This window comes from Desmodus rotundus, chromosome 11 (assembly GCF_022682495.2).
Source record: "Desmodus rotundus isolate HL8 chromosome 11, HLdesRot8A.1, whole genome shotgun sequence".
Classification (NCBI taxonomy): Eukaryota; Metazoa; Chordata; class Mammalia; order Chiroptera; family Phyllostomidae; genus Desmodus; species Desmodus rotundus.
In genome coordinates, this window is record NC_071397.1 from 36725469 (window position 1) to 36797557 (window position 72089).

Below are 72089 nucleotides of genomic sequence, written 5' to 3' on the forward strand. Positions count from 1 at the left end.
AAGGTATAATATAGTACAGACATTTTAGGATTGTTAATTTGAAAGTTTAGGTTTTCTTTTTGCTTGTATGTTGTGCAAAGTTTAGTGTCAATGTATTATATACACATACGATCTATTTTATCTCTTTTAAATTACTTATTTTATTTTTATTTCTTTTTAAATTACAGTTGACATTCATTATTATATTAGTTTCATGTGTACAGCATAGTGGTTAGACATTTGTATAACTTACAAAGTACTTACCCCAGTAAGTCTAGTACCTATCTGAAATCATAGATAGTTATTATAGTATCATTGACTGTATTTCCTATGCTATGTTACACCCCCATGACTGTTTTTATAACTGGCAATTTGTATATCTTAATACCTTTACCTTTTTCACCCAGCCACCCAAACCCCTCCCATCAGGCAACCATTAGTTTTTTTCTCTGTATCTTTGAGTCTCTTTCTGTCTTTCATATGTCATTGGCCATCAGTATGTCCTCTTTGGAGAAATGTCTCCAGATCCTCTGTCCACTTTTTTAATCAAATTGTTTCTTTTTTGGTGTTAAGTTATATGAGTTCCTTATATATTTTGGATATTAATCCCTATTGGATGTGTCATTGGTGAATATCTTCTCCCATTCTGTAAGTTGTCTTTTCATCTTATTGATAGTTTCTTCATTAAGCAAAAACTTTTAAATTTAATATTGTCCCACTTGTTTATTTTTGTTTTTGTTTTCCTTTCCCGAGGAGACATAGCCAAAATTATTAAGAGCAATGTCACAGAATTTACTACCTATATTTTCTTTCAGGATTTTATGGTTTTGGGTATTCTGTTTAAGTCTTTAATCCTTAGTTTATTTTTGTATATAATGTAAGAAATTGGTCTAGTTTCATTGTTTTGCATGTATCTGTGCACTTTACCCAACACCATTTATTGAAGAGACTACATTTGCCCCATTGTATATTCTTGCCTTCTTTGTCATAGATTAATTGACCATATAGGTGTGGGTTTATTTCTGGGCTCTCTATTCTGTTCCATTGATCTATATGTATGTTTTAATGCCAGTACCATGCTGTTTTGATTACTATAGTTTTGTAGTATACTTTGATATCAGGTAAATGATAGTTCCAACTTTGTTCTTATTTTTCAGGATTCATTTGGCTATTCAAGGTCTTTTGTGTTCCATATAAAGTTTAGAACTGTTTGTTCTAGTTCTGTGAAAAAAGCCAGATATTGTGATACTGTGAAAAAAGCCAGATATTGTGATACAAATTGCTTGAATCTGTAGATTGCATTGGGCAATAAGGACATTTTAATGATGCCAATTCTTCCTATCCATGAGGCTTCCATTTATTTGTATGTTCTTTAGCTTCTTTCTTCAACATCATATACTGTTCCCAGTACAGGTAGTCTAACTCCACGTTTAAATTTATTCCTAGGTATTTTATTTTTCGATGCAACTGTAAATGGGATTATTTTAATTTCTCTTTCTGGTAGTTCTTTATTGGTATATAAAAATGCAACCAATTCCTGAACATTAAATTTGTATCCTGCTACTTTACTGAATTTATTTATTAGTTCTCATAGTTTTTTGGTGGATTCTTTTAAGTTCTCTATAATTGGCATCATGTCATCTGCAAATAATGACAGTTTTACTGCTTCCTGTCCAATTTGGATGACTTTTATTTCTTTTCCTGTTGGATTGCTGTGGTTAAGACTTCCAATCCTATGTTGAATAAGTACAAAAGTGGACATCTTTGTCTAATTCCTGATATTAAAGAAAAAGCTTTCAGCTTTTCATTGTTGAGTATGATGTTAGCTGTGGGGTATATCATACATGGTCTTAATTATTTTGAGGTATGTCCCCTCTATTACACATTGCTGAGAGTTTGTATCATAAAACTCTCTTTTGGCATTTTGTCAAATATTTTTTCTGCAACTATTGATATGATCATATGACTTTTATCCTTCATTTTCTTTATGTGGTGTATCATGTTAGTTGATTTGCAGATATTGAAGCAATTTGAAATCCTAGGAATAAATCCCACTTGACCAGGGTGTAAAATCGTTTAAATGTATTGCCGAATTTGGTTTGCTAATATTTTATTGAGAATATTTTCATCTATGTTCACCAGAAATACTGGCATATAATTTTCTTTTTTTCTAGTGTCTTTGTCTGGTTTGGTATCAGGGGAATGCTAGCCTTATAATATGCACTTAGGAGTCTTTTCTCCTCATCATATTTTTGAATAGTTTGAAAAGCATAAGTATTAATTCTTCTTTGAATGTTTGATAAAAATCACCTATGAAGGCAACTGTTCCAGGGCTTTTGTTTGGGGGGATATGTTGATTCCTGATTTGATTTTGCTAGAACTTACCAGTCTGTTCAGATGACCGGTCTCTTCCTGATTTAGCCTTGGAAGATTATGTGGGTTTTTTCTGGAAATTGAAGATATGTGTATTTTTTATTTAATAATTTTTATTATCATTTAATCCCATTATACCTCCTTCCCATCATCATCCCCACACCGTTGTCCATGTCCATGAGTCCTTTTTTGTTTTTGCTCATTCCCTCCATACCATCTTCTATCCTCCCCCACCTTTAGCTTCTGTCATCCTGCTCTCTATGAGTCTGTCTCTATTTTGCTTGTTAGTTCAGTTTGTTCATTAGATTCCACATATGAGTGAAATTATGTGGTATTTGTCTTTATCTCCCTGGCTTCTATCACTTAGCACAATTATCTCTGGGTCCATCCATGCTGTTGGAAAGAGTAAAATTTCTTCTTTGATACAACTGAGTAGTACTGAGTTGTGTAAATGTCCCATAGTCATTTTATCCAATTTATCAACTTAGCTACTGATAGATATCTGGACTGCTTCCATATCTTGTGCATTGTAAATAACGCTGCACTGAATATAGTGGTGCTTATGTTCTTTTGAATTAGTGTTTTGGATTCCATCGGATATATTCCCAGAAGTGGAATCTCTAGGTCAAAAGGCAGATCCATTTTTAATTTTTTGAGGTAACTCCATACTGCTTTCCACAGTGGCTGCACCAGTCTGCATGCCCACCAACACTGCAGAATGGTTCCCCTTTCTCTACATTCTCTTTAGCACTTGTTGTTTGTTGATTTGTTGATGATAGTCATTCTGACAAGTGTGAAATGGTATCTTTTTGTGGTTTTCATTTGCATTTCTCAGATGATTACTGACATTGAGCATCTTTTCATATGTCTATTGGCCATCTGTATGTCCTCTTTGGAGAAGTGTATATTCAGATCCTTTGCCCATTTGTTAATTGGGTTGTTTGGTTTTTTGGTGTTGAGTTTTATAAGTTCTTTATAAATTTTGGATATTAATGCCTTATCAGATGTATTGGTGAATATGTTCTCCCATTCTGTAGGTTATTGTCTTATTTTGTTGATGTTTTCCTTTGCTGTGCAAAAACTTTTAGTTTCATGTAGTCCCATTTGTTTACTTTTTCTTTTGTTTCCCTTGCCTGGGAAGATATATCTGATAAAATATTGCTATGAGCTATGTCCAAGATTTTGCTGCCTATGTTTTCTTCTAGGGTTTTTAAGGTTTCAGGTCTAACATTTAAGTATTTAGTCCATTTTGAATTTATTCTTCTGTGTGGTGCAAGAAGGTGGTCTATTTTAATTTTTCTACACATACCTGTCCAATTTTCCCAACACCATTTATTGAACAAACTATCTTTAGTCCATTGTATGTGTTTGGTTCCTCTGTCAAATATTAATTGACTATAAAGGTATGAGTTTATTTCTGGGCTCTCTATTCTGTTCCATTGATGTATGTGTTTGTTTTTATGCCAGTACCAGGCTGTTTTGATTACTAAGGTCTTGTAGTATAGTTTGATATTAGGTAGCATGATTCCTCCAACTTTATTCTTCTTTCTTAGGATTACTGTTCCTATGTGGGGCCTTTTGTGAATCAATATAAATATTTGAAATATTCTAGTTCTGTGAAATATGTCATGGGAATCTTGATAGGAATTGCATTGAATCTATAGATCGCTTTGGGTAATATGGACATTTTAATGGTGTTAATTCTTCCTATCCATAAACAACATGGTATGTGCCTCCACTTATTTCTATCTTCTTCAGTTTCTTTCTTCAGTGTCTTATAATTTTCCAAGTATAGTTCTTTTACATCCTTAGTTAGATTTATTCCTAGCTGTTGTATTCTTTTTGAAGCAAATGTGAATGGGGTTGTTTTCTTAAATTCCCTTCCTGTTAGTTCATTATTGACATAAAAATACCACTGACTTATGGATATTAATTTTGTATCCTGCTACTTTACTGAATTCATTTATCAGTTCTAGTAGTTTCTTGGTGGAATCTTTGGGGTTCTCTATGTACAGTATCATGTCATGTGCAAATAAAGATGGTTTTACTTCTTCTTTCCAATTTGGATGCCTTTTATTTCTTCTTCTGGGCTGATTGCCGTGGCTAGGATTTCCAGTACTATGTTGAATAAGACAGGTGAAAGAGGACATCCCTGTCTTGTTCCTGATTTAAGGGGAACACTTGTAGTTTTTGCCCATTGAGTATGATGCTGGCAGTGTGTTTGTCATATATGGCCTTTATTATCTTTAGGTGTGTTCCATCTATTCCCACTTTGCTAATAGTTTTTATCATAAATGGGTGCTGGATTTTATCAAAATCTTTTTCTGCATCTATTCATAAAATCATGTAGTTTTTATATTTCATTTTGTTTATGTGGTGAATCATATTTATTGATTTGTGAATGTTGTACCAACCTTGCATTCCCAGAATAAATCCCGCTTAATCATGATGTATGATGTTTTTGATGCATTGCTGTATTCAATTTGCTAATATTTTGTCAAGGATTTTAGCATCTGTGTTCGTCAGTGATATTGGTCTATAATTTTCTTTCCTTGTAGTGTCTTTATCTGGTTTTGGAATTAAGATAATGCTGACCATGCAAATGAGTTTGGGAGCCCTCCCTCCTCTTGAGTTTTATGTAATAGTTTGAGAAAGAGGGGTGTTAGTTCTTCATGAAATGTTTGATAAAATTTAACCGTGAAGCCATCTGGTTCAGGGCTTTTGTTTGTTGAGAGTTTTCTGAGAGTTTTCTGAAATTTCTAATTTCATTAGGTGTAATCTGTCTATTCAGAGTCTCTGATTCTTCCTGATTTATTTTTTGAAGATTGTATGTTTCTAGGAACTTATCCATTCCGTCCAGGTTGTCCAGTTTATTGGCATATAATTGTTCATAATATTTTCTTATAATCCTTTGTATTTCTTTGGTGCCAGTTGTTATTTCTCCTCTTTCATTTCTGATTTTATTTATTTGGGTCCTTTCTGTTTTTTTCTTGAAGAGTCTGGTTAAAGGTTTGTCAATATTATTAATCTTTTCAAAGAACAAGCTCTTGGATTAATTGATCTTTCGTATAATGTTGTAGGCACTATTTCATTTATTTCTACTCTGATCTTTATTATTTCCTTCCTTCTACTCACTTTGGGCTTTGTTTGTTGTTCCTTTTCAAGTTCCTTTAAGTGTGAGGTTAGATTGTTTATTTGAGCTTTTTCTTCTGTTCTTGAGATAGGCCTGTAATGCTATGAATTTCCCTCTTAGGATTGCTTTCCCAGTGTCCCACAGATTGTGGATTGTTATGTCCTCATTTTCATTTGTTTCAAGGTATCTTTTGATTTCTTCCTTGATCTCATTGTTGACCCATTCATTGTTTAATTACGTTAGTTAGCTTCCATGTCTTTGCATGTTTTTCATTGTTCTTCTTGTGCTTAATTTCTATTTTCATAGCCTTGTGGTGAGAAGAGGCTTGATACGATTTCAATCTTCTTAAATCTATTGAGACTTGTTTTGTGTCCTAGCATGTGGTTTATCCTAGAAAACATTCCATGTGCACTTGAAAAGTATGTATATTCTGCTGCTTCAAGGTGAAATGCTCTGAAGATATCAATTAAATCCATTTGATGTAGTGTGTCATTTAAGGCCATTGTATCCTTGTTGATTTTCTGTCTGCAAGATCTATCCATTGAAGTCAATGGCATGTTAAATTCCCCAATTAAAATTGTATTTCTGTTGATTTCTCCTTTTATGTCTATCAAGATTTGCTTTACATATTTAGGTTCTTCTATATTGAGTATATAAATGTTTAATAGGGTTATAGCCTCATGTTGGATTGTTCCCTTTGTCATTATGTAGTGTCCTTCTTTGTCTTTTACTATGTCTTGATTTTAAAGTCTATTTTGTCAGATACAATTATTGATACCCCAGCTTTTTTTTCTTTTCCATTTGCATGAAATATCTTTTTCCATCCCTTTACTTTTAGTCTGTGTGTATCTTTTGATCTGAGATGGGTCTCTTGGAGGCAGCATATATATGGGTCTTATTTTCTTATCCATTCAGCTACCCTATGTCTTTTGGTTGGAACATTTATGCCGTTTACTTTTAAGGTGATTATTGATATATATGTATGTAGTGTCATTTTATTATTGGACTGTTTTCCTCTGTATTTTTTCTTCCTTTCTCTTTTTCTTCTTCTTAAAGCAAGCCCTTTAACATTTGTTGCTGTACTGGTTTGGTGTTAACAAACTCCTTAAGCTTTTTCTTGTCTGGGAAGCTCCTTATTTCTCCTTCAATATTAAATGGTAGCCTTGCTGGGTAAAGTAGCATTGGTCATAGGCACTTGCTTTTCATACCTTGAATATTTCATGCCACTCCCCTCTGGCCTGACCTGTTTCTGATGAGTAATCAGATGATAATCTAATTGGTGCTCCCTTGTAGGTAACTACCAGCTTTTCTCTTTCGGCTGTTAGGGTTGCAGATGTTGTTACATTTCAGGTTGTCCAAGATATTTCTTAAGCTCTCATTTTTAAAAATTATTTATTCTTTTTGTTGTTCTGACTGATTGTTTCTTTCTACCTTGTCTTCCAAAATAGTGATTCAATCCTCTACTTCATCTAACCTAGTCTTTATTCCTTCCAGTTCTTTTTTTCAGATACTGCATTATTTCTGACTAATCTTTTTTTATGATTTCTATGTGTTTTTTCATGCTGTTGAGTATCCTTGTAATTATTACTCTAAACTCTCTACCCAATAAATTGCTTACCTCCATTTCATCTAGTTCTTCTGGATAATTCTCTATGTCTTTCATTTGGGATCTGTTTCTTTGTCTTCCTATTTTGGCTGCTTCTTTGCATTTTTTTTGCTTTAGATGTTAAACAAATCAGTCATTAAACTGATCTTCTGTTAATCTAATCAATCTGTAGTAACAGTCAGGCTTAAGCACCAGAGGAAAGGGAAGATTTTTTCAGGCAGTGCTATTGCTTCCCCTGGGGTTGATGCCATTCATAGAGGAATGCCTGAAAGAGATGGCTCATGCAGTATGGGGAATAATTCAGTGCTGTTCCCTCAGTTCTTTCCCCAGAGCCACCAACCCCACACTGTCCTTAAGAGCCTCTTGTCCACTCTGCCCTCCCTTTTCCAGCACTCAGGGTAAGTGGCTGCAAATGAAATTTTGTGACTTGGCCGGTTAAGAGGCTGTCTGTGTCCCCAGCCATCTCTCCCTGGCAGACAGAAATCTTGCTGCCTTTCACAGCTGGATGTTATCTGGGTTCCTTTCCATCTCTGGTGCTGTAGTTTGGGGAGCCCAGCTTGGGGTTTAGACCCCACACTTCTCAGGGGGAATCCCCCTTCCCCAGCCACTGAAGTATCCTTCTGGCACTTCACCTGCCACCTGTGGGAGCCCAGCCAGCCCTTTTTTGTCTTCTCCTCACTCTCTACCAGTCACATTGTAGTGAAGTGTTTTCTTACTTGTCCGTGGTTGTAAGGCTTCTCTCCAGCTACTGTTCAGCTGATTATTCAAGTTGATTTCTCTACAACTTAGTTGTAATTCCAGATTGGTCCTGGGAAGAGGTTAGTGTAGCTTCCACTTACTCCCCCACCATCTTGGATCTTGAGTAAAATTCTTTTATCTTTTTGCTATTCAATTGGGTGCTTTTCTCTACATTTTCTTTCACATCACTCATTCAAGCTCTGCTTTTCTACTTTGCTGTTGAGTCCTTCTAATATGTTCTTGTATTTTTCAGTTCTGTCTGGTTTTGTTTTACAGTTTCTAGCCCTTTGTTGAGGTTCTGAGTTCATTTATCCCCCCTAAGTTCATTAAAAACAGTCTTATAACCAGTGTTTTGAACTGTGTGTCTGGTAGACTGCTGTCTCCATTTCCTTTAGTTCTTTTCCTTGAGTTTTGTCCTGTTCTTTTATTTGAAACATTTTTCTCCTCATTTTGGCTGCCTTCATGTATTTGTTTCTGTGTATTAGGTGGAAAGGCTACATCTCCCAGTCTTGGCAGAGTGACCTTAAATAGTAGGAGTCCTTTAAGGCTCAGTGGTACAGTCTCCTTGTTCACTTGAGGTAGGTACTCCAGGAGTATCTATCAGGTGGGTTGTGTTGTGTCCTCCTGCTCTAGCTGAGCCTTGACTGCTGTTGGCACATTAGTGGGTGGGACTAACCCTCAGGCAGACTGGCTGTGACTACAGTAGACAAGCTGTTGTGTGAGGACTTACCCCACAGAGCAGGATTTACTTTAGTGGGGCTATGGTGCTAGTGGAGTCTGCCCTTCGAATGTTTCAGTTGTGGTGTTATCTGAATCCTTCTACTGGGTGTGTTGGTTCTGGAAGCTCTTGAGAGGGGCTCTGGTGCAGGTCAAGGTCTGCTGCCATTTGTTCCTGGCTGGAGAATGCCTAATAGGAGCTACAAAGTTATGTGGTTGTTTGTTGCTTGTGCTGGGCTTGGAGGTGCTTGCAAGAGGCACATTGTGAACTGAAGCCAGGGGCCACTAATGCCATGCATGAGACCTTTGGTGGGTACCACAATGTGAGCTAAGGCCAGATGCCTCATATGCTGAGTTGGTGGCTGCTTAGTTGAAGCTATATGCCAGAGCAACACTGGCTACAGATAATGCTGGGTTTAGGGTCACTTGATGGGAGCTTTAATACAAGTTAATGCTGGTTGCCCCTTGTGCTAGTGTTGGGGCTGTTTAGCAAGAGATACGGAGCACACCATAGTCAGCTGTTCTTGTTTCAGGTATGTGAACCTTTGATTTTAGCAAAGTCTAAGGTAAGGCTACTTGTGTGGAAAAGCTGGTGGAAGAGATTTGTCAGGGCACGTGAGTTGGGCTGGGTCTCAAGGAATCACTGGGGTGGGGCGGTTAGCCAGGTTAATGGAGAGCTTACAATTTGCACCCACCTGTACCTGCTAGTTGGGTGCAGGAAGGCCTCAGGAAAGAAGCAATGGCAATTGCCAGAGCCTCTGTCCCTCAAGAGAGGCACCCTGACCCCTGCCCTTTCAACCCTGAAGCCAGTCAATTCAGTTCCTCCCTCTAGGTCGGTGCCACCCCCACACTGGAGTCCAGGGCAAATAAGGCTGTAAATCTGTATGCAAGCCCTCAAGAGAAATGCCTAGGATTCCAGCAGCCCTTCATCTCACTTGGATGCAATCTCCACAGGTTTTCATAGCCAGATGTTATGGGAACTCTTCCTGGCACTGGTACCCTGAGCAGGGGAGGCGGGGGAATGGGAAGCCTTGCTCCTCAGAGCGTACCTCAGTAGCCAAGGTATCCCTTCTGTTTCTTAATCACAACATGGGTGCAGAACCTGTGTTCTGCTTAACAGGTGTTCTGTGTCTCTGTCCCTCCTACTAGTCTCCTTGTGGCTTCTTTATAACCTTAGTTATATGACTTCAGTTCAGCTAGTCTTCAGGTGTTTTTCAATGATGGTTGTATAATTTAGTGCTAACTTTGATGTGGTCATGGGAAGAGGCAAGCACAGTATTTATCTGCTCTGCCATCTTGACCAGAAGACAGCCTATGCTCTATTTTTTAAATTATGTCCTGAAAGAAACTTGTAATTAGCTATTATTAAACCAGGCACCCAGCCAAATATTAATCTAAGTTTTTCACTCACTCTTCAAAACCACCTTAAGTAGTATTCTAAAAGACCAATAACAGCTGAGGAACCCAAAGGCACTCAGGGAAGGTGGGTGTGTGGACGGGCAGGGATGGCTCACTTGTGTCCTGCATCCACCGTGAGGGTAGGAGACAGACGTGTCTTACTCTCCTGGCACCTGATACAGTGCAGTACACCCAGGAAGCCCTCATAATTAATGAATACATGCTCTTTACTAAAAGGAGAACACTTTCAAATGATGTAATAGGGGACTTTCCTGTGAAAGAGGCATTTATTGTATAGAAAGGAAAAAGCTTTAAAGGCAGATCCTTTCAATATATGGTACCTTTTTGATCTTAAAAAGTCCACATTGTTTCCCTAATACGAATTTCCCATTTTCTTTTCATCAGGCAGGTACTCAGCTAATACCCAGCAAGGGATACCAGAAGTTTAGTATGTCTGAGTATGAGATCCATCTCCTATGTTGTGTTTTTGATCCGAAGGAGGATCAAAAACACAGCAACTCAGCCATAAAATAAGTTTATTTTATGAATCAATTTAATTCATCTTACCCCCACCTTTTTTAATATTATGAGCAATATATGCCATTATGGTAGCTATTAGGGGTGAAAGGATTAATTAAAACTATAATTATCTGATAAGACTAGCATATTATCTGATGAGATTTAGGGCAAATTCATCTACTTCAGCTAAAAATACTGGACAGAATAAAAATAGGTGAATAATGAAATAAAAATTAACCCTGCAGGTCATTTTCCCACTATGTTTTTCCCAGGTGACCTAAGGTATCATTCAAACAAAGAGTCATAGTATGTTTTTAACTTTTATTAAGAATTCTGAGTACAAATAACAAATTTAACTTGACATTTAGAAAAAAATGTACTAAGGTTTGTTCATAAAAAACCATGTTCTAAACATTTTAATCTCCAATTTTAATGCTTCATACCATAATGCTTCTAAATATATAACTTAATTTTAGGTTTAAATTTAATAATTCTGTCTTAAATTCTGTATCCAGTTAAAGAGCCTAGAAAATATCGGGTAAAGAAAACCAAGAGAGTAATGAAAATGACCTAAATATACAACTTCACTAAAAGGCTTTTTGAAAAGCCTGTAAGACAAAACAACCTATGTATTTGAATACTTTTGGCAGAAAAATCAGCAGCTATGAACAAAATTAACATTACATAATATTTTATTGGTAACTGTATTACAATATTGTGGTTTACATATATTAGAATTATTTGCAACATACTAAGTACTTATTTATATTAGACATAAAAATCTACTTATTAAAACATTTAAAAATATATAGTTTAGCACTTTTGAGAGATTCAATTCCCAATAAATGACAGAGACACAATTGAAAAGATGGCTGGTATGTATGCTTGGCATTGGAAATCATACCATGAGTGAATACATAGTAAATTCTTCAAAGAAAAAAAAAAAATAACATCTCACTTTAGAATAAGTGCCAATCTACATTTTTAAATTCTTCCCCTGATACACTATTTCTACCAATCTTCATTTGAACAACATTAGCAGAAAACTTTACGTGGTTAGTAACGTATTACCACTTCTTAAAGACCACTCATACTTAGCGTAATACAAGATCATAAAGTCCTTTGCAGATGAAGTAAGCAAAAGACTAATGCAAGTGCACTTCAACAGAAAAACATCCACCCTAGACTGCAAGGCAGAATTCCCATTTCTAAAACACTTTTAAGCAAGTTTGCTTTCAAAATAGTTCTATAAATACAGTACTATTGCACTATCATTTTCTCTTTGGTTTGACAGTAAGCTCAAATCTTAATAGTATATATTAAAATTTCCAAGTTATGTTACTTTGGAAACACAATTGAGTTGAAAGTCTTTCTGTATTGGAATAAAATTTCTTCTATTTCATGTATTTGGTATGAAATCTCAGATACAAATAGTGAAGGAGAACAAAGAGAGGAATTACTGATTAGGTGCTGGGAGCCATGTCAGAATTGTCTGTGTAAACATCTTCCAAATTCAACCTAATATGTTAGCTCAGTTGTGATGGAATGAGACTTGTGATTGGGAAATGAGTAGCCCTTAACTCTGCTTCCTTCCAAAGAAATGAGAAGTCCCAATGTCACGGCTGCCTTCACTTAAAAGTAGCTCAGTCTGGCCACGTAAGAAAGGGACCTCCACCTCTATCCACTAAGGACGTGGCTCTGAAACAGCACCCATTCTCCACTACCTGGGAGTTACACTTCCCAACAGAGTCTCTCGCCCTTAATTTCCACTCAGTGATCAACAAGAAGACTAGTTTTGGTCATATGCTCACTGAGTTAAATACAAATAAATAAATAGGGATTAAAAATAGAAAATGAATATGAACTCCAATGGAGTGAAACTTCCCATGGAGCTGATTTAAGAGGTAACACCTATTTGTAAATAAAGTAAAAACTGAGTAAGATATATGTCTATTTTAGGTTTCATTCAAAAGAGCCTCCTTCATTCTTGGTGAACTAGCTATGTGAAGTGATATGATCAACTTATTTTTATTTGCACTGTATTTATCTATTAAAATCATTCCTTAAATTTTTATAATATATAATGGATTAAAATATTTAAATATTTACAATTGGAAAAATGTATTCCACAGTCAGTCATCTCAGCGTTATGTCTTCAATTTCATCATCTACAGAAGCAACTGCTTTTACTGTTGGTTTATTGTTTGCATTTCTTAATCTGTGTCTGCTTGGATTAAAACTTCTTCCTTCGGTGAGGAAAAAGTCATCTTCTTCATCATGCTCTCTGCTGCTTCTGTCCCCAGGGAGAAAATTTAAAGGGTCAAAGTCTCCTCTGCTAGCAGCCCGAGAATTCCGGCCACTGCTTTTAGAGGAAATGGTGCTGCTGCCACTGGTGCCAAATAACTGTTCCATCAGATTAGCTTTTTTCTCTTTTCTTGTAGTTAAATCTATGCTGTCTTTACTAAGTTTCTCTACACTGTTTCTTTGCAAATCCAAAAGGTCATTTTTTTGGCTAAATGGATCTGACCTCCCAGATGTTTTTGCAAATGACGGCACGTAGCTGCCAAATGCAAGCTCATTTGGAGAGACTGGGCTTCTGATGTTTCCTGGATTCGGACCATCTCCTTTTGAAGTTAAAAGACTGATGTCTTGAAAGTGATGGCCGTTGAATAATCTCTCCGAGTATTCAGAGAACATGTATGTTTTGGGGCTTTTCTCAGGGGAGTACAGTTCCGATTCCAAATCAGGTATCAATGGCAGAGGATGACCTTTTAGATTCTGAGAATCTTGGCGTTCTCTGTTGATTTCATTCAGTTTAGCAAGTAGCAGGTCTTTCTTCAGTCTTTCTTCTTCCTCTTCTTCTAATTTATCTGGATTTTGAATTTGGTACATTTTCACGTGGTATCTTCCAGTTTCTAATGCTGGCTTGGCTTCTTTCTCCAGCACAGATGTCTTTGCTTTTTGCTTTTTAGCAAGTTCTTCTCTTTCCCATTCTGTATAAAATGAAATTTTATAGCAATCAATAGCAAACAAGAAACAACTCTCATCTTTTACAAAACAAGTTTTTATTTGGTTTGGGTATTAACACTACAGTGAAAATGGACACCATAAATTTCATATCTATACTTGATATTCTGGGATTCAAAAAGAATATACTTAATGTATACTGTATTTAAGATTCATATTCCCATTTAAAGAAAAATTTTGTTCTTCAATTAAAGGGTGGGGAAGAAGGTCCTCTGCCTAGTTTTTACACCTGAATGGAGGGTGGTGGGATGGATGGAGAAAAGACTTCTATTTTAAACTTAAGAATAAGTTTAACCTCTGGATGTCATACCCTTAGAAAGACACATCACTTATTCAGTATTCTGACAGATGCATTATCCTGAATCTATTAAGAGAAAACTTCAGATAAACCTCAAATGAGGAACATTCTATTAAAAAACAAAAAGGGCCTGTATCATCAGTAATACAAATCTCACAAAATACTCCTTTAAAGGTAAAGAAGCTATTCCAGATAAGAAAATACTCTAATGGACAATACTGTGTCAGCTGACAAATGTAGTATAGACAGCCAATAAGAGAAATGGGTTGTATCAAAGTTAAATTTCCTGAGGTTGAAAACCGTACCAGAATGACGTAATATAAAAGAATGTCCTTATTTTGGAGAAATACACATGAAAATATTTTACAGTATGGGCATGACGTATACAACTTAATCTTAAACAGTTCTTTGGACATTATTGCTGCTTTGCTATAATTTTGAAATTATTTCCAAATAAAAAATTGTAAGTATTAAAATATGTAAGAACACTCTATACATTTGGTAATTTTAGTAAATGACATACATTCTCACTGATGTCAAATATCATGTCATATAGACTCCAGGGGAAAAAAAATCAGTCAAAAAGGACAAAGAAAAGTGACAGTCTATTACTTTATTCCTTTTCCTGGTACCTAGACAGAATTGAACACAACACCTAATTTTTGATTCTATAGTTTAACATGTGAAAGCATCTTCCTTTGAGCATTAGCCAAAAGTGATATTAATATAGCTTCCACTCAACTGTTACATTATTTTGAATACACACACAAATGTATGTACACTAATTTAAGTAACAATTAGTCATGATTTTATGTTCCATTAACTTTAAGGGGGGAAAAAAGGATTTCTCTGTAAGCTCCTACTACATAACAACAGGGTACATTCAAAGGCTTGGTCTCATCTATACTTTTAAGACATTTTATCCAGATGGAAATAAATTTATTACTGAACTTCATTTCCAGTATCTGAAACCATGTGAGTTGGTTCACTGAACTTCCACACTAATGGCTGAACACATTAATGATTCACTTTACAAATTAAAACCAAAGAAAAATTATTGGAATATATTCAGGACCTCATAATTCATTGATTTTAATGCTTGGGCTAATCTACACACTAAAGAGTTTCAAGGTCAAGCCAATAAAGACACTTGTACTTCAGTATATCTTCATTAAGCTTTAGTTAATACACAAAGAATATTTTTCCCCTTTGTCTGAAATTTCTGAAGGTAACTTTGTCCTTATTCCCTAACCCAAATTGCAACTGAAAGACACTTTTCATTTTTTTCTTTCTTTAGTAACTTCATTCAAATGCTGTGATTCCTCATAGAACACCCGTTACCACTGTATCAACCTTTTCTTGTTCTGTATGTCCAATTCATTTTTCAGCTGAACGATATTAGGGGATGTTAACCCTTTCTTTTGCAAGGGATGCTGACTTATCACATGCTTAAACAAACCCTTACCATCCTGTAGTTTCTTAGCCTCTTGTTTCACAACATGGATTCCTCGATCTTTAACAAATTTTTCTTCTCTTCGCACAACTGGGCTTAGAAACCCTGCTTCTTCCTGCTCATATCTCTCTTCAGATTTCAGATCCTATTACATTTTTTTTAAAAAAAAAATTCAAGTTCACATGAAGAAAAGGAGAAGCTATTTAAATATTTTAGATTTATCTCCCATTAAGCATGATACCAACTAAGTTAGAAATTAAAGAAAATTTTCAGTTAATAAATCAGTAAAGTCAGAAGTTACCACCCTTAGAAATTTGTGCTTTTGAAGCATCTTTCATATTTTAGTTAAAATTTTAAAGAAGCATTTTAAGCTATATTAAAACCAATATAATAGAAATAAAGTCAATACCCTACATAAAATTATAGAGAAGCTTCAGAAGTATTATTGTTTTGCACATTTCACAAAAAAAATTTGATTAATTCAGTTAACCAGAAAGGCTATTAACCAACTATAAGGGCCAACTGAAATGGCATTAAACTGTAACACAGGCAGAGACAATTACAGGGAATCTTTCAGTTTATACTAGGATATGAGTGTCACCTATACCTTTAGGCTGAAAGCCTTCAATTAATAAATTTTGTAATATTAAAATCAAGTAAAAATATAAACTTAAATTCCTTGTTTCATTATGGTCTCTTTCACATGTATAATTTTTCTTAATAAAAGTAAAATATCTGTTATTAGTAGACTTGGGTAGTAGGGCATTGTCCCTTAGTATCCATTTCCCCTTCTTCCTTTTAGTTACAAAATACCTTGGGCTGTTCAACTGGAGACTACACTGACTAGCCTCCCTTGCAGCTAGACAGGACCAATAGGGTATGAGTGGAAGTATGTATACAACTTCTGATCACATTTGTAAAAGAAAAAACTGCTTGCCCTTCACTTTCTCATTCCTCCTCCTCACAGGGGTGGTGAGCCAAGCACAGAGAAGAGGACTACCCCCTATAAGATGGAAGAGCAATAAGACAAAAGATGATTACCATAAAACAAAACTCTCTGCGTATTCTGGACTACCCTTTGACCTTCAGACTATTACAAGAGAAATAAACTTCTATTTTGCTTGAGCCATTGCATTCAGAGTCTCTTTCCAATAGCAACTTAGCTCTGTACTTCAACCAACACAGCTCCCATTTGCTGAGGCTCTTTAAAGTGGCAGATCAGTCTTAACTTAATAAACTTTGTGATTAGTTATTACCACACCCTGAAGGGTAATGCTCCACCATTTTATAAATTGGGAAATTGAAGCTCTAAGTCACGCAACTAAAGTGTCAGAACCAGAATTTAACAAAAAAGCAATGCTAACTCTAAGGCTTTACTCTTTTTACTACATCAAGCTGCTGTTCCTCTTGCTGAAACTTCTATCATCTTAAAGTTAAAAATTACTATTCCACAGTTTACCCTTTCAAAAAGACCACTTAACATGATCACTAGCTCCATGATAGTGCAAGTACAGGAAGAAATACAGCAGATACAGCTAACTTGCCTAAATTAAAGCAAAATTAAGGAACAAAAAACTAGAGTACACAAGGGAACCAGATCAGTTCAACCTTTCTGTTCTATACAAAAAGCGATCTCAGGATCATGGGGAAACTTACAAGGCACAGCAATAGGATTATATAAATGTGATGGCTCTCTGGTACATGTTTCTTATGGATTTTAAACTAAACACTAAAGAGAAAAGTCTCTTAGAGAAAAGGACCTTCCAGTAGTCCGAATGTATGTCCTATTACACGAAGGTCCAACACAGACCCACTGTGTGCCACTCTAATTCCAATGGTATGAGGTCAGATGCCACTGCAAGTACTTTGCTCAGCAGTTAGCTAACTGGTAAAGTTCTCCCCCAAATTAAATGTAGTAAAATTCTAACAAGTCATTGGAAAACTACTATAATTTGCTTTTAAACAGAAAAGCAAGGAGGGTTTTGAGACAATCTCGGTAGATACAAGGTAAGAAACTTAGTGCCTTTTTCCTCTGAAGCATTTGCAAGATACAATGCAAACTAAGAGTCAATCTAAAGAATTTAATAAAAATACACACATGGTATCTGTCTCTTTGAAAGGCTAGTTGCATATTTACAGATAGAGCATTAGTGTCACTGCTGAAATTTTACAATGTCTAATGCTGTGTTTTAAGAAAAACTTCAAACCTAAGGTTCAGTACCTAATCATATTGCTAAACTCACCAAAGTAAGATGTTTGGGTTCCCATTTGTTTTCATAACACATAACTCTTTGTGGTGTAATAGGAAATTCGTCCCGCTTGAAGTCTTCACTGGTTTGTACTCCTTTTGTACACTGGTATGTAAAATCACATTGGCATGCAGCTACCATGAAAATTATAAAATAATTTTTCTAATTATAGTGAACATTGCTAAGATATATGGAATTCAGCTGGTATATATATTCACCATCTAAATGAGATAATGCATGTTTTGCTCAGCTCAATGACTACTCACTATAGTTTTTCTTTCTAGGATTCACTGGCAGTTATGTAATTGATGACAATTCTGACCAGTAAATCCTTTTAAGCTTTTATATAGTTAATGTTTTTAAATTTTTATAATTTACAGAAGAGGGAAATTATACTTTTGTTTAAAAAAATATAAAGATATGCATGATAATACCAAAAGTATTTATTAGTGAAATGAAATAGCTGGATTTTGCTTTACAATACTTTAGGGGAAAAAAGTAAAAAAAAATAGATACACTAAGATTAGTAAAATGTATATAACTAACTATTAAAGCTAGGTGATATGTAAATAAAGGTTCATTATACTATAATCTCTAGTTTGGGGTATGCTTATAAAGAAAACTTCAGAAATTATGTAAAATATAACTTTTATGAATTCAGGGGGAAAACTTGAGAAAGTTGAAAGAATTTCTGAAAACTAATGTTAAATATTAAACTAGTCAATAGTTTAAAGGAAACTTAAATTTATTTCAATGAAGTTCTTTCCCCTTTGCCTTCCTTGTATTTCAGGATTTATTTCATTGTTAGTAATAGCTACCACAAGTTTTTCAACAACAATAATAGCTACTATACCATTTTTTCTTGATATATATTCTTTTTCTTTCTTTGGAGAAGACTTTGGTAGACGATTAGAATATATGTTTTTTATATCCAGTTCTCTCTCCTTTTCCTGAAAATAAACCCAGTACAATTAAGTACACAGAGTCTCAGTTTAAAACAGAAATTCTCACCTTGTCAACTGGTATTTTACTTATCAAACTGGAATATAACTAGTTCAGCTTCCCTTTGTAACTACCTAACTATAGAAAGGAACATATCTAGGATATTTAGGTTTAGGTAGAGCAATGATTCTCCCTACAAAGTCCAATATATACTGGCAGTCAAAAAAAACAATGAGAGGAAATAAGGCAACATTTGTTTTCTTTCCACTTCTACCGGATAGAGCTAGAGTTATCCTAAACTGTCTTCCAATTTAAGCAAATAATTTAGTTAGCATCTCTCAAATATAAATTATAAATTATTAACGAGTTAAAATTAAATCTTTTTTTAAAAAAACACAAGTGTTCCAATGGAATTCTATGCAGCAGAAAGAAGGAGCTCCTATCCTTTGCAACAGCATGGATGGAACTGGAGAGCATTATACTAAGTGAAATAAGCCAGGCCATGAAAGACAAATACCGTATGATCTCACCTTTAAGGGGAACCTAATCAACAAAATGAACAAGCAAGCAAAATATAACCAAAGACAGTGAAATTGAGAACAGGCTGACAATGACCAGAGAGGAGAGGCGAGGGGACTGTAGGGGAAAAGGGTGAAGGGTTTGCAGGAACAATTATAAAGGACACATGGACAATAACAAGGGGGAATAGAAACAGGGGAGGGAGGTAGGGAGGGCTGGGATGGTGGGGAGGGGTGGGGGGAAAAGGCAGAAAACTGTACTTGAACAATAATAAAAAAATGTTAAAAAAATGGGTGTGCAATACATTTTATTATTTTGAAAGAAAAGAGCCTAAATAAAGATGTTCAGAAATTCTGAAAAAACAAAACAAAACAACAACAAAAAAACACACAAGTGTTCTTGACCATTTTGGGGCTATAGATTTCTCTGAGAATTTGACTAACAAAGTAAAAATTCTATATGCGATAATGTATAAACACTAATTTTTTCACAAAATTTCAACACATAAATAATCTTAGGAGAAAATAAAGAGCAGCTATTTTAACAAAATTAACTAATTTGAATGCTTCCTCTGAGTCGACACACTGTGAAAATTAAGGGCATTATTTAAAATAACTTTAAAATTAATTAATCATGGAGTTATCTGAGGAAGAACACTGGATTATTCAAACATGCAACAGAAAAACTCTAGTGCCCATAATTTTTTAATATAATTTTTTAACTTCAGTTACATAATACCTCTTAGTTTATTCAGTGTTTCATTTTTGACATGTGTTATAGTGATTATATCAACAAACCTTTTCTTTATAAGTGCCAAAGATGGTGTTGGAATTTTGTAAATGATACTGTACCACTTACAAATATGAAAGGTAATGATGTTGTAAAAGTATTGAGTTTTCATCTAATATATTACAGGGAGAAATAATTGGATTTAAAATAAAGTGCTTACCTTCAATTTGTGATGTAGTTCTTGCAACTTGTCTTGAAGAACTTTATTTTCATTATGAGCATCATGCACCCTTTTCCTTTCGGCAAGCAACTGTCGTTGGAAGCTGTTACTATTCAGTTCAAGGTTTTTCGTTAGTTCCTATATGTGTGCAAACACATTAAAATAGTACTTAAAAATAATTAAACAGCAAAACATTTCACTTAGCACCAAAGTGATTTTTTTAGTAGTACTGTATAAGGCATACAAACCAGGTTGGGATTAGTGTTTCTAAACAAAATAAACTGTGAAATAGACTGACCAAACAACTTAATACTTACATACATTTCTTTGTTTTTCTCAATGATTTATAAATAGTCTTAAGCATTTGTCTGAGGCATACATGGAGAGTCATTTAAGTTGGGAGCAAAAGCCAACTAAGGGCTGTGATGGAATCATGGCTTTTGAGAATCACTGGGCAAACAGATATGAAGACAGCTGCATAAAATTACACAGCACTATCCAAGGTGCTGAGATTACCTTATAAAATATTTCTAAATAAAAACAATAGGCATCTCCCTGGTGTTCCAAATGTTCTATGAAGTTTATGAGAATTTATGTTAAAATATTTTCTTTTAGATAATGTCAACATCACAGTGGCATGGGTCATCCCTTTTTTTCCTCTTCCCTTTCACAACTAATCGGACATCCATAATTGAACAAAAGTGCCTCTCTGCCCAGCATACCAGGATACTGGAGAGATCTATCCATCTGTATACCCAGAAGTGGGTGGACTGGATCTCACAGAAGTCTGCAGAGCCAGGAGAGTGGCAGTGGCAGTAGAGTTGGGCCAACACAGCCTTTCGGGCAGAGAACGTGGAGGGTCCGTGTGGTGAGTGGAAGGTCTGCCCTGCTGTGTGCTGCAGCTGGAGGAACCCCCTGCTCTCTCTGAGAACAGACCACAGTCACTAGGTGGAGGAAAAGGAAAAAGAAGGCAGGCACAGAGAGATGAAGAAATATGTTTCCTTCTGTGTACCCGAGGATATTGGCAAAAAACCCATCCATAGACCTCTGGGACTCCCTCCCCTTGGAGGATCCCCCTACACGAGCAACGCCCAAAGCTGCACACACCTCTCCTCACTCTACAGCCACCACAGTTTTTTTCTCCTCCAGCTTTTTTTTTTTTAATGCATGAGCTCCCAACCTTAGTGGTAAGTCAGCTTTGGTAAGAGAAACCAAAATGTGTGCTATAGAACCACCTTCTAGAAAACAAAAGGAAGCTCTTAATTATGAACCTGTTGAACTGTTAAAATCAAAATGAACAAAAGTGTTCACTACTTCAGATGCAGCAGCAGAGGACTTTTCATCAGACACAATGAAAAAGTATGGTAACATAATATCACAAAAAGAAAATGACAATTTCCTAACAATCACATCCCAAAATCGGGAATATTGTGATCTCACTGACAAAGAATCCAAAATAGTTGTTATGAAGAACTCTAAGGAGCTACAAGAAAACTCAGAAAGGCAATACAATGACTTCAGAACAAAATTAGTGGATAAAAAGAGTACTTTACAAAAAGTGCAATTCTACAAAGATACGAAGAATGCTTTACAAAGCCCTGGAGTGAGAGCAGATCAGATGAAAGAGAGAATAAGCAAGCTTGAGGATAGGAATTTAGAAGTGATTCAGGTGGAAGAGGAGAGTGAACAAAGATTTTTTTTAAGTGAAGAAACCCTACAAGAATTGTCAGACTGCATTCACAGAGCCAAAATTAGATAAATGGGTAAACCAAAGGGAGAAGAGAGGAAAAAGGGAGCAGAAACTTAAAGACAAAATAGCTGAGAAATTCCCAAACCTGAGAAAGAAATTGTACATTCAAGTCCACGAAACTAATAAAACGCTATATTATCTCAATACAAAAAAGACCTTATCCAAGTCACATTCTATTAAAACTGTCAAAAGTCATTGACAAAGAAAGTGCTTTGAAGGCAACCGAATGGGAAAAAACACTTTAGTAATCTACAAAGGAACACACATTAGCCTATCAGCAGATTTCTCAGCAGAAACTCTACAGGCTAGGAGAGTATGGAAGAACATATTCAAAGTATTGAAAGATTAAAAGTGCCAGCCAAGAATACTCTATCCAGCAAAGTACTCTTCATATATGAAGGAGAAATAAGGCTTTTTCCAAACAAAAGCTGAGGGGGTTCACCACCACCAGACCTGACTTATAAGAAATGTTGAAAGAAACTCTTCAAGTTGAAATGAAAAGAAAAAAAAAAGTACACAAAACTCTGCTTAGTGTGATAGTCAAAATGAGAAAACTATAACTCTGTTTTAGAATAGAACGGTAAGGAAGAGAACATTAAACACAACTCTAACTACAATTTGGTAATAAATCACAGCATAAAAAGATACTCTGTGACATCAAAAATATAAAAAGGGAGAGGATAAAAAGATGGAACATTTACAAGTGAATAAAAATAAATTGCTATCAGCAGAAAAAGAACTACTTTATCTATGGGATGTTTTATGTAAATATCATGGTACCACAGAGCAAAATCTAGACCAGAGACATGAAGCATAAAAAAGGGGAAGACTGAGCAAGTCACCATGGAAAACCACCAACTTACAAAGGTGGTCAGAAACAGATGGAAAAAGAAACAAGGAAAAGACAAACTAGAAGACAAAAGATAAATTGGTAGTAAATCCTTATATATCAAAAATCAACTTGAATGTAAATGTATTCAGTTTACCAATTAAAAGGCAGAGTGGATGGATGGATAAAAATACAAGACCCAACTGCATACTGCCGCCAGGAGACTTATTAAGTTCTTAAGACACACACAGACTCAAAGTGAAAGGATGGAATATGATATTCCAGGCAAACAAAAATCAAAAGTGGTGGGCAGAGCCATACTTACATCAGACAAAACAGACTTCAAGCCAAAAAAGGATAACAAGAGGCAAAGAAGATCACTGTGTAACGATAAAGGGGTCTAATATTAAGAAGATATAACAATCAATCATAAATACATATGCTCCAAACAGCCAAGCACTGAAATACATTAAGCAAATACTAATGAATTTTAACAGAGAAACAAACAATACAATAATAATAGAGAACTTAAATACCCCACTATCAGCAGTGGATAAATTTTCTAGACAGAAAATCACTTAAGTAAACTTTGGAATTAAACCACACTTTAGAACACCTGGAATCTTCAGACACAGAAGAAGATTCCATTCAACAGCAGCAGAATACACATTCTCACATGCACAGGAAACATTCCCCATGATATATCATATAAGTGGACGCAACACAAATCTTAGAAAATTTAGGACTGAAATCATACCATCCATCTTTTCTGGACAAAATGGCATGGAACTGAAATCAAAATAAAAGTGAGAGGATCTATAAATAAGTGGAAACTAAGCAACACACTTTTAAACAACTATTGAGTCAAACCCCCAAAAGGGGAAAATTATCTCTAAAAGAATAAAAATGTAAATAGAACACCCTGTGGCATGCAACCAAAGCAGTTCTGAAAGGAAACATTATAGCAATAAACGCACATAGTAAGAAACTAGAAAGACTTCAAATAAACAATGTAACTTTACACCTCAATAGACTAGACAAGGAACAAATTAACCCCAAAGTTAGAAAAAGGAAGGAAAAAATAAAGATCTGCAAAATGTAGCAGAAACAAAGAAAGGGAAGTGGCCAAAATGGGGAGATGAAAAAATGAAAGAACAGGACAAAGTTCTAGAAAAAGAACTAAATGAAATGAAGAAATGCAATCTACTAGACACAGACTTCAAAACACTAGTTATAAGGATATTCAATTAACTTAGGGAAGAATAGATGAACTCAGTGAGAACTTCAACAAAGCAATAGAAACCATAAAAAAAGAAATAGAAATGAAGAATACACACTGACCATGACCAGTGTGGCTCAGTTGGTTGGGCATCGTCCGCAAAGCAAAATGTCGCTGATTTGATTCCTGGTCAGGGAATGCCTGGGGTGTGGGTTCAATCCCCAGTTGGGATGTGTACGAGAGGGAACCAATTGATGTTTCTCTCTCACATCAATGTTTTTCTCCCTCTCTTTCTCCCTCCCTTCCCCTCTCTCTAAAAATGAATAAATGAAATCTTAAAAAAGAAATGAAGAATATAACAACTGAAATGAGGATACATTGGAGGGAATCAACAGTAGATTAGATGAAGAGGAGGACTGGACCAGCAATCTGTAACAAGGTAGGAAAAAAACGCCAACTGGAACAGCAAAAAGAAAAAAAAATTGAAAAAATAAGGACAGTTTAAGGTACCTCTAAGATAACATTAAACATACCAACATGTGAATTATAGGTGGACAAGAAAAAGGAGAGAGCAGGGATTCAAAATCTATTAGAAGAATAATGACTTAAAACTTCCCTAAACCTGGATAAGAAAATAGACATAGAAGTCCTAGAAGCTCAGAGATTCTCAAAGAAGATGAACCCAAAGAAGCCTACATTAAACACATAAGTAAATGCCAAAGTGAGAATATTAAAAGTAGCTAGAGAAAAGCAGTTAGTTACACACAAGGGAGCTCCCATAACACTACCAGACAATTTTTCAACCCAAACTTTGTAGGTCAGAAGGTACTGGCACAATCAAGATTACTCTACCCAGCAAGACTATGATTTAGAATCAAAAGGGAGATAAAGGGTTTCCCAGATAAGGCAAAGATCAAGGAGTTAATCACCATTAAACTAGAAGAAAAGTTAAAGAAACTTCTTTAAGTAGAAAAGAAAGGTGAAACATATGAATAAAATATAGGAAAGAAAAAATTCTCACTGGCAAAGATAAACACTTAATAAGCAGTAGATTAATCCACTATAAAGGCGGTATAAAGGTTAAGAGGCAAAGTAGGAAGATCGTGTGTAATTACAACAATAAATTAAGGAACACACAAAAGAAGTAAAAAAATAATAAACATATAAACATGGAGGAGGTGAGTAAAATAAGGTAGTGATTTCAGAATGTGCTGGAACTTAAGCAACAATCACCTTAAAATAGACTGATATAAACATAACTTGGTATCTGTGAAGCACATGGTAACCGCGAACCAAAATCCGTAAGAGATAGACAAGAAATAAGGAGAAGGAATCCAAACACAACACTATAAAGTCATCAACATACAAGAGAAGAGAGGAAGAGAATAAGAAAGGAACAGAAAAGAATTTTTTAAAAATCAGAAAATAGTTAACAAAATGGCAGTAAGTACATACCTATCACAAATTACTTTAAATGCAAATGGATTAAATGTCCAATCCAAACACAGAGGGTGGCTGAATGGATCAAAAAACAAGACCTGTACTTATACTTCCTACAAGAGACCAACTTGATGTTGAAAGACACAGAGAGACTGAAAATAAAAGGGATGGAAATAGATATTTCATGCAAACAGAAATTTTTTAAAAAGCTGGGGTAGCAATACTTAGATCAGACAAAATAAACTTTAAAACAAGGACTGTTAAGACAGATAAAAGAAGGGCATTTCATAATGATAAAGGGATCCATCTAACAAGAGGATATAACTCTTGTAAACATCTACACACCCAACAGGAGCACCTAAATATATAGAGCAAATATTGACAGACCTAATGGGAGAGATCACCAGTAATACAGCCATAGTAGGGGACTTTAAGAGCTCATTGACATCAATGTGTAGACAGATCATTTGGACAGAAAAATCAACAAGAAAAAAGTCTTCTTAAATGACACATATACTTAATTGGTATTTCAAATGACACATATAGATTTAATTATATTTTTGGAACATTTCAGCCCGAAGCAGCAGAATATACATTCTTTTCAAGTATACATTAAACATTTTCCATGATAGACCACATGATAGGCCATAAACAAGTGTCAATATTTAAGAAGATTTAAATCATATCAAACATCTTCTCCAATCAAAATGACATAAAACAAGAATTCAAGTATAAGGAAAAAATTGAAAAACACACAAACACAAGGAGGCTGAATAACATGTTACTAAACAATAAAAGGGTTAATAATGAGATCAAGGATCTCATTATTAATGAGATCATTTTCAGATCAAAATATACCTGAAAATGAAAGCAAATGAAAATGAAAACATAATGACCCAAAATGTAGAGGACACAACCAAAATAGTTCTTAGAGGGAAATTTACAGCAATACATGTCTACCTCAAGTAACAAGAAAAATCTCAAATAGACACCATACACCTAAAGGAATCAGAAAAAGAACAAACATAGCCCAAAGTCAGTAGAAGAAAGGAAATAATAAAGATCAGATTGGAAATAACAGAGTAAAAAAAAATCAATAAAACCAAGTACTGGCTCTTCCAAAAGATAAACAAAACTAACACACCTTTAGCCAGACTCTTCCAAAAAAAAATGAAAGAGGGTCCAAATAAATAAAATCAGAAATGAAATAGGAGAAGTGACAACTGACATCAAAGAAAGACAAAAGACTGTAAGGAAATAATGGAAAACAATTATCTACCAACAAAGTTTACGACCTGGAGGAAATGGATAAATTCCTAGAAACATACAATGTTCCAAGGATGAATCAGGAAGAAATAGATAATATGAACAGACCAATAACTACTACCAAAATCAAATCAGTAATCAAAAAACTCTCAACAAACAAAAGCCCTGACCAGATGGCTTCACAAGAGAATTCTACCAGAGATTCAAATAAAAACTTGTACCTATCCTTCTCAAACTCTTCTAAAAAACTGAATAGGAGGGAAGGCTCCCAAACTCATTTTACCAGGTCAGCATTACCCTATTCCAAAACCAGACACAGACCCTACAAAAAAAGAAAATTATAGGCCTATATCCCTGATAAATATAGATGCAAATATCCTCAAAAGTTTATTAGCAAAGCAAATTCAGCAATACATTAAAAAGATCATACGCCTAGATCAAGGGAGACTTATTTCTGGGATGCAAGTTTGATTGAATATCCTTTTATCAATTAACATGATACATCACATAAACAAAATGAAGTATAAAATCATATGAAAATATCAGTAGATACAGAAAAGTTTTTCGACAAAAGCTCACTTCCATTCATAATAAAAGCTCCCAGCCATACAGTAGTACCTCAGTACTCGTTGTTAATTTGTTCCGGAACTTGTGACAAATGCCCAAACTGGTAAGTACCAAACAATGAAGCATGTTCTCTTGCGGTGTGGTGGTGTGACTCATACAAGTAAGTGCAACAAGTCCCAAGCAAGCGCTGAGTGCCGAAACATTTTTTTCTCATCAAAATGTGACAAGTACAGGGTCTGATAAATTATAAAGCTGATGACAACTGAGGTATGACTGTATTAAAAACTCCTAACACATTCTGAAAAGCTAATTTATGTATAGTTCTGACTTTCCTTTGCTCAGAGAGCTCTCTCAGCAAACTTTTTTCCACATACTTTTTCCTTACCTTTGCTTTCCAAAGTACATGTCAATTATTAGCAATTCTAAGCCTTAACTCAAATGTTCTGTTTCATACATATATATATATATATAGCAGGTAATATCTAATATAAGTTTCTTGTGTATCACTTATGGGGTAGTACTCTTTTCCTTTTTCATTTCAAGAAAAATAATATTTAAAAAAATCTGCTGTATTCTCAGACTAGTAACTCAACATTCTTGCACCCACCTCTCATATGAGTTTTCATTTTGGGAAGTTAAGAGCACACCTGCTCCAAAAGGTGTCTTTCAGAAATGTTCAAAGAAATAAAAACAAAACATTGTTCACATGGCATTTCTTATACAATGACCCAAAAATGTCAGTTTTAAATGCTACAGCTATTATATAGTATTTTCAATTTAGAGAAACAATCAGATAATCAAATAGTGTATTTCCCCAAAATAACTATGATCCATAGAATTAAACATTTATCCATTAACTTGTGGCCTTTAATATATACAATCTTTTGCATCTTTCTCTTAAATATAGTGTTAAATTTTTCCTAACCTCTTACTTAGAAAAATACTACTAAGAAAATAAGTCTTCATTTTCAAGCAAATGGTGAACTACAATAAGCAAACTTAAAAGAGCATATTAAATGCCCAACGAAAAATAATACAAAACAGCACAATTAGAAGCTATAGAAATTTTACCTTGATTCTTCTTTCAGTGTCATCTAATTTTAACTCTGCTGCAGCTAGTTTCTTTGCTAAGTCATCTCGTTCGGGTAGGTGCCTAGCTTCAGAGATCTTTCTCAGTTTCTGCAAGGAGAATTTTGTCCTATGTAGTTCATCTTCTGTTTCTTTCATCCTTCTCTCAGTGGCCCGTTCTTTCTCTTGAGCTTTTCTCAAGCGCTCTTTGAGTGCTGTAATCTCATTGTTATGACGAGCAATAAGGTGTGAGATTTCATTTTCTGTGTCTTCAAACTTATTCAGGGCTTTCTCCTGTCTGTATTGAAGCCTTTTCAAAGCCTTATTTTCTTTTAGCTGCTCAGCTAATTTGACCTGGAGTTCAGTTATTTCATTCTGCAATGCATTGATTTTTAGCAGTCTTGCAGAAAGAACCCGTTTTGTAACAAGATCAGTATCTTTCCTCGGTGGCTCCCTACTGAGGATCTGAGAGTGAAATCCCACTCCCTTTCTGTTTGCTGGACCCTTAGGACTTGGTTTCCTAGGGGCTAAAAAAGAAACAATAATAACATAAAGTGAAAACTCTACCAAATGTAGCATTACTTTTTATCCTAGTAGTTGGATCCATAACATTCTTTAGTTATTTTTTCTTAAAATATGATTGTATAATATTTAGTTAAATATCAGATTTTATTTAGATCTCTTAATATAATGTTTTTATTAAGAAAGATTTGGAATCTTTTAAGAAAGTTCAAGGTTATTCTGATCCATCAAAATGATATAACAACAGCTTACAGGGATTTATTTTACATTGCTTTAGAAGATGGTAGTATCAGGATTTACCATACTTAATTCTATAGTAAGATGACACGTCAGGATTCAAACACGTGCACTGTCAGCGTTAGCATTGTGCCTAATAAACAATGGACAAAACATTGTGATATTCAAGTCAATTGTGCCAAGATGTTTGGCCAAGATCATCATGTGAAATGTGGAAATGTAAGTTTTCTCTAAATTAATGACAACTTTTTCTTTATTTGGTGAAATGGATGGCAACATGTTGTATAATCAGAAGACTTGGGCTTGGGACTCAGATTTACCACTAAATAACTCCTTGGGCAATTCCCCTAAACCTTTCCAGATCTATTTGCTCCCCCCACAAAGTGAGGATAATACCACCTACATAATCATGCTGTTTTGAAGATCAAATCAAGTATGTTTGTAAAACAGAATTCTCCACAAGTATTCTCTATCAGTAAGTAAGAACTTAATCCCATTTATTAGTGACTGAAAATGGGAGCACTCCAGCAGTACCAATGTGATTCTAAATGCTTTCTCAGGGGTTTTAGTGTGATATTCATATAAAAAACATTTGACATAATTTGAGAATAAGATAAAAACTAAACACTACATCCTAAAATTATAAGCATATGAAATACATCCTGGCTGGTGTGGTTTAATGGACTGAGTGCCGGCCTGCGAACCCAAGGGTTGCCGGTTTGATTCCCAGTCAGAACACATGCCTGGGTTACAGGCCAGGTCCCTAGTACAGGGTGCTCCAGAGGCAACCACACACTGATGTTTCTTCCTCTCTCCCTCCCTTTCCCTCTCTCTAAAAATAAATAAATTTAAAAAAAAACCCACACACTAAATACTACATCCTAAAAAGCATGAAAAATGCCCTAGCTGGTGTGGCTCAGTGGGTTGAACGCCAGCCAGCCTGTGAACCAAAAGGTCACTGGTTCAATTCCCAGTCAGGGTACATGCCTGGGTTGTGGGCCAGGTCCCCAGTTGGGGGAATGCAAAAAGCAACAGATAGATGTTTCTCTCTCACACATCAATGTTTTCTCCCTCTCTTTCTCCTTTCCTTATTCTCTCTCTAAAAATAAATGAATAAATAAATAAAATCTTAAAAAATAATAGTATGCTGACATAAAAAAGAAAGAATTGCTATCAAACACATATATCTGTGAATTCAAATATTCAAGATATTATTTTCATCACATTTGTTCTTTTCTTAGTTTAATTTACACTGGTGATTGCAACATAAACCAAGGGAAATGAAATTAGTGTTTAAGAAAAGATATGGTCCTGTTGCTTGATCTAGGGTAGACAAATTACCACAAATTTTAATTCAGAAGACAATGCAAAGCAGAAAACTATACAAGTCAGATTGAAGACAATCATTGAAATTTTTATAGGTGATGTTAGAACTGTTTCTCACAGCCTTTTCTTTAATTATCTTCTCAAATAAGATAAGGCTTGAGAAGTTCTAACTCCTTAATTGTGTGGCCTCTGGAACTGCTCTGGAGAAGGAATGAAAAATCAAAGTATTCCTACCAATAAATCCCTAGGTATGTAAATTATTTCTTGGGAATAAATGAGCATTTTCCAATGTTCAATCCTAAAGTCCGTTTTTAATTATATAGAGCAAATGTTTAATATCAGATTATGCTCTTACTCACAAAATCAAAACAAGAGACTCACACTGAGACAGACTTGGAGGAAGAGGCCAAAATCCTGCAGCACTGTACTGCAAAAAAAATTTTTTTAAAAGGAAAATCAAAGGAAGGGAGAGAGGGGAGGATGGGTGGACAGACTAGCATCCAACTGTTAAAAGTATGAACATCTCTTGAGAAGCGAGAACAGGGGTCTATGAAAGGGTTGTTTTCAAAAGAAACACATATTCTTGTAGGTTTTTCAAAAAGCAAATATGTCTCAAAGTAAGAATTTATATAGGCAATTTAATTATACTCCTGCTTAAATCTTTTCAATGGCTAACTATTCCCTCACAGCAACAATCAATATATTAGCGTAGGATTCAAGGTGTTTCATGATCTGGCCTGGTTTCCTTTTCAGATTCTATTTTCACCACTCCTTGCCTTGCAGTACACACTCCCCCCATTCTAAGCTACTGCTGTTACAGTTGTGCTGCATTTTTTAATGCACACTATAACCACCTCATTTAACTTAGCTCATTTTCTATGGCGTACCTGTAGCCCTTACCCATTTCATTACTAAGTACACATTGGGGTTTTCTTGGCCAGGGATTTAAGATGAAGAGATTTCTAGAATATTACCTAGTCAAATTTGTATGAGTACCAGTTCAGACTAGTAACACTTTAATGAGAAAAATTATTTCTAATTATAAATCTTGTATCCATCATAATACAGTTTAACAGAAAACAGACTGGTGATCTCAAGTGTCAAATTCTATTTCTAAGTTTAATTGGAACTTTTGCAGTAAACACTGCATTACCTAGGGGAAGTAATTTTACTCAATTAAAAAAATGCCTCTTAACCACTTTTTATCAATGCTTTTCTACAATGACTACTTTTAAATGAAGATAAATTAAGGTACAAACATTTTGATTTTTTTTTGCCTTTAAAGTACCCCCAAAACTCCAAAACAAGCATTTATTTAGGAAGAAAACAAAATGAGGAGCCTTAATTATGATTCTTTCTTTTGTAGATAGAATGACTGAATATAACAAAGGCTGATGCATACTGCCACCAACATTTATATAAATTTATAAAAATATATTCTATTCAAAATGTAAATCAGCCCATTTCCATGCATACATTAAAGTACATATTAACAGCAGAGTTTCCTTCATGCAAGCTTTCCTGAGTACCCAGAATGAGTCTTCTAGGTCTAGCGGACTCTCTTAAAGAATGTTTACCTTGGTAATGCACAGGGCTATCTGAAATCTGTCTTTTAGGACGTTTTCCCTTGATACTCGTAGGTGAGCAGGGACTGACCGGCGATGACCGGCCAGAAGACTGTGGTGTAGTTCCAATGTCAGACGAAGAATACCAGTAACAGGGTTTGCCTGCCTTACTTTCTTGGTCAGTATCTGGACTTCTTTCTCTTTCCCCCATGGTTTTGAAAATAAGTCTCTATTCACATAATTTCACAGATTCTTCCTTCCAGAAAAATCCACGAGAAGCCTGAAGAATATTTTTGAGTCTTTAGGTCCTGGTGAAAATATTTATGTCTGTGCAGTTTGTTTTTTCTATGTATCTGTAGTCCACAATTCACGTTAGCAATGAGAAGAAACACTTTTTTCCTCTACAATTAAGGATGGGAGAGGGAAACTCATCATATTTCATGAAATAGATTTCTACAGTTAATTACAATGAAAGATACTAAAAGCAAAATAACATACTACTTACAATTTTAAAAAGAGACTATAATTTAATTCATCTATATTTTTATACATTGTTGTTTACAGTATTTGGAAAAAGATAGTCTGTCACAGTCAAGAAAGAGAACATGTAAAGTACCTGACATTTAATTGCTTCCAAATAAATGTTAACTGTATATGACCCCCTTGAATATTAAGATTTATAATAAGTATAAAAGCTGATATTTAACAGGTGAATAATGATCAGATAACCAGTGTTTTTCCTTTGGGGGAGGAGGGTAGGGTAGTGAAGAACCAGCCTACTAATAAGAACAAGGAAAAATGTCTAAGATTGACTATATAAAAATGTAAAACTTAAGTATGTGAATGTTCATCAAATTAAAACACTTGCAGCATGACAGGAAAATGGTTACCATCCTTAACAGATATATAAATAACTCATACCACCCCATAAGAAAAACCGGAGGTCAAAAGTTAAGTGGGCAAATAGTTAACATGTTAAGACCCATAGCAGGCAATAAAAATGATAGGCACATAAAAATGTTCAACCTCAAATATCATTTTTAAACCTATCAGGTTACCAAAGATTTTTCAAAACAATACTCCATGTTGCCAGAATGACTATCAAGAAGAGAGCCACAGAAATTTTGGAAAAATTACTGGAAAGATAAATTAAAATTTTAATTATGCTTTTAACCTTTATCCAATAATTCTATTATTGGATACCAAGATAATAAGCCTAAAAATAGGGGAATAATTATACACAAGTGTTTAATGCAGTACATAAAAAAAAAAAGCAACCTGAATGTCTAACCATACTGTAACAATTAAGAATATTGTAAAAATCAATACAGTATAATATCATGCAGCTGTTATGTTTCCAAAAAGTCTGTGTTAACAAGAAAAATCTTTATACTATTTTGGTAAAAAAAAATTCAAATGAGTATATACAATATGATCTCAACTACACATAGTCATTAAAAAAATACTGAGTATTTCATCTGAACTCAGGAACTGACAATAATTTGCAAAGTAAAGTATATATACACCAAAATATTATCTGTCTGGGCAACATGAATTTTAGATGATTTTATCTCTCTTAATAATTTTTATTTTTAATAAAATAAAATTAGATTATTTTTATAATTAGAATATTTTTTAATAATTAGAAGAAAGAAAATCCCATTGATGAAATTAGTATTGAAAGTATACTGGTTCTAGTAATAAATGAAAAAAAGACATACACAAGACAGCATTACTACCATTCATCGCAGCACTACTATAGCAGTTGAGGACTAAAACAATCAAAATGACCATCAATAAGGAACTGGCTACATAAAGCTAAATACCCACAAAATAAAGTACAGCATTAAAGGAATGCTATTAAAGGAATGAAGACTACCTGTGTATATTCTCTGAGGTCTGGAGTCATCTGCAGGATATATTACAAAAAAAGAATATGGAGAAAAGCATGCATAATATACTACCATTTAGCAAAGAAAAAGGGTTATAAATATATGTAACTAATTTTTTATATTTTTAACAACCTAATTTTAAAAAGGGAGGGTCTCTAGGGCAGGGCTGTCCAACAGAACTTTCGGCAAGAATGGAAATGCTCTGTAACCTGTGCTGTCCGACACAGCAGCTGGCCACATTTAGCTACTGAGCACTTAACATGTGGCAAGTGAGGCTGAGGAGCTAATTTTTAATTTAGCTGAATTTTAATTAACTTAGAATTTAAAAGCCACGTGTACTGCTGGTTAGCTGAGTGAACAAAGAACTATAGGGGAAGAGAGGAAGCAGAGTCTAGGAGTAGGGGTAGGAGCTAGACTTCGTTGTCTGTAACTTTTGTAGACCTGGATATGGAAATCATAATTTTTAGAAATTAGATTTTTAAGAAGCAATTCCTATAAAATAAAATGAAACAAATCAACCTAACTAGATATACAGTTTGTAACAAAACCACACAGATTAACCAGTTCAAATGACTTTAAAACACAATGATTTGACTTGATATCCTTAGTGAGATACATGCTACCAACTAAAAAAGTACAATTTTTTCAACATAGGAAGAAACAAATATAAGCTAGTATGGGTTTTAAAACTCTGTAATCCAAAATTTGAGTTAGGAGTGTTAAGTATGAGTTTGTGATGGATTTTATATTAAGAAACACTGTATCTTAGCTCTGTTCATTGAAAAGTCCTAAAACAAGGAACAAATAAATTTCAAACAACATTCCTAATACACAAATATAGTATCTAAATACTATTTCCCTTTAAAATAAACTAATGCCCCAAGTGATATATCTTATTCCACAACGGAGGGAGGACACATACAAGACGAATCTATGAATCTAGAAACATGGTTATCCTAGAAAGCAAGGAAGGTGTCAGACACTAGATGGAGTATCAAAAGGGCTCAGGAGCCAACTTGAAGGAGCTCATACAGTACTAAGATGGAACAGTTTCACCATCAGTAAGAATTTTTTCAGAAAAGGATTACAACACATCAGATACGTTTAAATTCATTAGGTCGCATAATACTTTAAAAACCTAATTAGTCACCTTTGGGAGATGCTAGGGAACCAACTTATTTACCTGACAATTGAAATAAAGAGAAAAAAAATCAAGCATGTGTCTTGCCGATACTGTTACAAGCTATATCACAAAATAACAAAACAGAAGTAGCTTAATGGGAAGTATTTCTTTACAAAATTATTCTAGCTAGTAATTGAAAAACAAAATTTAGAATGACAGAACAATAATATTACCATTTTGCAGCAACTAATGAAATAATGAAGCTAGATAGCGATCACTAATGACAGCCACCAGCATAGAACAGAAACAAGCAGACACTGTGCCTCCAGACAGGACACAATGATACCTCTGAAGCAACCTACTCCCCCTACAAGAAAAACTAAATCTGATTCTGATCAAATCTATAAATGAGAATGATAACTTATAGAAAATAAAAGAGACAGATGTACAAGGAAGCAAAATCCAGACTGTGGCAAATTCTATTAGGAAAAACTGGTTTCTTTAATGCAAGCAGAAAAAGAAGAGATGGGGAGGGTTATCTACACATTAAGAAAGTCTTAAGGGAAATAAAGCAATTACAACCTACGAGCCTTATTTCAATCCTGATGCAAACAAAATATGGAAAAGAAAATTGTAGGATAATAGAGAAAATTTAAACACTTAATTAACATTTAATGATATTAAGGAATTACTACTGCTTTAGGTGAGATGATATTGTGCTTATTTTTTAAAAAGAATCCTTATGTTTTAGGGATATATATTGAGATATTTATAGATAAAATTAAATAATGGCTGGGGTTTGCTTCAAAATAACCCAGGAGGAAGTAAGAATGTTTCTTGGTACTATTGACATTTTGGCCAGATAATTCTTTACTGTGGGGCTGTCTTATGCATTGGAGGATGTTCAGCACCACCCCTGGCCTCTACCCACTAGAAGCCAATAGCAGGAGGTAGCTGACACACTCAAAATATCCAAGTCAATAAAGTTATTGGTGAAAATGAAGTGTATCTTTTATTTTATGGAAAAAACTAAACTGACTTTTGGGCCAACCCAATACATGAGAACACTTTCTTAATAATGATAACAAATTCAAAAATAGTGCCAGGAACACTAGAGAATACTTTCTTACCTTTGCCAAGCTCCTCTTTAATTAGGATCAATTTTAAAATAAGGCAGATATTTCTTTTTTAAAAAAATTACTTTATTGTTGTTCAATTAGGGCAGATATTTCTAACCTACAATAGGTATCATCCTGTACTGTTACAACTCTTCATAACAACAAACAAGTGTCCCTTAGAAAATATAGCAACCCAAAGATTTAAGCTTTCCTAGAAAACAGAAACTTAGACACTTGTAAAAAATCACTTTAGTCCTTATAAAAGCATTGTTGTCTAGCTGACAATGCTGTCAGAAAAATAGTTCAAACAAGAAAATAGTCAAAAGTTAACAAGCTCAAGAAAAGAAAGGGATGAAATATTAGAACAAAAGAAGAAAGAAATGGATGAAAATGAGGCACCAATTAGGATGATTACTATTTTCATCATGAAGAATAAACAAAAACAAAGTATGATAGCCTAATAAGATTATATAACAATTTAGCACTAGAAGGAATCCTGGGGGATCACTCCTTTCTTCACACAGATTAGGGAAACTAAGGCCCACAAAAACAAAGTGACTTACTTACCCAAGGCCACAATTTATTTAAGACCTCAGAGCTAAGTTAGTAAAACTTGAAATGGACTACACGTTTTCCAAATCTTAATTATGTGACCTATTCCATATTTCACTATCAACAATAAGATGAGAATTACCTCATCTTTGAAGCATCTGCATCTATCCTACACTGTTGCCCTCTTCTTGCTAAAACTGAAGAAGCATTTCTACTTTTTTTTTTAGAGCTAAACCTTTCACCTGTCTTCTGCCCCACACATTCTCCCCAACTCAAAAACTGTGGTCCTGCAATTGTGTCCTGTCCACAGGATCTTTCCTACCAACCAGGAGGAAGCTATCACTTGACTGCATGTCCTACTGCACTGACAACCCAATTTTTCTCTACTCCAATTTTCAAATAAAAATTTTAAGAATAATCTATAATCTAGAATATCTCTACTTCTTTTCTAACCATTTTGTTCTGAATCCACACTAGTCAGGTTTTCATCCCCACTGAAACACCTTTTATCAAAATAGACAATGACGTTCATCTTGACTAAATCCAATAGCAAGTTTTCTGTCCTATTCATCCCTGACCTCAGAGCAGCATTTGACACAACTAATCATTCCTCCCTTCCTAAAACACCCTTTTCTTACTTAGCTTTCATACCCACTGTTTTCCTGGTTTTCTCACTACCTACTGGCTGTCTCCTGTCAGTCTCCTTCGTTAAATCTGCCTCCTGTGCCTGATCTCTAAATGCTGGAATACACAAGGCATCACATACTGCTACGCTATACCTAGACTCTCTCCTTAGGTGGTGTCTAGACTTCTTTTACCCTGACTTCCTGATTCTTAGAGCCACCTTCCTATCTGACAACTCCACCTAAAGATCACTTCACACTTACATGTCCAAAACCAAAATCACGATCTGTCTCCCTTCTACCCCAACTCTTTCCTATTTTTCTGATCTCATTAAATGACACCTCCATCTGCTGAATTACTCATGTTGAATTCTAAGGATCATTCTACATTCCTTCTTAAGCTCACACCGTACATCCAAACCATGTGTAAAACCAGGCGGTTTTATCTCCAAATATATTCCAATTTTGATTATTTCTTACCATGCCCAGTGCTACTAACCTAGTCCAAGCCACCTTCTTTTTCTCACTTGAACTTCTGCAAGTCTCCTAATTGACACTCTTTCATCCATGCTTCCCCAGTCAGAAAAAGCTACTTGATACAAAGATCAATTGGCACTGCTCTCCTGATTAATACCCTTCAATGGCTTCCTACAGCCATCATATTCCTTAACTGAACCTGAAACTTCTATAAGATATAGCCCTTTTGCCTACTTCTTCATCCTTATCTCATGCAACTCCTCCCATCATTTGCTTCTTCAGGCAAAGTGGCTTTATTTTGTGCCTCAAACATGCCAATCTTGTTGCCAACTCATAGATTTTGTACTTGCTGCTCTCTTTACCTAAAAGGCTTTTGCTCAGAACATCATAAAGAGGGTCCTTCTCTTTTTCCTGTTCATAGCACAAATGCCACCTTCTCAAAAATGGCTCCCATGACAATTCCATTAAAGTGAGCCCAGTCACTCTATCTTGTTACTGTTTTATTTTCTTCACAGACCTTGTTACTACTGGAAATAATCTTACATTTATTGCCTCTCCCACTAAATATAAGACCTGTGAGAATAGAAATCTTTTGTCTAGTTCACCATGGAAATCACAACACCACTTATTAATTTTTTGAGGAATAAATGATTATTCTGCAATGCTATTCCAAATGGAACATTAATAGCTTCATTGTATGAAATTTGCCTTCCTGTTTTAAAGGAAATGTTTTATCTTCCCTTTCAAAAAATTGCAAAAGACTTACTTAAACCTCTAAAATTCCTAAGAGAAAAGTTAGTAAATCAAAAAGTTTTGTTCAGAACTATTTTCATAGTAAAGATGTAATGTTTTTACAGAGTTAATTTTAAATAACTGAGGTGCCCTAATAGACTTCAGACAAAATAAATTTCATCTGTATTTACAACAATAATTTGACTAATATAAACTAGTCACAATATATTAATTAAATAAAACTATTTTTTCTTGAAAGAAACAAGTTACCTAGATTAATAGAACTTTGAAGATTTATATTTCATGTATAGTTCTCCAGCTACTTTAAACCAATTCTTTGTGACCAAGAATGAAGCAGTTAACAGTTGTTCATCTGTTTCCCCTACTTGTACAGGGAACACTTTGAGATAGGCTCTAAGTATAAAATACATATTTTATCTAGGGGTAACTAGATAAAAGCAAAAAAGAAAAACTGTAAGTCTTGCCCAATTTTAATTCTTGAGAACTGTTTATTTTCTAAGAATGGCCAAGAGTGCTATTATGGCAATGCTAGAAAACTTACCAAATCTAACACTTAATATTTTCTTCCCAAAAAACTTTCTTCCTAAAAAAAGTCCCAAATAGTATAGGTCACACAAAACAGGCCAGAAAAAGATGAAGCTCCTTCAGTACCAGAATGCCTTCTTTATACACAGTTTCACATGATTCAGAATGTAAATCTAAACTACAGAGTCCATTGTACATGGAATATCATAATAACCCTCTGATTTATGTGACTTTATGAAAGGTTGTAGTTTTAAGGAAAAAAAGACTGTATAAAATCAAATAACTGTTCCTGTTATTTCCCTGTATTCAGCTTCTTCATATAAAATATTGCTGCCTTGCTACCTCTGCTGCCAGCAAGAGAACTCACACAATGGGCAACTAGATGAATATAATAAAAATAAACTAGGAGAGAAAAATATAAATAAGGAGAGCTCTCTTCTCAAAAATAAAAGTAATCAAAGACGAGATAAAGGTAAAAACAATATTGCTGTAATAAAACTGCAACTGCTTCTCTCCTACAAAGGAGGAAAATGATTAGAAACACATTTTTCCATTCCTCTTATTTGTTGCCGAATATTCCTAAAGCATTGCCTTATCTTACATTTGCTTACACAACACCTACTCTTGCTTTAAAAAAGTACTATTCTTAATTTTAAATATGGTTTCCTAGACTCTTGGTCAGATCACAGTAAATACTAGACTTAAAATTTAAGGCATAATCAGCCTCTCTTAAACAGTATTTTGAAACAATGGTCAAATTAAGGCATCTTAATTACAGTACATATTCCTAAAGTTTAGTCAGTCAAATGAAAACCTTATGAAATCTTCATTCACTCATAAGGTCTTTACTGAACACCTACTAAGTATCAGGCACTGAACTATAGAGCTAGAGATACAAAAATAAGTAAGACACAAGTGATCCCCTACCAATAAGAAACTCCCAGCCAAGAAGAGAACGGTGACACAAGAGTGTAGTATTAATGATAAAGTACAGGAGGCTAAGTAAACTCAAAACTAAGATTAGAGGACAGAAGGTAATTTGGAAAGGTTTCCAGGGGCATTAATGCCTAAAATGAATCTTTAGGTACTAGCAGAGATTAAGTACAACTATGATTTGAGTTGTATGTTTGTGTTTTGGCAGGGTGGGACGGTAGATAAGGTTAGTAAAAGGAGGCAGTTGGTGAGGGAAGACCCTATTTCAGTAAGAGGAAGTAGAATGTGCAAAAGTAAAAGGCATGAAGCTCCTGGTTTCTAAGTAATCAAGGCCACTCCTGACTGCATCTAGGTAGCAATGTGGCTTCATCTCCTGGCTGCTCCTAGGGGTCGCTGCCTCCTGGATTACTCACTACACTTGCGCAAGCCTTTCCTTAGGCCTTGCCAGAGGGATTTTGGTCTGTAAGTACCAATGTACTATTTTCATGTTTCCCAGGCTCATGTAAGTTAGTGCAGTGAGGCAAGAAGGGCAGTGAGCACTGTGGAAACCTGGGGAGGTCACACTTTTGGGCACAGAGCCCACGATACCACCACCTGCAGCAGAGGGGCTCGTGTGATTGATTGCATCTGCAATGAGTCCCATAGGCTCAGTAGCCCTTCTGGTAGTGCCTGCAGATGGTGGATGGCTTGCTGTTTGCTGAGCCCTGTTGAGAACAAGCACTGGTTTGCTCCCTGACATACTATGGCATATAATCCAACTACAGATAGTTTACAACTGTGCTGTCCAATATAGTGGCTACTGAGCATGTGAAATGTAATTAGTCAGAACTGAGATACGTTGTAAGTATAAAATATACATGGGATCTTGAAAACTCAGTACATAAAAAAAGAACATAAAATATCTCTTTAATAATCTTTTATATTTGAAATAACATTTTGAATATGTTGGGTTAAATAAAGTATATTGAAATTAACTATTTTCTTCAGTGGCAACTGAAAAAATGTTAAATTACGGATATGATTCACATTATATTTCTATTAGACAACGCTGGTTTAGAATGGCTGCTGTGACTGAAAGGTAGTGGCAAAGTACTAAGAGGTAGAAACCATTACAGGGAAGATCTTTAGGTCTTAATGAGAAGATGGTTGGAAACAAAGGATCTTCTATAGGAATATTATGACCGCATCAGACATTTATAAAGCTCCTTCTCTCACCCAGGAATAGATGACCAGCTGGTCTTGAAATTAAGTGGCAAGTAACAGCGGTTTGAACTAAGGTAGGCTAACTTGAGATATAGTTCAGAATTGATTCAGAAATGTTTATCAAGTAAAATAAACTAGACTTGGCGATGGATTACATGTGGGGAGTATAAGAAGAGACCAGAACCTATATGAATTCCAAAGTTTAGGGCTTCCAAAATGGGGTGACTATGGTACCATTCAATAGGACGGGCTTTGTTCACTATCAGGCATACAAAGTTTAGAATGCCTGTGGGAACTCTATGTGGAAATAGCAGAAGTTAGCTACATAAATTTGAAGCTAATGCAAGAGTTCCTGGGGAAAGAGAAAAAAAGAAAAAGAAAAAAATGGAGAGTGCATTAATAATATATAGATGGTAGAAGCCAACACTACCTTTCAGCCAAGAAAAGAACAGAGTGAAGAGAAGGCAGAAGACTGAATTATGAGGAAACACAATAATTATATGGTGGGTAGAGGAGGATCCCACTAAGGAGATGAAAAATAATAGGCAGGAGAAGAACCAGGATAAAGGGTAGCATCTGCCTCATAATGGACTTTCACTGTGTCTTATAGAATTACAGTTCCATGACTGTTTAAAAGAGATGTGACTCTGACAAAAAAAAAAAAAATATCTCTCCTGAAGTCACCAATTACTGGGTTGGCCAAAATTCCATTTAGTTTTTTCCACAAAATAAAAGACACATTTTTCATTTTCACCAATAGCTTCACTGATTTGGATATTTTGAGTGTGTCGACTATCTCCCACGTGATGTAACATTGATTGTTCTCAATTAATGTCTTGATTTAATCTCTGTCAACTTCAAGGTCTACCTGACTGTGGAGAAATCTCTAGCACAAAACTTCGCAAACCACTTTTGACACATTTAATCAATCACAACACCTTCTCCATACCCAGCACAAATCTTTTTCTGCTTTTTAGTTGTGTTTTTACTTTTCTTGAAATAATAAAGCATAACGTGCTGAAAATGTAGCTTATTTTCATCTACCTTCAATATTAACATGGCTACACAAAAAATTCACCAATTTTGATGTTTTCTTTTTAAATGTACACTGATATGACTGCTGTTACAACACATATCTAACAAAAATTGTTTCAAATGAAGTTAAAGACAACTAATATTAGAGCCGTCTTACGGAAAAAAAACAAAGGAACTTTTTAGCCAACATATTACTTTCTCATATTTGAAGTAATACTTTGCCAACTTAAAGAATCAAAACAATTACTTCTTATTATATATTTGGATAAACATACAAGTCAACATGTTATCACTTCTTTGCCTTTTGGCTAAGATCAAGTGAAGTCAACGTGCAACAAAATCCTAAAATGAAATACTTAGAAAACTAATATAAAATTCAATGTGAAACTACAACTTGAAAAAGTATAATTAAAATAACCACGCTAAAGAAAAAAGTACAGAACCTTTGGGCCCTGGTTGGTGTGGCTCAGCGGATTGAGCGCTGGCCTGCAAACCAAAGAGTATGGGTTGGATCCCCAATCAGGACACATGCCTGGCCTGTGGGCCAGGTCCCCAGATGGGAGAGGCAACCATCAATGAATATCGATGTTCTCTCCTTTCTTTCTCCCTCCCTTCCCCTCTCTCTAAAATAAATAATCTTTAAAAAAAAAAGAATCTTTGAACCATACGTTTTTTTTTCCAGTTTTACTGTTTTCCAAATATATGTAAGTCTCTTCCCACAAAAAAATCACTTGAATGATAATTTTTGACATGAATCTGAAGGTAAAGGATAGTATTTATGCATGCATGAGCCCAACTGTATTTTCCCAGGGGTAATAGCCAAAACTTTCTTCAGACTTGGGGGGGCAGGGTCCAAGACGAAAAAGATTAAGAAAATGGCCAGTCAACGTAGCCCCATCAAATAACTCACACAAACCAAACTGCAGTAACAAATCCGCTTTAACAAAACCACCCATTTTTTCTTTACCCAAGTACAGGTATGAACATCTCGATAAAATGAATCCTCACAACGATATCTACCATTTCCACTCCCAAATGGACAAAAAATATATATGGCGCTACCAATTCGTTACTACCCAGTAATTTGTTACTAATTAATGTTAGTCATTTGCCCACTTGAGGCTGCAAAGTGAATGAGAGGGGTTTAAACGCAGGTAAACTGGACTCGAGCTCTTCACGACTCAAATATTGACCCGTGGTCCTGCCAACGTAAAACACCATCTAGGCAGCCATGCCAACCCACCTATGCCAAGAAGGCACACTTCATGCCAATTCTTTTTCCCTCCCTCACCCCATCCCTGAAAATATGCGTAAAATTTTATTTTCCACTCTTAGGAACCTTTCTACTCTAACTATAGTCTTAATCTCTTATTTACCGTAGCTACCAACTGCCTCACAGCCTCCTTCTTCTTGGTCTTGTCTCCCAGGCCTAGATCTAGGGTTTTAAAATAACGTCTAACCCGGTCTCTACATACCCCAGCATCGCCCTTCCTCCGGTAGATCCTAAACAAAAAACCAATCCTTCCCCAGCTCCTCCTCCTAGTTTCCCAATCCCGCAACTGTCCGTCAACCTCCCGTCCTTCCTGCCCTAGCCCAGCTGCGGGCACTTCAATTATTTCCTAGGACTTTCTTTTCCCCGCATCCCCAAATCCTCTCGCATCCCTAATCCTTCCACCCTTCCCGCTTCAACAAGTCCACTCGCACGCTTCCAGTCCCGAACGCCGTATCTCCAGCACCTCCACACTCCAGTCCTACCTCGCAGTACTCAACTCCCCACTGTCTCCACGCCCACCCCAAAGGCCACCCTCAACCTGCCCGGCCCCTCCGCGGAGCGGACGAGGTGTCCCACCTCCTCGCCTCCTCTCTGTGGACCAAACTCTCCGCGGGCCCTCGGCCTCTGGCGGCCGGAGCGGGCACCTGGCTCCTGAGGACGCTGCGGAGGCTGCGGGGCGGGAGCAGAGGTAGTGGAGGTGCGGGAGCAGAGGTTGCGGAGGTGCGGGAGCAGGGGTGGCTGGGGTGCGGGAAGTTTGAATACAGATCTCGAGTAAGGGCGGGGACAGCAGTTCTAGTTTGGTAGTGGCGTGGCGACTTCGGCTCCAAGGTAACGGAGACAGAGGCCCAGATTCCAAAGCGGGAGGACAATAGCGCCCCTCCCCCCGATCGCCTATTGGCCTTTTTCGCCAAATGGCCCCTTCTATTGGCTTGGGTGGAACTGGAAGGCGGGACGATGAGTACCGAAGAAGGCGGCCGCTGGTTGACCGCTCTAGCTACAGCGGCTACCGAGAACAGGGCCGTCTTTACCGAGCCCGGGCTCAGCGTAGCGCGCAGTGACCCTTTAAACTGTGCGAAGGGAGGTGCCACGGCGGAGCGTCCGGGGCTTCGCGTGGTAGGAGCAGGATGGCGGCGCACGGAGGAGGACAGGGGATTCGTAAATGGTAGAAATTGGAGAATGCGCAATTGAAAACATTAACAATTGTTTCGAATCCCTTTTGGAAAACGACTGGTTTTAAATTAGGTAGAGATAAACAAATCCGTAGCTAGCTAGTTACTTCTCGGTCTTAGCCCTAAAATCGCTGATTTGCTGGAGGGTGTTGAGTTAATGCACTGATGCTCCAGCCTGGAGATCTTGGCCTTTGTAAATCTAACGCGCCGTGAATTTGGCTTGAAAGTGATTTTTAGGTTTTGGAACTGTTATGAGGTTGAATGACATTCGAGTCATTTGCACACAAATTTTTAAAAGAAACGTCTGCAGTGCATGTCAGTAACCTATTTGAGAGCTGTTGGATGGCATATTTTCGTCTTTAAAAAATGACTGTGTTTAAGCAGCATTAATTCATTGCAGGAGGTCGGGAAGGTGAAAAAACAACATCTCTTCGGTAAAGGTTATGTTATGCCTTTCTGAACTTTCTGATTATCCGGTATTTCCCTTTCCGGACATTGTTAATTTTTCCAGATGCAGGTAATTGTTTTACCTACATCTGCAGATACTCTAATTCATCAAGGTAAATGTATTCTAATCAATTTTCTGACCATGAATTATGGTAATTATGTTTCTTGCTTGATCTCGTTTTCCGGACTTTGCACTATTTCAGAGCTTTTATTTCATCCTCTCAATATATTTTACTTCAAGTTTCAGACTAACGCACCTAAACAATATGATAATTAAATGTAATTTTCGGTAGAAGATAGCAATTATCTGTCAGTGAAAAATAACTGAGTCATCCCTAAAACTGCACTGAAATAACTTTTCATCGGTTTGTTTAAATCTGCTAATGCTCTTCGTCAAAATAGCTCACGGGTTACTGACTTCATTAGAAGTAGTTGAATAAACGCATCAGTGGATTACGTTTAAAGAAGTTGCTATAGAGAGTCAAGAAACATGCTGTATTTAGGTGAAAAAACAAACCTCTGTCTTCAGTCAAATGGGGGTTGTTACCACAGGAGCACAGCTGAGAATGACACTAATTTAGTCACAATGTGCTAGGCAGTATAATCTCATTCCATCACCAATCCTGATAGTAGACAGATATTGTTACTCAGCATTATATTTCAGTAAACAGATTCAGAGAGGTTAAAGAATCTACCACAAGATTCTTTACTACTACTAAAGTAGTACAGGGTAAGGTCAAGATTCAAGCCTACCTCTGCAGAATTCCAGGCTTCAAATAATGCCTTTAATGTATTTCACATACAGGTTAATGGAATTGCTGGAAAGTAAGAAAGTCTCCAAAACATTGTCTAATTGTATGTAACACATTTTCAAGATCTTTTCAATGTGCAGTTTCATTCACTCCATCATATTTGGAATAACAGTGATTATCAACTTGATGTTAAATGAAGACAAAAAGAATTATAAACCTACAGAAGTAAACACCAGTTTATTCAACTATTTGTAAAAGGTTATGCAAAATGTAAGTTTCAAGTTTTTATATGATTTTACAGGGCTTTAATATAATCATTTTTGCAGAACTAGAATTTCTAAGATTATTGCATTTACCATTTCATTTCACTATACATACTACATAGGATTCAGCTTTTCAAAAAAGAAAGCCAATAAACCTACATTTTTTTACTATTATGTAAAATTATATCCAACGGGAATCAGGTTTTTAATTGTTTTTAAAGACTATATTTATGAAAGAAATTATATTAATAATCATTAAGCACTTCAGAGTTTTATTTTTAATATTCCTGGGCTTATATTGATTTTGTAATATTACCAGATTTGTTACATTGCTAACTAAATGTTTATTTTCTACAGAACTTTGATTGCCTTGTTTCATGCTATGTGGCAATGAGACAGATAATATTAAAATTTTCCTAGAAATGCTTACCAATAGAATTATTCCCATTTTCCATATGGAGGAACTAAAGCGTTTGAACAATTTGTTAGAAGTTTCATAAAATTAATAGGCAAAGTAGTGAGTAGACTTTCCAACTGTAGATAATCCAGAAGTTAAAAATTGAAAAGAAACATACTACAAATAAGCATATCTTCAAAAGCACACCAGTATAATTATCCTCAGTTAACTTTCAGGTGTTTATTTAATACCACTCTTAAAAATAAAAAACAGAAAAGAACAGTACTGTCACAATTTTTTTTAAAGATTTTATTCATTTATTTTTAGAGAGGGGAAGGGAAGGAGAGAGGGAGAGAAACATCAATGTGTGGTTACCTCTCGAGCACCCCCTACTGAGGACCTGGTGCAGAACCCAGGCATGTGTCCTGACTGGGAATCAAACCAGCGACCCTTTGGTTTGCAGGCCCACATTCAATCCACTGAGCTACACCAGCCAGGGCTGTACCGTCAGTTTTATATATTTTACCCAGATGTGTGATAAGTAATACAAAATTCAAAAAATTTTAAGTCTAACTTCTCAGGATCCATATTGCTAGAAAATTTTAATAATAAATTCCAGGTAAATAGTAGGTTGTCAGCATACAAAACTTTAAAACAGTATCTAATATGTGAGGTGTTTAAAAGAAATTGAATAGCTCAGGAAAACCTGAGTTGGGTATAAAGAACAATAAAACTGGAGACAGGAAGTGTTCTGTTCTCATAAAAAGAAATTTAGTCCAATTGTTATTATTTGCCTTTGCAGTACAGAAAGCTATATCCTTTAATTATTGTTCTGTTTAATAGGATAAATCATTTTTGGTCATTTGATGAAATTTACAAATTAATTATTTTGTTGGTGGAGAAAGAAAACTATTGAGATGTGTTCTAGTATTTTTCTTCTTTCATAATTAGTGAGTAAATCATCAATAGTATCTCAATTTCATGGAGTTTATCTGAATTTTCAAGGCTTTTGCTTTCATTTCGCATAAAAAAGAACTAAACCAGAAGTTGGTTTGAGCAAGTTTTTAATACATATTTTCAGATTTTGTTAATGCTATCTCAGTAGGCAAGCATTGAAAGAACTCATAATTCTATTTGTATTGATATTGTTAGATTTGAAAGGACGAATGTCAATACAATTTTCTTAGTAGACAATTGCCTGTTCTTGACTGAAAATAGTCCACAGGAGATTCTGTTAAGATTAGTGACTATATTTTTAACTGACAATAAATATGCTAGGTAAAGAAAAAATGTGTTTACTACTTTGTAGTTCTAGCACAATAAAATAGCCATCTATTTCTCCAGTAAAAACAGGAAAATAGCATAGCACAATTGGAATGGAATATTTCTAAGTTAGAAACCTCCATTCATTCATTAAATACATATTGAGTACTTATTAGGTGCCCTCAGGGAATACAGGGATAGAAAATGAATTTCTTGTATTCTAGCTGCTCTCTGTCTCATGAGCAAGAAAGATGATTTTTCTCTGATTGCAGGGACTGTGTAAAAAGGGTGAGTATAAGGTATGTGGAAAGTATGTGGAAATTCAGAAAGATTATCCCAGTGGCATCATGCAGGGTGAGACTAGAAGCAGAAAGGTCAGCTAAGACCTTTTCAGGAAGGGCCTTCAAGAAATGAAGAAGGCCTGAATCAACTAACATCAGTTGGGCACCTTCTATTCCTGGCCTGAGGTTATGGATTTACAATACTCATTTTAATCCTTGCTATAACTCATTTTTGTCCTTACTACAACTCTATGATATAGTATTATTTTTATTATTTCCTTTGTCACAAGTGAAGCCTGCAGCTGAGAGAGGCTAGGTGCTTTGCCCAAGGTTAGTTAGGAAATAGAAGAGTAGGGATTTAAACCCTTGTCCAACTTCAGGACATGAGCTTTCAACCACTTGTTTTTCAAACTATGATTGTAACTCATTAATCACCCAGTGAATTTATGGTTTATGACTACATTTTTTAAACGGATATAGAGTAGAACAAAATATCACAGTACATTGTACATAGAATGGATAAGTATCATTTCATGGAACTTTGTTGTTCATTATCTTTATGTACAGGTAATATACTTATCTTTTTACTCTGACTCAAAGTAAAAAACACTGTACTATGTTATATTGCACTCATAGTGAGGAGAGAAATTATGGATATGCACCACCTGTGCTACAAGACTGGGTGGCAGATCGTATGTGGGTTGTATGTGGGAGAGTAATAGGGAGAAGAAGGAGCCTAGGCTGACTCCAAATTCCTGGCTAAGACACCTTGTACCCTTCACCAAGACAGTGAGTACAGAAGTGCCAGATGTGAAGTAAAGGACAGAAATAAGTAGTTTGGTGTTTATGTTTGAGATACCTTTGGGACATCCAGGTGAAAATGCAGCTGGCATTCCTGAGGAAGTAAAATATACATTTCAAACATGACCTAGTAATTTCTTTTTCTTAGTATTTCATTTATTTATGTTTAGAGAGAGGGGAAGGGAAGAACATTGATGTGCAAGAGAAGCATCGATTGGTTGCCTCTCCCATGCCCCCAACTGGGGCCCTGGCCTGCAACCCAGACATGTGCCCTGGCCGGGGATCACACCGGCAGCCCTTCGTCCTGAAGGAGGATGCTGGGTGCAGTGAGCCACACCAGTCAGGGTGTGACCCAGTATTTTCACACAAAGGTATTTACACAGGAGATTAAAGCATATATTTTAAAAATACTTTATCGAGAGTATTTATGGCAGTTTTATTTATATTAGGCACAGCAGGAAATACCCCAAATATCCATAACAATGAAAATAAATTTTTAGAGCTATAGTAGTTTCTCCTTACCTGCAGTTTTGCTGTCCATAGTTTGAAAATACTAAATGAAAAATTCCAGAAATAAACAATTCCTAAGTTTTAAATTATGTTCTGTTCTGAGTAGCCTGGTGAAATATCAAGATGTCTCACCCCAGATGTGAATTATCCCTTTGTCCAGTATATCGACACTGTATACTCTACCCACCCATTAAGTCACTCAGTAGCCATCTAGGTTAACAGATCAACTGTTGCCATATCACAGTGCTTATGTTCAAATAACCCTCTTAGTAGCCTAACGCCATGTCACAATGCCTGCATCATTCACCTCCCTCATCTCATCAGGGAGGCATTGAATCATCTCATGTCATCACAAGAAGAAGGGTGAGTACAGCACAGTAAGATATTTTGAGAGAGACTTCATTCACATTTTTATTACAGTATATTGTTATAATTGTTCTATTTTATTATTATTAAAAGTTAATTAACAGTTAATCTCACTGTGTCAAATTTATAAATTAAACTATATTATATGTATAGAAAAAACATATATATATGTAAAATATATATATAACCCCCTGTATATAATAGGGTGTTATACTATCCATCACTGGGCTTGGGGCCTTGGAATGTATCCCCCAGGAATAACGGGGACTACTGTATATCTTTAAATTGTAATGCTGGTCCTCAATAAAAGTAACTACTGATTGACATGGATAAATTTCAAAGACATTATGTTGAGCAAAAAGAAGTCAGACATGAAAGAATATATTCTGTATATTTACATTAATAATCAGTTTTAAAACAGGCAAACTTAATCTGTACTGGTGGAAATCAGAAGTGTCTATTATGGAGTTAGGAGGAGGGATTGACTGGGAAGGAATCAAAGATTTTAGAGTGATGTAAATGTACTATATCTTGACTGAGCTGGTAGTTAAAAGAGTATTTCCTTTATCAAAACTAATCAAAATTTATACTTGATAGGCATTTTTCTCTGTATGCAAACTTTATGTCAATTTTTAAAAATGGTTTAGTTTATTTAAAATAAAAACATGCATTGTCTTATATAATAGAAAAATCTAGCAATAGACCTGACTCCAAATATGGTTGCATCAAAGTGCTCAATGTTATTAAAATTTTGATTTTTCCTTTTCTCTTACATGTATTTTCCTGTGCATTGGTTTTATATCCAGCAAACTTTGCCTACTAGGTATGACCACTACAGCTCCACTTATATTCTAGTCACTTAGCAACTCCATTAGGAAAAGAACACCTCTTTTCTGATTAGTCCAGCAGAGTTCCTGGTATTAACTTTGATTGCTCATACCTGAACATGAACTAATTGCTGTGGCCAAGTGGTTGTCTGGGGTGGGGAGGAGAAAAGGATACGAACAGGTCACCTGAATTTTCATGTTCTTCCAGAAGAGCTGAGAGGTGGTCCTCCGAAAGAAAACTGGAATGATGCTACTAGAAGAAATACTGGACCAAACCAATAGATGATAATGGTAATTTTATTCAAATAAGTTCACAGACTGGTCTGGTATACTTATTTTTAAAATTCATTTAAGAAAAACACATGTAATTCTAAGTTTCCCAGGCTGTAAATACAGATAAGGTCAAATTTTGTTGTTATCTGAAAATTTTGTTGCTATCTGACTCCCTCTGCTTTATAGTACCTCTACCATCAAAAGACTTCCCCACCGTGCCCTGGCTGGTGAGGCTCAGTGGACTGAGTGCCGGCCTGCAAACCAAAGGGTCACCAGTTTGACTCCCACTCAGGGCACATGCCTGGGTTGTACACCAGATCCCCAGCAGAGGGCACACGAGAGGCAACCACACATTGATGTTTCTCTCTGCCTTTCCCTCTCTAAAAATAAATAAATAAAATATTTAAAATAAATAAGTAAATAAACAAGGCTCAATTTCAAAAAAAAAGACCTCCCCACGAATAATTTCTGGGATTTCCGGGAGAGTGTATCACACTTATCCCTGCTGGGAAAGACTGCTCTGTTTGTTCATGCAACACTCTATCCCACTTCTCTCAGCAGTTCCCATTGGTGGCACCAATTCACTTAGTACCAGCACTTACATCTGTGTCACAGTTGAACTGGAATAGTGCCAAGTATATGCCTATTGCTTCTCAGATGCTAGCCTGCTTTTCTATATTATATGATGTTATATTGGGGCTAGTACTTGGCAAACTCTCTTGACGGTTGGCTCACTGTTTGCTTCTGCCAAAAGGAAGCATTATTAGGGGAAGGTTGGAAGGTGGGAAGAAAAAAGTTCTGTGTGCCTGTTCTACCAGTATAACTCCCGCAGCAGCAGTTGGCTCTACTCTAACCTATCTTTTGCTGCTCCTAGGACTAGATTCCTAACACTGTCCCCTAAGGATGTAGACACCAGCCCTATGGGACCTTTTCTCTGAGTTCCTAGGTTCCTGTGACCCCACCTCTATTCTTTTGTTCCTTAACCATGCAGGTTAACTGCTAGCCGCAGTTACAAATATCTGGGTTATCTCAGTGTTTCCTTGTGATCTTTTAGCCTTTCAACACTTACGTACCAATTCTCTGTATTTAATACCCTCTGCTTAATGGATGAAATTGGAGAGCATAATGCTAAGTGAAATAAGCCAGGAAGTGAGGGACAAATACCATATGATCTCACCTTTAACTGGAACATAATCAATAGAAGAAAAAAGCAAACAAAATATAACCAGAGACATTGAAGTTAAGAACAATCTAACAATAGCCAGGGCGGGGGGGGGGGGGGGGGGGGGCGGGGACAGTGGGTAGAGGGGATTATAGGAACTACTATAAAGGACACATGGACAAAACCAAGGGGGAGGGTGGAGGGGGGGGAGGGAGGTGGGTTCACCTGGGGTGGGGTGGAGGGAGGGGGAGAAAAGGCATACAACTGTAATTGAATAACAATTTAAAAAAAAAAAACAAACCCTCTGCTTAAACCTAGTGTTGTTTTTGCTTTCCCAACAGTATCCTGACTGAACTGAGAGCCAAATTTTGGAGGTGAAGGTGAAATACCCTCTTCCCTATATGGGGTAGGGCAAAAATAGGTTTACAGTTATTCACATGGAAGGAAATACAACAATTAATAAATAAAAATACAAGAATAAACTCTGTGTTTCATGTACTCAAAACCGTAAACCCACTTTTGTGCTGTCTGTATATTACTCTCAGGTGAGTGCCAGTGAATGGTTACTTGCTGTTATAGATTAAATGTTTGTGTCCCCCCTCCAAATTCGTATTTTGAAATCTAATCCCAAATGTGATGGTATTAGGAGGTAGGCCCTTTGGGAGGTAGTCAGGACATGGGGTTAGTGTCCTCATAAGAAGAGGCCAGAGCCCTGGCCGGGTGGCTCAGCTGGTTGGAGTGGAATTGTGTGTACACAACAAAAAAGGTTAAGGGCTCCTTCCTGGGTCAGGGCACATACCTAGGTTGCGGGTTCGATCTCTTGTTGGAGTGTGTACAGGAGGCAGATGATTGATGTTTGTCCCCACCCCCACCCACCAACCTCCCACCTCTCAAATCAACGAACAAATCTTTGGGTGAGGATAAGAACAAAAAGAAGAGGTCAGCAGCCGGCTCTCTGCTCTCTGCTATGGGAGGCTACAATAAGAGAGCCATCTATAAACCTGAAGTGGGTCTTCTTACAACACACCAGATCTGCCAGCATCTTGAAGTTGGACTTGCCAGCCCCCAGAGCTCAGAGAAATAATTTCTGTTATTTAAGCCACCCAGTCTACAGCATTTTTGTTATAGCAGCCTGAACTGATGAAGACACTTGTTATGACAAAGGTACCGTTTTAAAGAATTCAGTAAAACAGTGTCCCCAATTCTCTTGCCTTATGATACAAACACAGGAAGGGGCTGACCTGGGATGGACTTGAATAATGATCACCGTACTATATAACCAGGCACTATCTTCTCTGGCAGCTTTCGACCGAGATAGCTGGGCTTCACTCCTTTCCCCTTGGAAACGTTCTTTCCCAGGAGGATCCTGAGGTCTGTGACTCAAGCTGAGATTCTCACTGTATGTAAGTAGCATCTACGATCTGTATGGCTCAGTACTGAGGCTAATGAGTTGATGGACTCAGGGCATACAGAGAATATATATGAGAAAACTGAATAGATGTGCTCATTATTAGGTTTGTGGCCTATATTATTACTTTATATACTCCCTGCCCACACACACATACACACCAACCATATAAATGTCAGCAAAAGAAAAACAACAGTTTTAGCACCTTCCAGGGAGCAAGGAACACAATAGGTGACCAAACAAGTATTGAAATTCCCTGGAGTATGATCTTGTATTTGTGTAGCGCTTTCCAGAGCACTTTCACAAAGTACCTCATTTAATTTTAAAACAACCCGAGAAATAGGAAGGGCAGATACTTGCCACTTTTAATAGAAGAGGAAACTGACCCCGAGTTTAAATCAGATTTGTCTAATGGGAACATAATAGCAACCACATATTTAATTTTAAATTGTCCAGCAGTTACATTTAAAAAGGTTTAAAAAGTAAAATTAATTTTTACTATATATATTTTTAATTTATTTTTAGAGAGGGGAAGGGAGGAAGAAAGAAAGGGAGAGAAACATCAATGTGTGCTCGCCTCCTGCGCACCTCCTACTGGGGACCTGGCCTGCAACCCAGGCATGTGCCCTGACTGGACATCGAACTGGTGACCCTTTGGTTGGCTGGCCAGCACTCAATCCACTGAGCCACACCAGCTAGGGCTCATTTTTACAATATACTTTTTAACATAATATATCAGAAGTATTATCATTTCAACATGTAATCAATATTTAAAAATCAATGAGATATTTCATGTTTTATTTGTACTAGGACTTTGAACTTCGTGTATATTTTATAGTTCCAACACATCTCAGTTCAGACCAGCCACATTTCAAATATTCCATAGTCACATGTGGGTTGGGGCTACCCTACTTGATAATATAGGATTAGATTTTTTACCCAGAGGCATATAATAGGAAGCAGTGGTCCCAGGTAGCCAAGCTTCGGAAAAGGGAAGTAATGCTCTGGAAAACTACAGACCTGCATTCCAGATATGGCTCTGCCTCTTACTGGTTTAGGACAAGGCATTCTACTTGGTTAAAGCTTGGTTTCTGTTTTTTTAAACAAAGCAAATGGTACTAATCAGATGTCTTTGCTTACTTCCCCATCCCACCCCACCCCAGTGAAGCCTTCACCCACAAATGAAATCTTATAGGTGTTAATTCTTCATATCCATGAACACAGTATGTGCTTCCACTTACTTGTATCTTCTTCAATTTCTTTTATATCTATGTTAGATTTTAAATCTAGGTTAGATTTATTCCTAGGTATTTTATTATTTTTGAAGCAATTGTGAATGGGGTTGTTTTCTTAATTTCCCTTTCTGATAGTTTGTCACTGGCATATAAAAATACAGCTGAGTTCGGGATATTAATTTTGTATCCTACTTTGCTAAATTTTTTTTGCACTGTTGGTGGAAATGCAGATTGGTGCAGCCACTGGTGGAAAGCAGTATGGAGATACCTCAAAAAATTAAAAATGGGACTGTCTTTTGACCCAGCGATCCCCCTTCTGGGAATATATCTGAAGAAACCTAAAGCACTAATTTGAAAGAACATAAGCACCCCAGTGTTCATTGCAGAATTATTTACAATTGCCAACATATGGAGGCAGCCCAAGTGTCCATCAGTAGATGAGTGGATAAAACAACTATGGGACATTTATACAAAGGAATACTACTTGGCTGTAAAAAAAAAGGAAAGAAAGAATATTTTACCCTTTGCAACAGCATGGATGGACCTGGAAAACATTATGCTAAGTGAAATAAGCCAGTTGTTGGAAGACAAATACCATATGATTTCACTCACATGCGGAATCTAATGAACAAATTGGACTAACTGAGCAAAACAGAAACTGACTTACAGAGAGCTATGGGGGGCTTAAGGGGTAGGAGGACTGAGCTAAAAAGGAAAAAGGACTCATGGACATGGACAACAGTGTGGTGGTTGCTGGGGGAGAGAATAAGGGTTATAAATGGTAATGGAAAAAATACAATAAGTCTTATAGGGAAGCTCAATGCTTAAAGCATAGGAAGAGCTGCTCCTCTGTTGAAGGGGGCATGGTAGTGGGAAGGGAGGGGGCCCAAGTGGATTGTAGTCTGTTGAGTGTACACACGTTTATGCACACACACGCACCCACACTCACAGAGGCATATCCTGAGGGGGCTCTGATGAACCCTTTGGGCATATCTCAGAACCCTTGAAGGAAAATGTCTCTAAGATCCTTCTCACTTTAAAAATATCTCTGATTCTTTGGCTACAATTCCACTCAGGTATGACTGAGTCTCGCGGCCAGTATTTAGTTTAAACTTTAAACAAGAAAGAAAAGGTACCATTGTAAGCCCAGTACTTTCACAGGGATCAGTATATTGGTGTTCAACTCACATTTTTAGTTTCATAGATCATCGATTTTTATAAATGAAAGGGGAACTTTAAGATCAATTATTCAAGTGGTTTTCTGATTTTTTCCCCTTCATCACAGAAGCTTCTCTCCAAACAGTACCTTACACAGAAATCTAAAATACTCCTTGAAAGAGTCAGGATGATACTGCACAGTAGAAGTAGAAGTGAGGAGATAGAGCTGAGAATCTCCCTAACACCCCCTTCCAGAGCAGCTCCCTGCAAGAATCGTCTCTCATACCACCAAGACAAACCAATGCACACATTTAACAACCAAAGTTTAAGTCCAACTCCAACCTTTTAATCCGATGATGAAACTGAGGCCCAGTGATGTGCTCAAGGTCCCACCACTAGCTGGTGTCAGAGCTGGCACAGAACCCAGTCACTGATACAAACGCTCGCTGGTACTGCCTCACAGGGGCCAACTGTTACAGTTTGAAAAGTTCTGCAAGGCAGTCAACATCACATCAGTAGCTGGAAATCAGCATGGCGAAACTACACCACAGAAATCAGTAAATGCTACATACAAATCAGGGCTTTCCTTCGAGAGCTGGTTGTTAATCCTTTACTAGACCATCTCTGAACCCAAGGTTCCTGAGTCCAGGTCTTTATACACTACCCTACAGCCTGAGAGTAAATGCACTCCCTGTGATAGGAAACAAGGTTTTAAGTTAATACAAAATTTTAAATAGACTACAGTAAAAATTGTGTGTGTTCAATAAGAAGAACTTATTGTGTAAAATAGTGGTTTTTCTCAATATTTACCACTTTCTATTGTCCTATGGGCACTAGTTCCTTTGATTTTTTTTCAAGCTGTTACTTCGAGGTTTTAGCTATTTTGGTGATTGGTTTTTAATGTTAGGTCAAAGCTTTAGGACATGAGTTAAAATTAAAACCTAGCCCTGGCTGGTGTGGTTCAGTGGATTGAGAACCAGCCTGTGAATGGAAAGGTTGCCGGTTCAATTCCCGGTTAGGGCACATGCCTGGGTGGCCAGGTTCCCAGTTGGGGGGCATGAGAGGCAACCAATTGATGTTTCTCTTGGACATTGATGTTTCTCTCCCTCTTTCTCCCCACCTTCCCCTCTCTCTAAAAAAAATAAAACCTTAAAAAAACTAAACATAAGGAGAACATAAAAGAAACTATTGAAACAGCCATTTGAGTAGCGAATGATCTGATTATATACCTTCTCTCTCAGTCTCCCTCTGGTTCTATTTCTGTCTAAGAAGGTATTAAAAGGTCAATGTAAACAACTGCTGGTCTCCAAGCTTCTCAGTTGGCCTTGTACCTACTCCAATTTAATCCTCCCAACTGAACTTATGATTCATCGTCTTAACAATGACTCTTTCCCTCTGCCTCTCCCTCCCCTCCCTTCACTGCTTTTCTTCCTGTCCTCTGTGGTGCTGCTCTGCTCTCTCCCAGGCCTGCTTGGGCATGCTTGTGATGTCAGAGGCTTGCACTTCAGCTGGCCTTTTGTATCCATGGTGATGGATGAAAAATAAGCTGCTTTGCAGTGATTTGAACTTTAATCCATTCAAATGATGCATGCTTTATTACTCAGGTGACTTTTTCCCAATACTTCCAGTTCAGTGAAATCTTGAATTAAAATCTTGAATTCAGTAAAATGGTTTTCCTTTCTTTCCCTTTAAGGAAAAAAAAAACCCTTTAATGCCTTGGTAAATTCAAATAATCTTCGATTTTAGCATCGGAAAGTTTTTTCTTGATAGTTAAACCAATAGGAAACTAATTTCAGAAACACGATTCCAGAGGAAAAGAAGTTACACAAGACATTTAAATTTCATTCTGAGCACCGCTGTACATGTGATTCAGGCTAGGAAAAGCAGGGAGGGCTCACACAGCACACCTCACCCAGGGGGAACACGACAAAGGCTGTGCGATTCACGTTGCCAACTGAGCACTAGCGGCGCTTCATCAGTGGCCTACAGACATGGTATGAAATGACAGGCTTCCAATCTTTCTAAATTCAGGAAAGAGAAAAATCTCAGCCTGGTGGTAATCTTTAGCACTTTGCCACTGCTTGCTAATCTAACCATAAAAAACAAGAGCAGACTTTTCAATATAAAAACTCTGCATGCAATAGAATCTAGCTAAAATGTAGTAACTACATTTAAATTCTATCAACGTTCACAATTTCTTTCCATTTATAAATGGCACTGACTTTCCAGTGATGTAAAGTTTCCTATATTGATACTATAAGTGATACAAAGAAATAGCCAAGATCGTGAAGGCAGTAGTCATGGGAAACTCGATGTTCTCCACTGTGCTACAGTCATTAGCTAAGACCCTGCCTCTCTTTCGGGGGCTGGGGGTGGTGTGAGGGACATATATTTACACACTTTTCTTAACTATGATCTCTATTTTCCTGCTTCAAAGGTCTGAACACTCAATAACTAGTGATTAGTAAACCTTGGGGAAAACAGATGAAATATCTAGAATAGGCAAACACACAGAGACAAAAAGTAGAATAAAGATAATTAAGGGACTGAAGAGGGGAGAATGGGAGTTATTGTCTAATGGATACAGAATTTTCATTTGGGATGATGAAATATTCTAGAAATGGACAGTGGTGATGGTTATACAACATTCTGCATGTATTTAATGGCACTGAATTTTATACCTAAAATGGTTAAAATGGCATATTTTATGTATATTTATACATATTTTACCATAATTTAAAAAATATTGCTATTTATGGCTGTTTTTAACCTCGATAAAAGAAGTTTTAGTACACTGACATAGGCAGAAGCTAGTGATGGGTCAGAATCTGACAGTTGAGTTTAGTGAGTCTGACATGTACAGGAGGTCCTTTCTGAAAATTCAGAGGCAAAGCAGGACCTGTGGCCAGTCTGGGCTTTGGCTGAGTATCAGGAACCATGCAATCATAGCTGGATCCTGAGACAGGGAGGACGGATCTGGCTGGGAGGTTTAGGTAAGAAATCCAAATGCAGGAAGCATGAGCCTGCTTGTCTTGTTTGGCCTCACTGAACCCTCCTGTTATCAAAGGCACAGTGGCCAATTGCCTCCTCTTAGTGACAAGAGTGAGCCTAAGGGCATGGCATCTGGACCAGGTAGCAAGATGGGGAGAACAGGGCAGTCATTTCATGTGCCTTGGTCCGGTCTATAACAGCACAATTATAATTGGGCACAAAAGCCAGGTAGACTCTAACACCATGACATTATGCAAGACATTTAGAAAAACCATAAAAGTTGGATGACTTAAGAAGACTTTTTCAGATAATACAAATTAAACAATACAAATAGTGGGGTGGAAAAATAATTGAACTTGAAAATGTCTTTAACCTTTCCCTATTCTACTTTTGCAAAGTGGAATGTAATGTGAGATTACTTCTGTTGCCCCAGAACTGTGGTCGCTGCCCAAAGTTAAGATCATTTTCTCAAGAGCCATAAATAATTAGTACTAAAAACCTTCTACCAGGGCTCATCGAAAAGTATACAACCAAACTTACCACTATCAACCACACCCTAGGGAACTCCTCTCTTTGCTGTCACTTCACCAGAGGAAAGGCTTAGTGTGTGGGAGTGAGGGGAAGAGATCCAGGAGAAAAATTCATAGAGATTCTTAAGGTGCCTTGAAGAAGGGGAGACTGACATCTTATTCCCTGACCGATGCCTGCTAAGTTGCAGCCCCTTTGTAACTTTGTGCTGCCATTGGAATAAAACATTTGAGGCAGTTCTTCGGAGAATTTTCTACTGTACATGGGCATCCATAGAGAATAATCTCCACTCAAGTCTCAACATGTCTGAAGGCAGGAATAGAAAAACCACCACCTACATGGTTTAAAGATATAGTATATCTAGAAGATGACGAGGGCTCCTGCCTCCCAATCTGCTTTGCCATGACCTTAAAAGGATATGTCCAGGACATCTGAGGGTTGATGGTTCCATGGGAAGGTGTGGGGAGTTAGATGAGAAGAAGAAGAGCATGGGAGGTGGCTGGTGGTAGATACACAACCCAAAGAAGAAGCTGGGAGGGTGAACTGTTGGTCGAACTGAGCGAAATCTGCTCTCTTCCTCACAGCAACAGAGGGGCCTCTGAGTGAATCTGAGCGTTGTCCCAAGGGAACCACACTCCACCTGCTGGAGAAATTCCTTTGTTCCTCTGGGACACTGGCATCAGACATGAACATGGTAAATCAGAGTGAGGCCAGTGATGCTTCCTCACCTCTGACCCCTCTACCATGCCAGCTGCACTGCCTCCCTTCAACTGTGTGGGGGAAGGAAAAGCAATGGAATCAGAAAGGAGACTAAAGTTTTAAAAATAGATTATACTTCAAAAACTGAAAGTAACCAGAATGTTATGGAATCTGTCCAAGATGTTAATCTGGGCTTCAATAGAACACAGTTGAAAATAACAATCGACAAAAAATAGTACTATTTTTATTAATGTTACATTGAGCTGAAACAGCTCAATTATCACACAGAGCCAAACTATATACATAATTTTATAGTGTGATTTTTCACTTAATAAGTTTTTATCTTAAAAATATAAATATCATTTATAATAGTCTCATATTTCCACTTTACAGGTATGTCATAATTTATTTAACCATTACTCTATTGTAGGACAATCAAATTTTAAAAATTGATTTATAATACTTATTTGTCCCTTTAATATTATTAGTAGTATTAGTAGTATTTTAGCAGCCACTGATCTACAGACAAGGAGACTCTGACTTCCAGTGAGTGATTCATCAGGAGACAATCTGGGGTGTTGATAGGCCAGCCAGGAGTTCTAACGATGTGTTTAGTAAGCTGGCAGCATTACCCATTTTATCCTTTTAGTGCTTGCTAGTTGTGTGGAGCTGAAAACTATAGTCCTACAGGATATAATGTATCCCTGCCTTCTAGAATATAAGCACCACAAGGATGGGAGTTTGTTTCTGTTTCATTTTCTGCTGTATGTCTAGCACCTAAAACAGACCCAGCACAGGGTAAACACACACACACAAAAAATTACTTAAAAAAATGAATGAATGGGATTTTAAGTAGGAGTGAGGCATAATTACTCCTCAATTGCACTTTGTTTTTTGCATAGCAGATTTATGAGAACCACATAAGGAGGTGGTTAGGGCAAGAATGGATCTAAGAAGAAACGAAGGGGCAGGGCCTGTAGCAGAAGTCAGAGACAAGGAGAAGAAGGAGCTTCAGGTCCCTGGAATCTGAATAAATATTGATGTGATGTTATAGCTTTGTTTTTATTAAGATCTAAATTAATTAATCCAATTAGTAAAATATCATGCTCATAATAAGGCTATATAGGGGATTATTCCTAGTGTTACCAAATGGTGAACTGAATATACATGTTTAACCTCTGCCTCCCAAAATCCCAGTGAAATAACAGAAAAGCCATAAAATAAATGAAAAAAATGTTTAAAGATTAGACACATAACATTAAGGGATGGGGTATAGAATGCAGATAACAGTTGAGGAAATCTTTGAGGCAATTCTGGAAAACAGAAACTAAATAGGATAAGACTGAAGGAGCAAATAGAGAGATAAAAAAACTACAGCCTAAAATTTCATTGGTAAGAATACTCCTTTCTAAAAGATGCCCAGAGATATTTCAAGTTCAGAGACAATATTAGCGAAAGTCAGTTCTGGATAGGAATATCATCAGTGCAATTGATTAAAGAAGTGCTGAGGCAATCGGGTCCTCCTCATGTCCCTTCCCCTCTCTTTTCCCTGGGTCTGCATTTCCAAACTTAGTCTGTAAACACAGCACACACAGCTACTTAAAGCCATGAGGCAATATCGATATTATAAACTTCAACACTTAAAAAATATAACAAAAGCCAGAAAGGAGGAAGTTCGAAGAATATGTGTCCTAATTTCCTCATTTTTCATAACAAGGTATGAATACTGCCTAAAATTAATATGTTAAGAAATGGTAGTAAAACATAGTATTGGAGGCTAGAGAGTAACCACCACAAACAAACACAAATCCCTTAAAAACATTCAGTGGCTACTGATGAAAATTTGTATCTCTGGGGAGTGAGACTTAGCATAAGAGGTCAGGGAAGGGGCAAGGTGTCTTAGACACATTTGTTTAATTTAAAGGTTTTCTGAATTTTGATACTGCTTTAATAAAAACAAATAATTTTAAGTGCTTAGTAAGAAGAAAATGTAAAGAAATGCATTGAAGTGTTCATAGTGGTTGATTCTGAATAAGAACTACAGACAATTTTTGTTTCAGTTCTCTGTAAGTCTACATTTTCCAAGTTTCCTATCTTCATTAAAATTTCTACAGTAGAAAAAATCATGATGAGGAAAATGTCATGGTCATGGGTTTTCTGTGAAGTATTTCACATGTAATAATACTTAGCAGAAAGGAGGAGACTCAAAGAGGTCACCAGGGAAGGCTGGACTTTGTAGCTACTGGTAACAGGGAAGGGAGAAGTTGGAACTGAACAGCGGAAGCTGGCACCAATTTCAGAAAGGAATAAATTTTGAGTTTACACTGGAATGGAAAGTTTGACCAGCCGTGGAGTTTACTGAGCCACTCCTGGATTTTTCCTCAGTGATTCTCAGCTTATCTAGGTTCTTCTGTATGATAACACATGCATATTCACTCCCCACCCCACCCCCATATTTATCACAGCCAGATAAAAATCTGACCACTGTATAGATCACAAATGACACCTTCCCCATTAGGACAAACTGTACCTGGAGCTGCTTGCTTCCTGATTTTGTACTCACTGGTCACATCCACCACAGGTCAGACACGACCTCACTGAGTTAGCTTGGTGATGTCCTGACTGATGTTTCTACTTGGTCAAGGAGTCAGGCCCATGCAGGCTTTTGAGTTCTTCTACAGGATGGTCACTATGTGTGATGTGATTATTGCAGAATATTAGTAGAAAGTGACTGATTACTGTAAGAGGTGCCTCTGCCCAGCAGCCTCAACTATTAGTGCTTCCAGCAAAACCGTCGTACTTGTACTTCGGTGTCATGACTATGGCATCCATCTCTGTGTATTTCATTTAATACTTTTTTGGCCAATGTCTCAGAAGAGCATATGCTGTCATGCAACATTCAGCAAAGGTTTTCTACAAAAGCCAGTGGTCATGGATGCAGTGTTAATTGACTATCAAAAGGGTAGCGTGCCAGCCTACTACAAACAAAGAGACCCTTTAGAAATAGCCACCATTTCAAGGGACCTGATGAAGGCCATTTGAGGATTTTCATGCAATGTTTCCAAAATTTAAAGAACTATTTACTTTCTTGAAGGACTTTTATGACCAATCCCTCTGGTGGGCTTTTTCCACTGCAGACTAGAAAGGCATCTTAAACTATGCACATGTTCTTTGGAACTACAAAATTTCACCCCCCAATTCTTTAATATATAACAGAGCAGCAGAATGTCTTGAAATATTAAAAGAGCTGTGGCTGCCTTCACTGTGGGCTAAATAAAAGTCAGCTGGGACCTTTTTTGGTCAAGATCTTGCTTCTCAAACTGGGATCCACAAACAAGCAATGGATCCCAGCACTGCTGTGAGTTACTCAGAATCTCAGGCCCCACCTGAGACCTACAGAATAAGAATCTTCATCACAGGTGATTTGTGTGCACAGTAAAGTCTGAAAAGGACTTGCTGAGGAGAATCCAAAGCTGCTTTGGGAAAGTTCTCAGCTGTCAAAACAGAGTCACTATATCTTATGAATTTCATAACTAACTTCTGAGCATGCTATACTGGTTATTTGATATTCAGGGAAGGTTAGATGCTTCTCATACTGTATTTCATACTGCAGTGATTCTAAGCCTGGACGCTATGGTTCATTGCCTTGGTGATTCAGACCCTTTTTCTTTGAGAAGTACTTATATAATTTACACAGCCAAATAAAGAAAGACAGAGGTCACAGCTGATGTAAGTCAAAGAATAAAGTTCTAGTTTTACCCTCTTATTTGCCATGGCCTCTGGGTTTGTACCTGTCAGTCCCAATGTTACACTGATCAAAAATACAGAACATTAAGGAAGATGGTATTAGTATGCATGGAAATACTGGATTCTGATGAACCTTCTCAAACTTACAACAAAACTTCAGTTTAGATATATATATATAGATACATGTATCTATATATATGTGTATGTAAAGATATACACATATATCTATATATAATCTAAAAATATATGTCTATTGAAATTAAGAACAATGTAACAATAGCCAGAGGGGAGTGGGGAGGGGATAGTGGGGAGAGGGGATTACAGGATCTACTATAAAGGACACAAGGACAAAATCAAGGGGGAGGGTAGAGGAGGGGGAGGGAGGTGGGACTGGCTGGGGTGGGGTGGAGGGATGGGGAGAAAATGCAGACAATTGTAACTGAATAAAAATAAATAAATACAATAAATAAAATAAAAATAAAAATATATGTCTATATGTATAGATGTATATCTATAATCTATATTCATATATATACATATATATTCACCATCCAAATGAAAATAATCCCTGCTTGTGGCCCCAGTGAAGAGAGGGGACTCAAAAATTCATTGCATTTTCAATTTGGTTTGTTTCTTCACTTGAATGAACATGAAGACATGATGTATCAAAATAAGAAGAGTGACCCCTGCAGCTATGATGGACAGAACCCCAAAGGTCTTGAGTGACTTAATCTTGTACATCTGAGCCATTTTCCTTCCTCTTCCATTATCTTCCATAATGTTTTGTGAAGTTTTGTGAAAATTATATGGTCTGGTCCTGTTATAAAAGGACTCTTCTTCATTCTCAAGAAATGTTACAGCTATTGTTCATAAGCTATTTTTTTATTTTTATTTTTATTTTTATTCAGTTACATTATCCGGGGAGACATAAGCTATTTTTTTTAAGATTTTACTTATTTATTTTTAGAGAGAGGGGAAAGGAGGGAGAAAGAGAGGGAGAGCAACATCGATGCGTGAGAGAAACATCAAAGTCTGAAATATTGATCCACTGCCTCTTGAACTCTCCCCACCAGTGGCCGGCAACCCAGGCGAGTGCCCTCACTGGGAATCCATCTGGCAACCTTTGGTTTGCAGGATGATGCCCAACCCACTGAGCCACACCAGCCAGGGCTATAAGCTATTATTTGATATATCATCAATTTCTTAACGGTCATTTTAAATTCTGTGGTCAGTTGAGCTGTGTTGAGAAATTGCAGTTCATGAGTACAATTCTCAAAAGCCTTTGGAGAGTCAAATGACCTGGCTTTCCTTATTTTTCCTGTTGTGATCACAGTAGGTGTATTAATACTCTGTCATTATGATGACTGTCTATACATAAAAATATTAAGTAGGAATTTTTGAAGTGTCTAGTTTTTTATGTAAGAAATTCCAGGGGTGGGGGAAGGGGACATACTTTTTAAATCACAAAGTTTGTGCTAAGGACAAAATGTATGCATAAATATTAATAAAGCCTTTCTAATTTTCTTTTGACAAATTCTCCTGACAGTCAATTGAGAGTTCTTGTTTTAGGAGTATTCTTTGAAATTCAATAGAGGATTTATCGAGGAGTCTGCAAGAGGGAATAAAGAATGTTGATTTGAAATTTGTAATTCAAATGTACTTTTCTCTAGATCCTAATATCCAGTCAATAGAAATGAAAGTTAAAAATATAAAATGTAATAGCTTTCATATTGCCAAGTAGTGCAATTAAAAGCACAGACTTTGAAGTCAGAGGTCAGACAGACTTGGTCTATCACTCAAAAATTACAAATTGAACACGTTACTCAAGCTTTAGTTTCTTTTCTGTAAAATAGAAACCATCATGTCCACTTACTCAGATTATTTTGAAAATTAAGTAAGATAATTGTTCAGTAAAACCTATGGCTAATGAATGCAGGTAGTATAATATTATTATTACACAGAGTGGAGCAAAAGTAGGTTTACAGTTGTATGAAAAATTACACAATAATTGGAGAAGAACCAAGATGGCGGCGTAGGTAGACACACTGCGCCTCCTCGCACAACCAGAACTGACAGAAAATCAAATGGCAAGGAAGTCCGACACCAAGGAAATAAAAAATAAACATTCATCCAGACCAGTAGGAGGGGCGGAGACAGGCAGCTGGGGCGGAGAGGACTCCAGTTGCCGTGGTGGGACTGAGACTGGCGGAGTGTGGGACGAACAGGGCAGGCAGTCTGACCACTGGCAGACCCTGCGGCCCCACATTCGAACAGATAAACCAGGAGGGCCGGACTCAGAGTGGTGGAGAACAGGGCAGGCAGAGCGGGGGGTAGTACCCTGCGGCCCCACACTCGCGCACAGATAAACTGGGCAAACGGCGGGGAGCAAAGCAGACCGCATAACTCAGGGCTCCAGTGCGGGGAAATAAAGCCTCAAACCTCTGATTGAAAATGCCCGTGGGGGTTGGGGCAGCAGCAGGAGAGACTCCCAGCCTCACAGGAGAGGTCGTTGGAGAGACCCACAGGGGCCTAGAGTGTGCACAGGTCCACTCACTCAGGAATTAGCACCAGAGGGGCCCAGTTTGATTGTGGGTAGCGGAGTGAAAGATTGAAATCCGGTGGAGAGTGGAGCAAGTGCCATTGCTCCCTCTCAGCCCCTCCCCCACAAAAAGCGTCACAGCGCAGTGACCAGCGTTACCCTGCCCCGGTAAACACCTAAGGTTCTGCCCCTTTAAGTAACAGAAGCACCAAGACAAAAACAAAAAAAAAAATGGCCCAAATGACAGAACACTTCAAAGCTCCAGAAAAAATACAACTAAGCGAGGAAGAGATAGCCAACCTATCGGATGCACAGTTCAAAACACTGGTTATCAAGATGCTCACAGAATTGGTTGAATTTGTTCGAAAACTAGATGAAAAAATGAAGCCTATGCTAAGAGAAACAAAGGAAAATGTACAGGGAACCAATAGTGATGGGAAGGAAACTGGGACTCACATCAACGGTGTGGACCAGAAGGAAGAAGGAAACATCCAACCAGAAAAGAATGAAGAAACAAGAATTCAGAAAAATGAGGAGAGGCTTAGGAACCTCTAGGACATCTTGAAACGTTCCAACATCTGAATTATACGGGTGCCAGAAGGAGAAGAGGAAGAACAAAAAATTGAAAACTTGTTTGAACAAATAATGAAGGAGAACTTCCCTCATCTGGCAAAGGAAATTAGACTTCCAGGAAGTCCAGGAAGCTCAGAGAGTCCCAAAGAAGCTGGACCCAAGGAGGAACACACCAAGGCACATCATAATTACATTAGCCAAGATGAAACAGAAAGAGAGAATCTTAGAAGCAGCAAGAGAAAAGAACACAGTTACCTACAAAGGACTTCCCATAAGACTGTCAGCTGATTTCTCCAAAGAGACCTTACAGGCAAGAAGGTGCTGGCAAGAAGTATTCCAAGTCATGAAAGGCAAGGGCCTACATCCAAGGTTACTGTATCCAGCAAAGCTATCATTTAGAATGGAAGGGAAGATAAAGTGCTTCTCAGATAAGGTCAAGTTAAAGAAGTTCATCATCACCAGGCCCTTATTATATGAAATGTTAAAGGGAGTTACCTAAGAAAAAGAAGATAAAAAATAGGAACAGTAAAAATGGCAGCAAACTCACAGTTATTAACGACCATACCTAAAACAAAAACAAGAGCAAACTAGGCAAACAATTAGAACAGGAACAGAACCATAGAGATGGAGATCACATGGAGGGTTGTCAACAGGGGAGTGGGAGGGGGAGAGGGGGGGAAGGTACAGAGAATAAGTAGCATAGATGATAGGTGGGAAATAGACAGGGGGAGGGTAAGAATAGTGTAGGAAATGTAGAAGCCAAAGAACTTATAAATATGACCCATGGACATGAACTATAGGGGGGGAATGTGGGAGGGAGGGGGTGGGCAGGATGGAGTGGAGTGAGGGGGGGGAATGGGACAACTGTAATAGCATAAGCAATAAATATATTAAAAACAAGAATAATTATACAATAATTAATAAGTAACAATACAAGAATAAACTCTGTGTTTCACATACTCATAACCATAAACCTATTTTGCCCACCCTATATACCTGGCAATATCCAGCTAGACAATGAAAGAGATAAATATTATTGTATAAATAAATATTGTTATTACAGGTATTATTATATATCTACCAATATCTGTCTTGATAATGTAAAAGACAAGATATTTTACTCACAATAGTTATATCCCATGACCTACATTAAAAAAACCTTGAAAATATACCATGTCTCTGGAAAGAAAAACTGAATAATTTAAAGGTATCAAATCATTCCAAATTAATTTATATGCTCACTATTTCTTTAAATTTTTCAAGATGATCTCAAAATATATTTAGATAAACACTCAAAGTTAGTAATTATTATTATAAAGGGAGTTATAAGTCCAAATATTAAAATATTATAATGCTACAACAATTAAAATATATGATAAAGTTCTTAAATTAACAAAAGAAAAAAAGATAATTCATTAAATGATTCTAGGACAAATCATAAGTGTAGGGATTTTTTTAATAACCTTTACTCATGCCATTTTGTTAACTGCATACCAAATAAATTTAAGAATTAAGTGTAGAAATTCAAAATACAACAAGCAAGCATAAAATTAGAATAACTAATTACCAAATTTCTACAAGAAGGATACTTCCTAAAATCACAGATGATGAAACAAATATCAACTAAACACATGAACAGAGAATATGAACAGATAATTGGCCAAAAATAAATTAATACATGTTCACAAGTGTGGAAAAGTCTAATATCATTAGAGGTCTTTTTTTAATTCCAAAATTAAATTATTAGATCTAAGTAGATTTTGCTTTTACTCTCCACTTATCTCTCATTTCAAGAATGAAAACACAGACTGCTGCAGGAGGAAGTAGGCATAGGCACTCATACCCTTGGGAAGTGATAAACCAGTTCCAGAGGCATCCAACCCACGGCTCAGGATGGCTGTGAATACGGCCTAGCACAAAATCATAAATTTATTTAAAACATGAGATTTTTTTTTATTATATGTCACAATGCATTTAACGTGTGGCCCAAGACAGCTCCTCTTCTTCCAGTGTGGCCTAGAGATGCCAAATGGTTGGACACCCCTGGAAACTTTTTGTTAGCAATATGTCGAAAGTCTTAAAGCAACTGTATCTGTTAACCAAATAATATGACTTAGAATTATTCTCCTTGAAGGAATTCCTGAAAACAAAAATTGTAAAGTGCAAATATGCATTGATAATATCACAAAATTATTTTTGAAAGAAAACTGAAGAGACTATAAATTATAATGTGGTTAAACATATTATGGTTTATGGTTAGGTTTTTATAAACATTAAAAATGTTCATAAGATTTATAATGATGAGAGGAAATAAATATAATTTTTTAAGAAAAGAAATGAATATAAAAGTATAATAAATGTGCAAAATATTAACTCTGTCTTTGCGTGGCAGCACTAAGGACATTTTGTATTTATTTTTTAAATATATGTTCTGATTTCTCTGTTGACACATTTAACTTTTATGATTATAAAAAATCATAAAAGTTTTGCTATTTAAAACATTAATATACAAATACCTGAAGAAAATATGCAATGTTGTTTAGTGTATGTTCAATAAATAGCACCATATTTTATATTAAAAATAATCATAAAAGTTTTGAAAACACCACAGTAACATATTTACTTTTACAACAATGCTTTTCTGGTTATGTGAGAAATATACAAAATAACAATTGTCAATTTATATTTCTTCTCTGACCACATGCATAATTATAGACTCTTAGGTGTACACATAGAATGATATTATGTACATGTCAACAAACTTTGATAAGAAATATGAAAACTTTTTAGTATTAATCTTCAGGTATAAGGAGTATTTGCAATTTATATTTTTTATAATATTTTATAGGCGATTTCAATACCAACTAATGATAAATAAGGTGACTGGAAAAAGAAGAAGAAATACAGAATTTCAACTAAGTCAAATTTTAAGTTTTATTAAAATTAATACTTATCTACAATGTTTTGCCTTTTTAAGTTATGATCATTGTAGTGGTTCATGACAAAAATTAAAATTTATGACTGGAAAGGAGATATGGAATTTCCCAAATTATTATTCAAATATGAAAGATTTAAATTCTTATTGAGTAACAAAAAACATCGAGCATATGTTTTCAGAACATCTGCAACATGAAAAAAAATGTGAGGAACTATTAATAGAGAATGAGAGAACTGGAGCATTCCACTGGGAATGTTCCCAGACTGCAGCCTTCCAAGGGTAATTATGTTTGGAATATTTACATTTGGACTAAATGCACACTAGAGGAAAGTGCTTTGTAATGAGTAGTGGATAAGTTTGCTAAGATGCAACTTTGCTGCAGACAGCAAACATTAGATGTCCAGAGAATGTCTTGTTTCTAAGTAAACTTTAATGTTTCATGAGACAATTATTCATTTATATGTCTCATTTGGCATGCAAAAATTTTTCCAGAGTGCTTCCAAGAGAAAAGTTACCCTGATTGCAGGGAGTTTGAAATTAATCAGCCTGGAAAGCACAGACTATTATGTACATGACAGCTTATTATTTTGAACCTCACTGATTTATGACTATGATTATTCCAATCTGGGTTCTTGTTTTCCTTGGAATCATCAAGGAAGAAAATGTTTACAATACAGACTAATATCCTTTTAAATTATTTTGTTTGTTTGTTTGTTTATTTGAGAGAGAGGAAGGGAGGGAGAAAGAGAAAGAAACACTGATGTGAAAGAGATGATCCTTTGCCTCCCATCTGCACCCCAACCTGGACCAAACCCGCATCCTAGGCATGTGCCCTGACCACGAATTGAACTGGTGACCTTTCACTTTGCAGGATGATGCCCAACCAACTTGAGCAACTGGTCAGGGCACATATTAATATCCTAAAAGAGAAAACTGATTTGAACATGTCAGCACCTTTTTTTGTTAGGAAGATCAAATGACTTTCACTGCCATGAGCAATACACACCATGAACATAGCCAGGGGAACAGGCAACAGGGAGAGGATGTGTGCAGTCTGCTGCTGTACCTCCGCTGGGCAGTTCAGCTCAGCAGACGACGGACTGCAGAATCAGCACCATTTGGGCACCGGGCCTACTTACACAAGAGGTTCAACCACTATCAAATAAATAGGCAATGGCTTAGGGTGTTGCATACATTAGGATAGCACTAGATCCTAGCCTCAAAACTAGCATTCCATGGTTGCATAAATACATAATGTGAATGTAATTTTTAAAACCCTTTTTGAAAATATTTCTCTAAGGATAGATAAAGCACAAAATCCATTTATTAAAGTCATTCATTTACTTAAAAAAATGAAAACTCTAAGTAAGTTCTCCGTAACAAAGATCTTCTCACCAATGGTGAAATAGCTGTTGCACAGCAAAAGTTTCCTGTAACAAACTGACATGAATCTGTAAGATGCATTCTTGGCACTTTGGGTGTTTTCTTAATTTAACTTTTCATTATGAAAATGTTCAAACATATGCAAAAATAGAGCTACTAGTATAACGAATCTGCACTTATCTACCTCCTAGTTAAAACAACTATCAATGTGAGGTTGGCAAAAGGACAATCACAGTTGTGACATTCTTTTGAGTTAATAAAGCTACTGTAATAATCATAACCTACATGTCTTTTCCCATATGAAAAACTGTCAACCTACTTCTGCCAACCCTTGTATGTGAGCCATCTCACACGTGTGATTCCTTATAGACTCAGTTTGACTCTTCTCCAGTTCCTCTTCCTGGAGTTGTACCTGATTTTGTTACCAGTTTTCACTGGAATCCATTGGGTAATGGGCCAATTCGGCTTTTATTTCTTGGCCAGGAACCTCTTGATCCTGAAAGTCTTGTGAGAAGACATGGCGAAGAAGAATCAACTGCACGCACTGCGATGGCAGAGAAAGAACCTGTGGTACTCTGGAAGACAGACAGTGTGCCTACACTGACCAAAGAGATACCCAGTGCCAAATGGTCTCTGCTAGCGGTGCACTAGAAAGTACTGTGAGACACAGAGGATCTAAAGAAGGAACTGTTTGGTTTGTAGATAGAATTTAGAAGACAATGGCCTTTATGCCTGGCAGGAGAAACTTTAAGAATATAAAGTACTATATTTCATCACATTTTTAGTATTTTAAATTCAACATTAATTTTTACTTTCCATAAATTTGCAAATTTTGCATCTTTTACTAATTCTGCCATGAAATTTTCTTAGAAAATGCTAATCTCTGGGGGTACAGATAAGGAGGCAAGCAAAGCTATTTGCCCCGTTACACAGTAAAGCCAGGATTTGATCTCGAACTATCTGAATTCAAAATTAGTACTCATTCCTTCTTCCTTGTTTCCAAAATTCTTTCAACATGGAAAGTCTTCCAACTCATGAGTTACTGTACTTAAAATGTATACTATATTTTCATTTATAACTTACTCTTAAGAAATACACAAGTTTCACAGACCTGAATCCTTTTAATATTCAAGATGTGTGACAGAATGATAAATTATGTATGAAGGCCTAGAATATGCTTTCC

General features: G+C 36.4%; 1 protein-coding gene, 1 long non-coding RNA gene and 1 pseudogene across 2 annotated transcripts; 1 reads left to right on the top strand and 2 right to left on the bottom strand.

Moving 5' to 3' along the window:
- Positions 1-10800: 10800 nt before the first annotated feature.
- Positions 10801-44037, bottom strand: LCA5 (lebercilin LCA5). The gene is made up of 8 exons (XM_024576653.3): positions 43773-44037; positions 31702-32090; positions 28043-28566; positions 19901-20038; positions 18344-18440; positions 17485-17624; positions 15254-15386; positions 10801-13456 (listed from the first exon to the last, which is right to left on the bottom strand). Exons 2-8 carry the CDS (start codon positions 31898-31900, stop codon positions 12600-12602), a joined length of 2088 nt encoding a protein of 695 aa, XP_024432421.1. The 5' UTR covers positions 31901-32090; positions 43773-44037; the 3' UTR covers positions 10801-12599.
- A 121-nt stretch (positions 44038-44158) lies between these two features.
- Positions 44159-57150, top strand: LOC112319331 (uncharacterized). The gene is made up of 7 exons (XR_008425524.2): positions 44159-44438; positions 45618-45834; positions 50252-50268; positions 50481-50563; positions 52049-52252; positions 53010-53110; positions 54581-57150. It is a non-coding gene; the product is annotated as an uncharacterized lncRNA (long non-coding RNA).
- Positions 57151-71213: 14063 nt separating this feature from the next.
- LOC123478295 (large ribosomal subunit protein eL39-like) lies at positions 71214-71425 on the bottom strand (annotated as a pseudogene).
- Positions 71426-72089: the final 664 nt, after the last annotated feature.

Coding starts and splice junctions, on each gene's coding strand:
- LCA5 (XM_024576653.3), bottom strand. CDS start 31,900: ATGGGGGAAAGAGAAAGAAGTCCAGATACTGACCAAGAAAGTAAGGCA. Junction 28,567..31,701: donor TAGCCCTGTGCATTACCAAG/GTAAACATTCTT, acceptor TTTCTTTTTTAG/CCCCTAGGAAACCAAGTCCT. Junction 15,387..17,484: donor AACCCAAACATCTTACTTTG/GTGAGTTTAGCA, acceptor AAAATGTAATAG/GATCTGAAATCTGAAGAGAG.